At 44.1% G+C, this 71,010-nt stretch overlaps 2 protein-coding genes across 3 annotated transcripts; one reads left to right on the top strand and one right to left on the bottom strand.

Annotated features, from left to right (window-relative positions):
* The first annotated feature begins 21,581 nt into the window (after positions 1 to 21,581).
* Positions 21,582 to 37,257, top strand: ANGEL1 (angel homolog 1). 2 transcript variants are annotated; one of them, XM_059473678.1, is made up of 10 exons: positions 21,582 to 21,617; positions 23,486 to 24,085; positions 24,602 to 24,828; positions 25,397 to 25,466; positions 25,860 to 26,293; positions 26,966 to 27,092; positions 27,944 to 28,054; positions 29,199 to 29,268; positions 29,685 to 29,842; positions 30,680 to 37,257. In XM_059473678.1, exons 2-10 carry the CDS (start codon positions 23,719 to 23,721, stop codon positions 30,847 to 30,849), a joined length of 1,734 nt encoding a protein of 577 aa, XP_059329661.1. In that variant the 5' UTR covers positions 21,582 to 21,617; positions 23,486 to 23,718; the 3' UTR covers positions 30,850 to 37,257. The 2 variants fall into 2 exon arrangements, with proteins under 2 accessions (XP_059329661.1, XP_059329660.1); XM_059473677.1 differs by lacking the exon at positions 21,582 to 21,617 and adding an exon at positions 21,715 to 21,796.
* Positions 37,258 to 37,939: 682 nt separating this feature from the next.
* Positions 37,940 to 53,160, bottom strand: VASH1 (vasohibin 1). Its single transcript, XM_059473679.1, has 7 exons — positions 52,748 to 53,160; positions 47,768 to 47,856; positions 46,614 to 46,670; positions 45,525 to 45,599; positions 44,173 to 44,554; positions 43,645 to 43,757; positions 37,940 to 43,054 (listed from the first exon to the last, which is right to left on the bottom strand). Exons 1-7 carry the CDS (start codon positions 53,012 to 53,014, stop codon positions 42,982 to 42,984), a joined length of 1,056 nt encoding a protein of 351 aa, XP_059329662.1. The 5' UTR covers positions 53,015 to 53,160; the 3' UTR covers positions 37,940 to 42,981.
* Between the last annotated feature and the right edge of the window lie 17,850 nt (positions 53,161 to 71,010).

The following is a 71,010-nucleotide window of genomic DNA, read 5'->3' as shown; positions in this document are numbered from 1 at the left end:
TCTCTGTTCCTTGTTCTCCACTCTGGAAGCACGTGAAAAACTTCTTATTCCTGATTCAGCTTAAATGACCTTAGATCAGCTGCCTGCTGATAAGCCAGGAGGCTCATTTCAAAGGAAAATCTGGGATGCTACAAATCTTGTTTTCTGTCATGTAACAGTAATTGTGTGTCATGCAAAAAAAAAACCAAACCACTTTTTTTTTGGTGCGAATATAAAATCATTGGATGTTCACAACTCTCAGGCCTTAATTCTGAGTCTGCATATGTTGGTATTTCATTTTATGCCTCTTAGGCTGAAAAAAAAGGATTAAAAAAAGGATTTCTTGGGACTGAGGGGGAGAGAGAGGCACAGATATTTTTCACCACCATAGCCAGGGAATGGTGAACAGTTGGTCAACACACTTGGAGCCACTGAAGAACATCCTAGGACATGACCTGTTTCAAACAACAGCCCCAGAAAGGCAGAGTATCTACACTCAGGTCTGTGAATCAGCTGCAGTAATTTCAGTGGGTCCAAGAGATACTAAGACTGTCCTGCAGCACTGACGTATCACACATGTGAGCCAACAAGCAATGACAGAGTTGCCACACCTGTATGGACCAGTTGTCAGGTATCTTCAGTCCCTCAACCACAACCCCACTGAGTCCAGCACAAAACGTGCCACAGCCACTGCTGACCCACCGGCCTCTGGAGCAGGGTGCTGGAGGAACATGGAACAACAGCCACAGTGATGCTCCTACTGGCAGCTCTTCACAGCACAGCAGCACTGAGGTACCTGGGGGAGGAACAGCTCTGGTAAGACCTCACCTGCATCCAGGTCTGGGCTCCACAGCATGGGGAGGACGTGGACCTGTTGGAATGAGTCCAAATGAAGGCCACCAAGTTAATTAGTGGGATGAAGCACCTTTCCTTTGAGAGAACGCTAAAAGAATTGGGACTGCTATGCTTGGAGAAGAGAGGGCATTAGGGTGACCCAATTGTGGCCTTCCATTACCTGAAGGGAACCTACTGGAGACATTTCGTAAGATTATGTAGTGACGGGACAAGGGGAAATGATGTCAAACAGAGAGAGAATAGGTTCAGATTAGAAATCAGCAAAAAATTCTTTGCTGTGAGGGTGGTGAGACACTGGAATAGGTTGCCCAGAGCAGTTGTGCCTGCCCCATCCATGGAAGTGTTTAAGGCCAGGTTGAATGCAGCTCTAAGCAACGCGATCTAGTGGAAGATGTGCCTGTCAGCGACGGGGGATTGGAAGGAGATGATGTTTCGGCTCGTTTCCCACCCAGGCCATTCCATGATTCCACGAGAACGGGCTCCGGGCGAGGCCTCCGTGCCGCGCTGTGCCGGGCCCGCCGGCGGCACGGCCGGGGCTGTGCTGACACCTGGCGGCCGGCGCGGGCACTGCACAGCCCGGGGCCCGAGCGCGGCGTGCGGGGCCTGCTGGGGGCTGAGGGCTCGGACGGCCCGGGACCGGCACCGGCCGCTGCCGCCCTCCCCGAGCCCCAGTGCAGGGTTGGTGTGCAAGGTCCTGTGTTCCTTAGGCGTGGGATAGAGTTCATTTTCTTCCAAGGGGCTGTTCTTTGGATTTGTGTTGGACGCAGGGTTGATAATAGAGAGATGGTTTTGTTACTGCTGGGCAGGGCTTGCACAGAGCCAAGGCCTTTTCTGCTTTCCGTATTGCCCCACTGGTGAGGAAGCTGGGGGGAGACTCAGCGGGGACAGATGACACCAGCCGATCAAAGGGATATTCCAGACCATGTGGCATCATGTTCAGTATAGAGAGTGGGGGGAAGCTGGAGGACGGGAGGGATGTTTGGGGTGATGGAGTTTGTCTTCCCAAGTCACTGTTACAGGTGGTGGGGCCCTGCTGTCCTGGCGATGCTGAACACCTGCCTACCATGGGAAGCAGTGAATCTATTCCTTGTTTTGCTTTGCTTACATGTGTGGCATTTGGTTTCCCTATTAAACTGTCTTTATTTCAACCCCTAAGCTTTCTAGCTTTTTACCCTTCCAGTTCTCTCCCTGACTGCGCTAGTGGGGGAGTGAGCACGTTGCTGCTTGGGGCTTGATTGCTGGCTGGGGTCCATACCAACCTTAACCACAACAGCTTCTATGAAAATGTACCTCAGTGTTTAGTAGTAGTCAAGAATCAATAATGACTTTTCAGGAATGATTAGGAAAAGAACAGAAAACCCCCTAGTCTTATACCCCTGCATGTGCAAACTGGCCAGCATTTCAAATGCTGCTCTGATTCTTCATCTCAAACCCCCACATATTCCATAGGTGAAGGTGGCACTGACTGCAATTGCAAGGCAATTCTGGAAGAGTCACCAGAGGAGGAAGAGGCATCAGAGGACACAGACCTGCTGGGGTAATGAGCTAAAGCCTTCTGAAGGTGAGTACTGAGCAGATACCACCAATGCCATCATGCCAACCGTCATCTTGACCTCTGATTAGGCACTGGAGCCACCTAAACTCTATCAAAGGTTTCAAAATATTTAAAAGATTTTTTTTTTCTACATGGGAATTCCACTGGGAAAGAGAGACTTATCAGATTGCAACTAGCTTCTTTCCTTTCCACCAAAAGCTGATCTTCCCAAATGGCCAACATTTCCCAGTTTGTCAAGATTTTTGTTGTAAAGTCTGTGTTGGCAGTTGGCCGCATGGCAAAATGTATTTCCTGTACAAATTAACATTTTCTAGATTCTATTTTAAAATAAATATTAATATACGCAAGGCTTTAATTACTTCTTAAGAACTGTAAAATGTATTTTTTTATTGTTGGTTTAAAAAAGGTATGGTGTCTAAGCCAATTTGTATGTCTCCCATCTTTCTAACATATTTTTTCCAGGGAGACATTAAAGAAAATTTCTATCACCCATAACTTTTCAAGAAACATCAGCTGTAGTTTCTCATGAATTTATTTTTTTTCTCTTGCAAAGGTCCCTGTGTCAGTTCTGCTAAGGTGGCAGGGGATGACTGGTGGCCCTTACCTCAGTGTTTGTCCATGTGCTTTACCTCAAAAGGAGATAATAACAATATATGAGTGTTTTTATTTCCCAATTCCCACTTTTTGCCTTTATCTTTGTAAGTAAGTTCATCACTGTCAGCATACAGAGCAAGACAGATTTGGTAACCAGGTTCAAAGGACCAATCCTTCCTTAATGGAAAAAGACCAAACTGTATAGGAACCTGCAGTGTAATGGAACATCGACTTCATTTTTACATTCAATAACTTAGACTATCATAGATCCTCAGTGTTGGGCCTCCCCAAGCTCAGTGCCACTCTGAGCTTTCTTTCAGTGGTTCTCATACAATCTTGCATTGTCTGCCCTGCTTCCTTGCTTCATTTTTATGTCTCTTCCCTTTCTTCCTCCTCTATTTCCCCTTCCACAGGCTTCTATGCTGTCTCCTGGTCTTTTAAGTGACTGATTGAAAAGAAGTGAATGAGTATTATTCCAGTAAAGTGAACCTTCTCTGTCAGATATCTTCAAGCTGCTGAGAGGATCTTGAGGAGACAGCCTGAGGTAGGAACAGTAAGGACAGCAAAGATCACAACTCTTCTGACTCATCTGCAAGGTGAATATTACAATTTCATACATGCTACAGTGCTAAAAATGCATCAAGAAGCTAGATAAGGGGTATATGTATACATCCATATCTATTTTCCCCCTTATTTCAACTCTGCCATGTTAAGGACACCAGGTGAAGTCTTTTCTGGCCACTGGGTTTCAACAGTTTTATCTGCTTAACCACAGTTCTGAAAGTTGTGCCTGAAGTACTGGGAATCCTATGTAACCTCTGACTGAAGGTTAACCAGGCTAAAGCACATCTAGCATCTGAGCATGGATGCTTTTAGTGTGGTACTGCTATTTGTTAAGGAATAAAGACTGGACCCAACAAATTAATTTGCTTCTCTTTGAAAACATTAGGAGGCTAAGAGCAAAACTGACCCATTGCTTCTAGCTTTAAAACTAGACTACAGCATATATGTGCTGAGGGATGGGAATATTTGGGCATGACTAACAGGGATTTCAGCTGATGAGTCACGTGTCAGAACTGACTGAAAGTCTGGGGGGACTTTTGGGTCCAATGACAAGCAGTTTAGCCTGCAGCAACTGACAGCCTCTTAGGAGTTTGCTGCTGAATGCTCAGCTCTCAGAACTTGGACATGATTGCTACAGGCACTAAGGAAGAGCACGTTCAAGAGAATGATAAGTTCTGTGGTGTGAAGGTGGATTTCCAGGGAAAAGTAGGTCTCCTAAGAAGAGAAATCAGAGAGAAGGAAAAAAAACAAGAGTCCCTGAGGATGGAAGAAAAGTTCTGACAGCACAGATATGCTGTCTTTGCAAATCTTACTTTGGCTGCAGGGGGGATAGTGTTGAGCTGATGCTTCTCATCATAGATTTAGGATGAATGAAAATGCCATTCAGCCCGGAGATTCCTGCAAGTTTCTCATGGCAAGTTTATCAAATTGGAAAATAAGACTTGTAGTTTGATTCAACAGAACTGCTAACAAGGTGTTTTTTTCATTTACCTTTTATTTGCATAAGTAGTGGACTGGCCAAAAACATACGTCCCTTCACATCCTAAGATAAATAAGGTTATGTTTATTTGGTGTCAAGCTGAATTAAAGAAAAAAAGACAAACCAGGAGTCATTCACCTGTAATGCACAACTGCTGTCTGATTCCAGTCTAGATTGTGCACTAGTTCACCAGTTTGGACTCAGTTCAGTGGGATGCTTTGTTGGTAAGAGGGGAAGTGCTAGGAAACCTGGCTAATTTTAAGCAGAAAAATTCTCCATATCAGAGTGGGGCCTGGCTGTCTTCCAATAGGTGAGCAGATAGCCTGGTGCATGGAGAAAGAGAGACAGAAAAAAAATGCAGAAAGGTGGTAGGGAGGCAATTTAAGCATTTAAAAAAAGATCATTGTTATTATTATTATTAATGTTGTTGTTGTTGTTTTTGCAAAAGATCATCATGTCTGGCTGACCATTGCTACTGATCCCAAGCACCACAGTGGTTTTGGCAGGAAGACAACTGTCTACTCCATTGTACAGCTGAGGGTTTAGATGCCTATTTTTCACTTGCCTGTAGCAGTAAGACATAAGAATCTATCAATATCCTGTGTATCCTCTACAAACAGTGGCTGTCTGTGATATTCTAAAGTTGGTCCATTATCATTGATGCTATCTACACTATTTATTGGGTGTCATGGCATTTCTGTTGGTGTCATTCTAGGCTCAGCATTTGCTATGAGTGAATTTTGCCTTTTAGCCTTAACAATCCCAGAATAGTCTGAGCTGGAAGGGACCCAGAAGCGTCCTGATGTCACCAGCAAAGCTGGCTGGTGGCTGTGCTGCAGCAGAGAGATTTCCCTAGAGCAGTACCCTACCAGAAGAGATTCTGGCCATGCTTTCAGAGGCACACTTGCATCATGGCTTTCCAGAAGGCTGCCACAGGAATCTTTATATTTCCATCCTTATCAATATTCCCAAAGAAGTTCTCAGAGTTGTAGCTTGTGCCCTTTCAAAGAGTTCTATTGGAAGCAGAGATGAAACACGGGCATGACCATGAAACAGCCACTGATACCTGCCTCCAGCTCTCCTCTTATTCTTCCATCACCCTGCTTTTATTCAGCCCATCACTGAGAGATATGAGTTCTCAACTTCTTGTGCAGTTAGACTTTTGTCAGAACAAAGGACTTTTGTTCAGGTTAATTCCATTCTTCTCAGTTACATCTCCTTCTCCCCCTACCTTGAAACAAGACTCAGTAGTAAACCTGGCTTTTTTTCCTTATAATTGCATATGCTTATTTGGTCCTCATCCCAGCAGCCACTGCTTGGCTAGGCTGTCTAATCAAGACAGTTCTGTCCCCCAGATCTTTGATCACTTTAGTTACTCTTCTCTGAATTCTGCTTCCGTTTGAATGAGGATACCTGAATACCTGAATGGCTATTAAAAGCTGCAAAGCATAGTAGTGCAAGTGTCACTAGCTGTGAAGCACAGCAGCATTGTTTGATGTGAGCTAACAGCCCAAGCCTTTGCTTAAGTTCATCTGAAGCCTTATCCACAGCTAATTCTCACCCAATTAGCTGAAAATCTGCACAGCAGTTAAGAAACACAGTGAAGCTGGTAGTGCAAAAGTGTTATTTAGCTCAGCAAGCATCAATTGCTTGTGTTGGCTTCCAGAAAGGAGGACAGCACCATCTCCTGCTATCCATGGAAACTGCAGACCTTGAAAAGCTGAGCAATATCTATTTCAGATGGAAAATACCTTGTTCATATAATGCCATATTCTACTTTTATGAAGCACATTAATTTTGATGCTAAAGCAAAACTGTCAGAGAAGTGTTTTATGAAAGTCAGCTGCTGGGATGGGCTTGTGATGAGGATGGACACTCATTTGGATCATACCTGAAATCAATCAGTTTTACGCAGCAAGCAAGTATCACATTCTTTTTTTCCCCCTCAGTGCTCTAAGATCCCGAGGAAACACCTTCTCCAGAAGATCAAAGGCTTTGCTTAGTCAGTCTGTGTATGTGTGAAAATTGTGATTCTCTTTGTGTATTTACTTTTCTGAAGGAATTTGGCTGTATTTCTCACTTGATGGAAAACTTACCCCTTTGAACCTCCATCCCTCCAAGTGTCCACAGCATGTGTACTGTGTACAGGAGCTAAGAACACAATTCAATAGCTTGCCTGAATCACTTCCATGGGATTTGGATGCTGTTGGGGATCTTGGTGATACAGCCTTTGACCTTACTGTAGATGGCATCTAGTTCAGGATGCATTTGACCCATCAAATCCTGCAACTTGATGAAAGTTTCATTCATCAACTCATTGTGCTACATAGGGCAAGGAAAGTGCAGTCAGTGTGGACACTCAGAGAACAACAAAGCCTATCTTGTGTTCATAAATACATTAGCCATCCTCTCCTAAGGATGGTGCCTTCTGCTATCTCTGCTCTTCACTTTCAGGAAACCCCTGGAGATCCAACCATAAATGTGTTCATCTTTCTCTTTTTCCATGTTTGAGACAGAAAAAGATCTACTAATTTGTGTAGAAATTAGCTTAGAGCAAGGTAGGTGTTCATTAGTAAATGTCTTTACCAAAGACTTCTTATTTTTGGCCATTCAAGTGATTCATGTTCATCCCTGAGACAGTCCTAGACAGGTCTCCTCTCCATTCTATTAAGACACAGACTGCAAGTTGAACAGTTTATGGCCACAATGTGCTATAGAGTTCTGAAAAATAAAAATCAGAATCACCCAAGACCTTAAAGGATCAATATCTCCAGCAATGGAGCTTTATAGCCCACAAGAAAGATGATCCTCTCTGGGAAGGGGTCGGGTGTCTTCAGATGAACAGAACCTTTGGGAAAGCTCTTTGCTTCATTGTGTAATCCTAAGAAGTTCCAGTCAGCTGAAGAAGGCCTGACATTTGTTTTTTCCTAAGAATTTCAAACAGGGTAGTGACAGCTCAGCATTTCAGAGTTCATGTTGCAAGTTTTATGTTTTAACATATACTGAATGGGCAGTAGCACAGTGTCCTGATTCAGGGGTTTGGAATGTTAGAAAGTAACCTGTCAATGCAAATATCATTGATGCCACTGTAAATTATTCCTCTAAATTTTACTTTGGATTGATTGAGCTCTTAAAGACATGACTATGATTTTGTTCATACCCATGATGACAGGGGAATTGTTCATGTATTATGTTAGTTATATGCTTAATTGTTGAAAGTGTCAAGGCAGCTCAGGAAATTTATGAAAGCTTTTGTTTCTGTCATTGTGAAAGATTAAAGCACTGTATTTTCCCCTAAAGTTTATTTATAGTTTGCCAATGCATTCTTTCAACTTCTTTTTGGAAACTTAAGACCCACTGTTCTGCAGATCCATCTACAAGCTAATCATCTACTGTGCAATAAGCTCTTGACTGTTACTACTCAAATCCAGTCTTGAACCAGTCAGGGTGCAGCTGGTTATTAGCTTTCATTCAGCACCAAGGGTTTGATGGATGTGGGGTGGCTCTCTGATGAAGCCATTCAGACATCCTGGCACTATGGACAGCAGCAGAGTGACCTACTCCTGGGAATGCAGAGCAGGAAAGCTCGAGCTGCTTTTAAGGCTGCTGGCTCTCTCTGGGGCTGACAACCCATTTTGAAGCCATTTGGCATGGCTTAAGCCCATGCCAAAGCTGGTGAACTGCCAGTGCAGCCTCAGGAGCAGCATAGCCAAAGCACCATGTCTGGCCTAACAAACAGTGCTGGGGTCAGGCAGCACCTGGGGGGAGCCAGCTTGGGCATTTCTGCATGTTTGACACAGTCAGTCCTGTCCAGAAAAACAACACACAGGCAGCTGAAAGGCACCAGTAGTTTCCAGTGTACTGTGGTGCTGAAGATGAGCATGTGCTGGCTACTTTGGTTAATGATTCCTGAAAATGTTTGATTGTCAGTATGTGCAAGTTGGAACTCTATAAAGAGTAGATTATAGAAAGAATGTAGGGAACAGTCATGCTTAGAAATCTTGTCAGAAGGATTTAACTGTTGTTAAAAATGTGCCTTTGTATGCTGCACCATTGCTAGTACTGTCAAATCCATGCAAAGGTTTCTAGATGTCCTTATTCCAAATTCCTCTTATTGACACACTAATTATTCATTCTTTGGAAGTCAAGATAAGCATGCATCACTGAGAAAAGGGGCAGAAAAGGCTTTTATTTATGTCTTCCCTTAAGTTTCCTGTAAAGGACTAACACCTTTACTAATTTCTCAAAGATTTAAGACAATGCAAGGTCTTTGGCACTGTATATTTACAATTACTCAGAATTGAAATGCACGACTCCCTTCCTACAGTATCCCCCCCACATCACAAGGTGGAATGAAATCTGTCAGGTAGATTAGATGTTTACCTACAAGCATTTGACTGGGATACTGAAATGTCATTGTAAATTTATGCCATTGACTCTTTCACTTGTAAAATGCCAGGTAATTTAGATTTTTGCAAGAGTGAGGTGAAGAGAACAACTGTTAACCCTAAAAAGCAGATTCATAATGAGATGTAGGTTCAAGATCAATTCCTTGCCTCAAAGTTTCTGAAGTGTTTCCTTTTAAATAAATGCATTTCAATAATCTCTTTTAATTTCTCAGAATTTAGCTAAAATTTATCATTATTTCCAATTTTATTAATTGCTTGGGTTATTAGTAATAAAACTAGCAGGAGCATGTCTATTGCAATGCAGTCCTTTACACCCATACAGCCTGTTTTAGTTTTCCTTTGCAGAATGAGGCCTGATTTCTTGCAGACTTGGAAAATAATTCTCTTTGATCTTAATTTATGCAGGAAAAAATCTTTACCCCAGAGGAATGCTTGTTCTTCAGATTATCTCTGCTGAAAGCTCTTGATACTCTCAGGAAAGACTATGGATGAATATTACTTATTCTGCTTATTTTTAGTTTCTTTCATTAACATAGTAACAAAGAAACACATGCAAATATAACTTAGGTACAACCCATTACATGAGTGCCCATCAGCTTTATTTTTAGCTTGTTTCAAGTGTTTACATTCCAAGTCCCAAATCTAATTTTTGTGAAAACTCTCCTTTAATCACGGTGCTCCCAAATGTGGATGGAGGGCCCTGAGGGCCCTGACACCTTCTGTAACTCCTGCCATGAAGAACCAGTGCATGGATGGGAAGGCCAGGACTGGACTAGAATATACCCAAGGTGTCTACCCTGTGCTGGTCTGCAATATAACCTCTGCTCTCACTCAGGACCTCAGGAGCATTTCTCAGTCTCCTATTTTCGAAACAACAGAGGAGGCAGTGCATGAAGTTACAACAATATGTGTCATGCTCCCACCTTCCTACAGAGTATACTAAGATTTGGTCTCTTTGGTTTCTTTTTCTTTCCTACCAGCCTTTTAATGTTTTATTTGCATTTTTTAAAATAGGACTGCTTTACTTTCAATGCCTTGAAGCATCCATCTTCTATTCCCCAGACATAGTGATGGAGTATCAAAGTACTTCACGGTATTTAGCATCTTAGGCTGCCCTGGAGAAAGGCAGCTCAGGGGATGAACAGAATTCGTCCTCCAGTGGTAATTCACTCTTTGTTCTAGTTCTGCTGTTAGAAAATGGAAGTGAGTGAAATGTGGTAAAACTACAAGCACCTCTCCAGAGCTAGACTAAATCTAGATTCTGCATGGCTTCTGGAAGAGTTGTCAAATACTAGCTTTTTTTTATTAATGACTGTGCATAAATAAAAGATACAGCAAGTGGCAAAACTGTCTCTGAAAGGGGCAGTTCTGTGATCCACTCACTTCCTAAAAATGCCTAGTGTATGGTCCTGGAGTCTTGAATTTGGAGGGAGATCTGTTCTTTCTGATGGTTGTGACTAGTGCAGTGGCATCTTCTGTGATCAAGGGATTACTGGCCATCTGTAAAAGAAGAGACATAGATCTAGACATGGTGAGAATGAAGATATCATGTCTAGCAGAAGGCATGCTGTAACCTCAAGGATCACCCTTTCTTCCCATTCTTCAGCAGGCATGTGGAGAACTGTGGTCCCTTTGAATGGGTTTTTCTGTTATCTCATCATATTTTGTTTCTGTCCCATGAAAGTCTGCAAGCTTCCAAGTCAAGGGGAGTTACCTTCTTAGTTTCTTTCTGTCTTCTAATGTGAAATTCCATGTATCAGGTCCATATATCCATCTGTCATGTAGAGGGATGTGATGTGCATCATATTCAGTCTTGTGATGGGAGGAGGCTGAGGCAATGGGCTGCCTTTGAATGGGTACTTGCTTTAGGGCCCCTCTGGATGGGATTGTGCCCCCTGGGACATTTCCCATTTGCTTGGCTCCTCTTGGTAACACAGCAGATCAGAGCTCAGGCTGGTTGTCTGCCTGCTACAAGGTCTGGCTGTCTGGCATTACACTGCTGTGTGCCTCTCTGAGTGCATGAACAGCATCTCTCCCCCACCTTGGACCTCCCCATTCTCACAACTAGAAAGAAAAGTTTCTTTGTTAATGTTGGCCAGCAGAAGACATGTTCTTGTTTAGGTTCTTTGTGCTATCAGCTCCTAAGACAATCTGGATGGCTACAGAGAGAGAGAGGAATGCCTCTGGGTGAGCTAGCGACTTTACCTCAAGCCAGGTTAAGAGCAAGGCACACAGACACGTTTATTTACATAATCTGAAACAGCAGGCCAAAGACTGGGGCGGTTGCAGTGATTTACAAGGGCAGGGTGTCCAGAGACAGGCCTACATTAGCAGCTTTAAAGATGCCTCTCAACCACCATAGTGTCATTTGCGGGCTCTCGGGATGGTGATGCTAGATCTAGCTGAGAATGCAGCTTGGAAGCATTCTGTAAGCAAGCTGGCTTTTCTGAGCTGAATTCCTAGAGTCTGATCTTGGATTGAGAAGGTGTGCTAGCTCTCAATTCTCACCTCTGGAGAAATCTTAGCTGGTTATTCAGTTTTGCCTTTTCAGGGATTATTGACCCCTGTCTTACTAGAAGACAGTTTTGGCTTTCTTTTGCCAGGGGTTGGTAATACTCCTCTATTTTATGTAGTGCCGTGGCATTGCCTTGCGTGGCAAAGACAGTTTATCCTGTGCTTGAATAAATTCTTAGCAAATCATTTACATTGTGAAGGAGAAAGGTAGAGAGAGGGAGGATTTCTTATATTAATAGACACTGCCTGGGTTTTGTGAAAAATGTCCAGATTCTCCTTGCCACATCTAAAATATCAAGACTCACTCTACTTATATTTGATTATCAGAGGAGAAGAATTCAGCTTCACATGATAGCTGTGCCCAGCTGTACGAGTGCCAGTGCCAATTCACATGCATCACACACCTCAAGGTGTAAGTTCTACTTAGAGCAGGGTATGTGTGAATTCATTTATGTCTGCTGTGACACTGGGAGGGATAGGACTTGCTGCCAACACTTGCTTTGCATTCTCAGGGAGAATTTCTCATCCAAATTTTCCATGTATGGAAGGTTGGATGGAGGCAGATGGTGAATTTAGCTGACTTAAAAATATTCCTTTTAGAAACAAAACAGAAAGAAACAGATTCTGCAGTAATCTCTGCTGCTCCTGCTTCAAGTGAGCTGAAGGAGAGAAGAGATGTAAAACCTTGAATTTTGGAGAGGCATTTTTCTGGACTAGGAAGGTCAAAAGTTTTAGTACCAATTTCTGTGTTGCCTGCAGGCTTTTTCAAGGCAGGAGCACATTGCCTTGCCCTCGCTTCAATTGTAATTGTACCATATTTTAAATATATGGACTTTTATTAGAAAGAGATAACATATCAGTGGAAATACTGAGCCAGGAGAAGGAAGGCGTTCATGAAATGGAAGGCATTGCATTATTGAGATGCTCAAGGAACACTGGATGCTCACACCACATGCTTGTGGCCGTCATGGTAGCAGGTGTGTGGAACATACTGAGGGAAGAAGGGCATTCAGACATTCATGCAAGTCTTTCACAGTGTAGTAACAGCATCTGAGATTACTGAAATACTAATTGGTTTTTTGCTTTTCCTCTGAAGGACTACTAGCACACTCAGGTTCTCACTCTGAACAGACAGATTAGGCAGCTTCATTTTATTCCTTTCTAGTCTGTGTCTCTTGTTGATTACTGTGCAATGGCTAAAACCATTATGTTTGGGCTACTTATGAAAAACTGAGTAGCTCCTGAACTTTGCAATCAAACAATGGCTCAAATCCTCTGGGATTTTAGTAATTTTCTGCTTTATAAGCCCTGAGGGACTTCTCTTTCAGCTCCTTCCTCTCTGACAGACTGCTCTGTTACTGTGGTTTCTCACGCTGCAGGTGTGTTCCCATACACGACTCATAGCTGCTATAGTCACCTGTGGGGATGAGGGTGAGCCTGTGAGCCAGCCAGAAAGCTCTGGATCTGGATGCCCTGTTTTTTGTACTATCCACCGGGTCTTTATGAACACAACTTTATGAAGTTGTGTTCTCTTACACAACTGAAGGTTCTGAAGGTTTGTTTTTCAGCTGTTCTAAAAAAATGTTGATGCAGTTCATCCAACACTGTGTCCTCTCAGCCTCTCTTATTTCTGAACGAAGCACTTAGCAGAATTATGCCAGGAAATCATGTGGGCATTGCCAAGTGAAATCATGCCAAGTGAGGGCTGCAAATGACCTTGGATTTCAGGTAACTCACTATTCATGCCTCAGCAAAGTATGGTGCAGTCTCCTCTCCAAAGTTGTTTCTTGGGGAAGAAAAGTATGTTAACAATGCACTGATCTCTCCTTTGGTGCTTTGCTGGGGTCTGCAGGAAGATGTGCTTTTAGGTAAAACCTCCAGTCCATCACAGTCCCTATCTGGCTGTAAGAAGTTGTGGTGGGTTGACCTTGGCTGTACATCAGGTGCTCACCAAGCCTGTCACTCCCCTCCTTTGCAGAACAGGGGAGAAAGTAAGATAGAAAAAGCCATTTTGAATCAAGATAAAGGCAGTTTAATTAGGCAAAAGAAAAGGTCACACACTAAAGCAAAGGAAAATAAAATATTTATTCTCTATTTCCCATCACTTCCCAGAAAGTCAGGCTTTAGTACACATGGTGTTATATAGTGGTGCATACATATAGTGGTCCAGAAGACAAACATTATAATAACAAATGTGCTGCAGATTCCCATCCTCCCTTCCCTTTACTCCCTGCCTTTCTCTTAGCTCTTATTGCTGAGGAGATGTCATATGGTGTGGAATATCCCTTTGGTGAGATTGGATCAGTTGTCCTAGCTATGTTCCCTCCTAAGGTCTTGCTTACCACCAGCCAAGTGGTGAAGAGGGGGGGTGTTGGAGAGACACTGATTGATGCTTTGGGAGCCAAAATTTTCCTATGTTTATCAACACCTTTCTAGCTACCAATGCAAATCACAGAACTATGAGGGCTGCTATGGGGATAATTAACTCCACCTCAGCCAAACCTGACAGGGAAGTTTGTCACTTTACTACTTTGCTCTGTGGAGTGGAATTACCCAAAGATGTGGGAGATGCTCCAGAAATTAACTAAGTTCCTCTTGAGGGACTGGTTTTCAGAGATGCTGGAAATTGAGCAGGTCAAATATTTAATCATTTAAGTCCAGCTTTCCACTGTTAATCTGGGTTCCCATCAGAGACATAGCTGAGAGATTGATTTTACCCATAGTCTGAGTAGTATTTTCAGGGTGAGAGACTGGAATGAAACACGTTACTTCACTTCTACTGCCATCAGTGTTTGTGTGCACACAACCCCCAAGAGCTGAAAAACATTGAGATAGGACAAATTAACCAAAAGCAAACTGGCAATGGCTTTAGGTCCTGATGTGTCTAGGTGCTTATTAGAGATGTTCTGGAAGAAAAGAAGGGAGTATAAGAAGGATGGATCCAAAGACTGTACTGGTTTTACTGTCTTCTTAGTGCCCAGGATACCAAGGGAGTAATATAAGATGAGCAACATAAGAAATGTTGGCCAGACAGTAATTAATGTGTAGGTTATAGGTGTATTTAACCCTGTATCTTTCCTAATACAAATAAAGCCCTAGAGTCATCAGTTTCACATAGATCTTTGTCTTCAGTGAGCCAAGAGGCATTTTGCCAAGACTCTTTTCTTTCAGTGTAACACAGATCCCATAGCCTAACAAAATGCATTTTGTATATCCCAGTTTCAAACTGAATGAACATTTCCACCAGTTCATATCTGAACATTTAGGATTATTCTCTTAATCTATTTAGAAAAGTTTCTCTGTGTCATGTTGGAGAATGAAATTTTCTGACGAATACATGTTTTCTGTTGGCCAAGCATAAACCGGAATGACTTAGTTATGGTAATTACTGTCACATCTGCTAATGAAGATAACAGTTCCAGACTCACCAGACTGCCACTACATGCACACTTCTGCTTTTCAGAAGCTTGTACATTATAAAAGTATTGCAGCAGAAAATATCATGACTTTCAGAATTTGAACGTTTTTGCCTGGGAACAACAGTTGTTTGGATAAAATTGGTTATCTTTCAGAAGATTGAACTTGATGAGCAATAATTTTGACTACAAATTATGTCAGATCAGGTACAGTTCTTGAAGGGATGAATTCTCTCACAACATCTCTCCTATGCATATAGCTCCTTCTACCAAAATGTAGCTGTCTTCAAACTCTAATTGTGTAATGGTTGTGTTGGACTGGGGAGACAGAAAGGTAAACAAAGACATACAGGAGTCCCTCCAGCCCTGTCTGTGGCCTTGTGGGGGTTAGAAGCACTGAGGGCTTGTGTTCCATGGAAGAGCATCAGTTGCTTTTGGAGGTAATTCCGTTAAAGGGCATCAGTTGCCACACAAAACTTTCATGTGCAGAGGATGAGAAACATTAGGGATGCCCAGGATTCCTATTTTTTTTTACTCCCACACTATGTACTCATTGATGACTTCCAGGCCTGAGAGAGGCCTAAAATTCCTATTGCTGTTGAGAACACTGGCCCCACCATTACTGGCTACTCACCACCATAGCACTAACAATGTCTATGACACCTTAAGGTCCTAGAACATGCTGGTTCAGATTGATGTAAGGCTTAGCCAAATTTTGAATCAAGTGTGAGGCAGGCACCACTTCCATCAGCCTGTGTGCTTCCAAGTATATGGGCTTTGTGCCTGTAATGTCAGCAAAGGCCTTCTCAGGATCTATAGAGAAAAAGTATATTGATGAGTAGTGGATTGTGTCCCCATCTCTATTAAATGAATTAAACTACTTAATAAAATTAAGTAACACTATGCAACAATAGCACAGTTTTACTCCTTATACATTATCATCCCCTGGTTCTCCCCATGCCTTTGTCCCAGACTTTCAGGAGTAAATTTATCCTCCTTTCTTATCCACTTGTCATCCAGTGACTTGCTGCAGCTTCTCACCAGTCTGCAACATGACTGAATTTTTTTTTTTTTTTTTTTGTGTAACTGAGAACTTTTGACATCAGGTAAAAACTTTTTTTTCCCCTTAATTTAAGCATGCAGCTTATATTGCCAGCAGAGGTAGGGCAGCTCAGAACATTCTGGCTTACAACCAGCAGAAAGAATGCCAGCATTTTGATCTTGGTGTTGTTGACACAGCTGCAGTGAGACATATCAATGCAGCTGGAGGCTGTATTTCCACAAAAACCTGTCATTTGGAATTCCTTCATCAGACTCCATACTTGGAGATCATATTTCTTCATGTTGTTATATGCATTCAGCAGTCTAACCTCAAGACAAATTCCCCTCTCAACAAAGTCATTTTCCAGTTCAGTCTGTAGCCTTCAACAAGATAGTCTTTGTTCTTGTGTTATTATGTTTTTTGACTTTCCTTCCATTTATAACATGTTAGAAAGTTCTCTTCCTAAATCATGGATAAATCCTACTGTTACAAAAATGATTGCAAGGCTTGTTTTATCAGATGACTGACTTCACAAGGCAGAAAATAGAGAGAGCCGCCAGGAAAGACTAGAAGGGTTGTGGCAAACCCATGGTGTGCAGACCACAAGTGCTACAGTGTTTCATCAGGAGTGCACAAACAGGGATGCAGTCCCATTCCTGGTTTCAGCTAGCTCCTCCTGCTGCTCTATTAACAACTAGAGGAGACAATAGGGAACAAATAAATAGCTCTGGTGTGTAGAAAGTAGTTAAAGAAAGATGTTTAATGTCAAAGGGAAAGCTCTTAAATGGAAATTCCCATTCTCCCCCTCTCCCCCCCTGCCTTTATCAATAGCCAGATTACATGTGGCTGTTAGAATTCTGGCAGGATCACGTCCTTGGTCTCCTTTTTTGATACATACCAGTTGGTAGGTACAGTTCTGACAGTATGGAAAGGCTAGTGAGTGCAGATGGTCAGAAACCATTCAGTTTCAACTCCTAGGTCAGTGTCAGGAGCTTGCATTGCCTTCTCTGCTGAGGCACCAGCCAGCAAGACAGACTCCTGAGGCTCACTCATTTTGGACATTTCATTCTGGTCTGCCATGAAGCAGATTCAGTTTGTCAATGCAAGCCTAGCAGAGATGTGACTCCCTGGATGTGACAGATCTTCCATTTCTCTGGCTGAAGCCCCTCTTCAACATGCTGTGAATGTACTCCTGCAACCCTGCTTTGTGCCCAGCACTCCCTGTGCACTACATGCCTGTGGTGCTGGTCCCAGTGTGGGGAAGGGCTAACTCTGGGGCTAAGCTTTCCTCAGGTTCTTCAGGCCATGTGCAGGGAACTCACAGTTCTCCCACATTAGGTTCTTATTCCTTCACAAGCTACCTTTTTCCCATTTCTCAATTTCTGAGCCCACCAGGCAAAGCAATTTTTTATCTTCATCCCGTTTCCCCACAAACATGCAAGCCAAAACCATACCAGCTGCTCCTACCTCTCTTGAACTGACTGACAACTCCCCAGGCACAGGGGCTGACTCTGTGATCAGACTCTGGGAATGCCTTGCAGTATACTTGTCCTGCATGGCAGAAGAAAAAGCATTTAAATGCCACTGTATATTGGGATTGAGTGTAAGCAGACTCACTGGAAGTGATACAGCTTCTCTTGTCCACAATTCATAATTTATTTTATAGTTATAGAGAAAGAGGGGGACTAAATGCATGAAAAAAAATTATGAAGTGTTATTTGGCCAAAATAATTTCTGGCTAATAGTTTAATACATATTTTTTTTTCTTCCATGAATCTTCCTTTTCAGTCCCTGTCAGTGCTTTTACTACCTTTTCCCCTCACTCTCTATTGCTCTTTAGAGCTCCAGGCTATTAATCTGTAATTTTGTACCCTTCCTGGGTGTCACCTAGCACTGATGTGGAATGTGGAGCAGTTTAGCTATTTATTCAGATCTATAAGGGGAAAAGACTGGCCAGCTGGCACCCACATCACCACACTTCAACCAGCTCTGCAGCTGCATCTCCTTTATTAAGACCCTTTCCTTCTGCCAGATTTTATTTGTCAGATGATGGGTTTACTTGCATTACTCTAGTGTGAGAAAGACAAAAGGAAGGGTAAAAATAGGCTTAAATCCCATGTAAAAAAGTCATGAGACAAGTCATGTGCCCAGTACATTAGCCAGTCCCACAGTGTGTGGATTGAGCCTTCTGAGGTAGATTTAGAAATCATTTTGGCACTTCATAAATTGCATTATGAGCCATTTAAATATAGAAAAAACAAGCCTAGAAGAGTTGTCCCCCATGCCTTACAGTAATTGCATTAAGAAACAATTGCATACATAACAACAAAGGAAAATAAGAAATTAACATGTAATGACTAAATGACAGGCCAAAGGAGGTTTAGAACTTTGAGGGGAACTGTAATGCTAAGTTAGGAAGTCAGGCCAAAGAGCTGTGAGCAGCCCTGGCACCTGACTCTGCTGTGTCCAAGCAGAGCCTGAGAGCAGCAGGTTCAGATAACCCTGCTGCCCCCATGCCCTGCCTGTCCTTCTGGGCAATGAAGAGCTCAGACAAGATCTGGTCTCAAAAGATGCTGAGCTCTGACATCTCTTAGAGGCAGTAGGGGCAGCTTGGTGGAGTGTCCTGGAAGCTGGTACTGCCAAGTCCTCTAATGATTCATTTTGCTTTTTCCAAGTGCTCCCAGATGGCAGCTCCCACCTCTGGCCACTGGTACTCTGGATCCCTGTTTGCCACCCTTGCTCTCATTGCTGCCTGGCCTCAGGAGAGAAGCCTTCCCAACTGGTGATCAGCCTGGTGCAACCACAGTCCCTCTTAGCTGCTGCTGATTTTCCTTTGGCCATTTCTGAGAATTTCTGGAGTGAGTTTGCTAGTAAGTAAGCCCTGCACCTGCATCCTTCTCAGACTCATTCTCAGTGTCACCACTAGTGAGTCACAGGTTCATCGGCTTTTTCTGTTCTGTAAATGAAGAGTTCACAGCCAGCTCCTAGATTCTGTATGTTTCTCACACCTACACAGTAAAAGCACAGCTGCTTCGTGTTAAAACATCTCCAGGAGGAATGATGCCACTTGTAAGACCTGAGTTCTTGATTTATGTTGCTTATAAACAAACAGGAGAATCCTATGTGCTGTTTGCAGGGGCTGTCCTGGTGTTGTGAGAAAGCCCTGCAGAGCCTGTGGTTGCCCTGTGCTGCCACATCACCCTTATGTGACCTCACCTGCACCTTCTGACTCCTAAGGGTGACATTCTGGGATCCAGTCAGCTGGGATCCCATCATTCTGGGATCCAGTCAGCTCACAATAACTGAGAATAGCTATGGTTTTGGCTGTGGACCTTCCCCCTTTCCCCCTAGATGTATGAAAAAGTCACGCGAGGCCATTGCTAAGTGTTCTTGTCTCCTTTAAGTTCATGTTCCAGTTTGTACAATTTCATGATAAAGTTAGACTATGGCAGTTATAGTGTTAAATGAGATGAAGATAGGAATGTATTCACCTTTTTAGTCTGGAACAGATTCAGACTTCCGTACTGCCAAATTCCCAGTATGTTCAGTAATAAAGTGTGGCTTGTAAACATGTCAGCAGTTAATGGGGCCTTGAATCAAGTACTCACTCATTCCACCAACTACTGTTGGTGCCAAAAGTGGTTCAGTGCTTATTATTTTACATCGTTTTACTGAGGACTTTGTGACTTTTCCTAAGGTGCTAAAACCAAAACTGTAACAGAAGAGGCTTTCTGATAAAGCTTGAGCAGAAATAATTTATAGACTTAGAAATATTTTTATTTCCCAAAAAATAGGATAATTTTTGTGGCTTTATTCCGTTAGGTTCTACAAAGACCTCTCAAACTGTCCAGTCATTAGAGACCGTGGAAGGATTACATTTGGATCAAAACCAAAATACCACAAAATCCAGTGGAAGGCTTGACCTTGAAGTAGGTGACCATTGTCAGCTTTGTTTGTATTGCCAAAATTTGAAAATATTTTTCTAGTGTAGGCCAAACAACTGTGGCTATTTGGCCACAGCTGCTTGCTGGTTTGTAGCACCAGCTAACATTCTTCTCTGATTTCAGTCTGAGTATTCTGATGTGGGTTGGGTCTGAAGATCTTTTCTTAGATCTTTCCTTTCAAGGAACAGGCTGGTTTTAAATGACCCAGTCATGAGCTCCTAATGTTGTAGATCCTTCCTCTGGAGAACATCCTACATTCTCTGACTAGAAACCAATGATGGATTGGTTACTGCAACAGGAGATGGGAGACCACAGTCTAGTGCTTTGCCAGAGACATCTGTGGGATTTGAGACAAGTCCCTGCTTCGATGGTTTGTGGTGTTCTGTAAATGGAGATTTGAAAAAGAGTGCTAGGATTATTATTTATTTACATTATAACATCATCTCAGATCCTAGCTGTGGACACTCATTGTGCTAATTACTAATGGGAGAAATGGGTCTCAATGTCTTCACAAAGAACTCCAGCTGAAAGAACCAATCAAGTTCTGGAAGAATGGCTGGGGGGATTTTACAAGAAATGGATGTTAATGTCTTTGAAATGGGCCATAATGTCTTAATGAATATTAAGCTGCATTTTTTGAAGAAGCTAGATAATTTGAGTTTCTAAACTTTAAGGCAATATGTAGTAGGTGGTTTGGGAAGTCTTTACCTTCCTAGTGCCTCAGCTAATGGGGAAAGGAAGAGGGCAACCTGCAGCCAGGAGTTTAGGAGAAAAGGAGGCTGTGTCCTCCAAAAATTTGAGAGAGACCCCATGGAAGTATGGCCAAGTGGACTCCATCCCTTTACTCAAAGTTGCAAGATTCCTCTGTCTCTTTTGTGGACACTGGCTTTTCACAGTGTGATTTTCTGCACATCAGTAAGTGTTTCATTTAATTGTGACCCATGAGATGGCAGCTGGTCACCATGAAGGGGGCAGATTGGCAGCACTCATCAGTGCAAAAGGCAGGGATAATATGAATCTTGACTTCATTGCAGGTACTCAGAGTTTGGAAGAAGGCTACTGAGATTGCAAGTCAGAAATGTATATTTGGTGTTAAAAAGCTGTAGTGTGCTCAGCTCAATCTGTTTGCCTTCAGATGTTGAAAACGTGTGATTGTGGAGTGAAGCGCAAACGTTGAAATTCTGGACTTCAACCAGGACTTCGCTTTTCATATACAACTGCCTGGTTTCAGCACGTGATGGATTTCAACTTGCAAATGGCAGAGTACTCATAGCCAGGTGAGGACTGATATTGCCAGCCTCTGATGACCTCTCAGCAGCACCAAGTGAGGGCACACTCCTGCTCTGCTGTCTCCCCCACCCCATCGCCACTGCCGCCTAGAGGTTGTGCTTTGCAAAACCTTAGCAATTATCAGTGCTGTTCGAAAAGCCTGTGCAACATCTGGAGCAAAAGGTGGCTTCCCAGGGGACAAAAAATCATAGAAATTTTCCTGTTTGCATTTCTGGAGAACGGGGGGTGAAAATTTTTGTTTGAAACCACAAATTTCAGGGTGGCGGAGCCATAAAGCAAGCTTCACTCAGCCCAGGGTCACAGCTTCTGACCCCTCAGGCACAGGGCTGCCGGGCCCCTCCGCAGGCTGCGATCCTGCCCCACCCCGGCCGGGGCCGTCCCACCACGGGCCGCGGCCTCCCGGGAGCGGGCGGCCCTGGAGCGGCGCCCGGGGAGGGCCAGGCCCGGGCCGGTGCGAGCCCCGGGGGCCCGACGCGGTGAGTGCCCGGCCACGCCGGGCGCCGGCGAGCCCGCGCCGTGAGGCCGTAGCTGAGGCGGGGCCGGCGCGGCGGCGGGGCCGGGCTGGGGGCGGTGGAGGCCGGGCCGGGCGGCATGATCGGCACCGTGCTCTGCTACGTGCTGCTGCCGGCGGCGCGGCTCCTCCAGGCCCTCCGAGGTAACCCGGCCCCGGGCGGGCGGCGGCGGGGGCAGGGGGAGCTGCCGGGGGTGGCCCGGAGGGGCGGGGATGTCCCTCGCCGTCCCCCGCCCCGGCCTGGGGGGGTGCGGCCCGGCGGTCGGGGTCGGCGCAGCTGCCCCGGAGCTCCCCAGGCCCCGGCCTTAGGCAGATGGGGCGTGGGGCTGCCGGGCCGGGCCGGGCCGGGGCTGCTGGCCCCGGGCAGCGCGGGGAGCGGCGTGTGTGGAGGGAACAGCTGCCGGCTGTTGTGCTGCAGAGGCAGAGTGCGCTTTGCGCAGGGGCTCCAGCTCCTGCCGCCCACCTGCTCTCCAGGCTGGGGGAGATACTTGGAGATGGGCAGCTCAGATATCTGTGATCCCCCAAGGACCTGCGGGTGACTTCGTGGATGGACTTATGTTTTGTGTGCATCGCTATTTCACTTAGTTTCCCTAGATCCTGCTGCTACTTTACAGTCCCTGATTGCTGAGCTCATGTAAAGCCACCTTCCAGCCTGAAACTGTCCCTGGGCCTGTAGCAACTACTGGACTGGCACGCTGTCTTTTTTCATAGTGAGCAGCGAGCTGACTCCTCTCAAATTCAGCTCCTATTGTGTATTAACAGGCTTTTGCAGGCACTCATCGTGCCTGGTCAGGGGCGTGTGGGAACATTACCTTGGTGTGTTGGTGTTTCTGACATTAATGAACTTAATTACAAACCGACAGAGAGGAGTATGGTTCTTAAAGCTCCATTTCTGACACATACAGAAAACTTTGACACAAAAGATATAGTAAAACTATACATGAATGTTGCTGACTCCTATATGTTACTGCTCTGGCTGACTGACAGGGATGCAGAGAAAAAAGTGATTTGTAATCAACAGTAATTGCTAGTTAACAGTAGGGACAAGTGTCTGTGCAGAATTCATAGCGAAGCGTAAATGCCGTCTCTTGTATAGATGCAAGTGAAAAGAATCTCTGTCTTTTTCTACTTTACCGCACAAATATTACTGTGTTCAATGTTACATTAAAAACAGTTTAAAATGGTTTTATTTTTTTGCCACATGTCAGTCATCAGGTGATCTGTAATTCTTATCAGGATTTCTTCTGTGCATATACTCTCTCTAATGAGGCATATGTTGGTCCCTATGTGTCTTCATTTTTCATCTCTTAGTAACAGAATGGTTTTTCTTCTACAATGCATTCTTGTGATGTATTTTACTCTCTTAGCTGACTGCTATTTCTTGCTCAGTCCCTGGAAAGAAACTTGCTCCAAAATATGGTCTCCAAGACCTTAGCTTCTTAGCCCATGCACGATAAACTAACTTTTAGAGACTGCCTTTACATATGTTGCTGAGAGCTGATATTTCCACAAGGCCTTTCAGCTTGGCTGACTCTCTGTGCTGCTGCATGAGTTAGAATTACATTCTCTAGATTTGATAAAGCCATTGCTGTTGTGTGCAGTTTCAGTGGCTTGGACTAATATGACTGGATTTGGACTGTGGCTTAGCATTCTGGAGGAGGCAGGGGAAGTTATTTAGACTGTAACTGTTTTCTCTCAGAGAAATAATTTGTTTGGGTTACTATACTGAATGGTTGTATTGCACAGAGTTACAGCAAATGCGTTGGAATAAGAAAATAATGAGTGAGAAAGCATTTCTGGCTGTTTGATTTTGATTTTGTTTTTAAATGACAGATGCTTTCTTTACCTATCGAAAGAATGTGCTTCTGGCGAAGAGCCCGTCCACCCAGATAGAAGGTGTCTTTGCTGCAGCCAGAGGAAGATCAGTTCCAGAAGAGCAAGAAGCCCTTCTCCAGCAGTGGCTGGAGGAAGGAGCAGGGAATTTGCCAGCCAGTGAGAGTGTTCCAACAGTGAGGAAAGTATCAGTTACACTCACTAGTGACTGGTTAGAAGGTTCAGAGCTATTGATGACCAGCCTCAGTGACCTGAATATGTCTCCGGAACTCACCCAGTGTGCTGATCAGCAGCACTTGGAGCTAAATGCCTTGGCTTCTTCAGAGCTGCAAGATCATGCAGTGGCTGAACTGGCCAGATTACCATCAGAGGAAACAGAGACTGTAGCAGGCAGTGCCCCTTGGGCAGCTGTGGTCCCACAGACAGATCACCAGACAGCTGGCTGTGCTGGTATCAGCGTGGAGGTGCTGAATGATGACCCAGCTGTGCTGGCCTGGAGTTTAGCATGTGATGCAGAGGCAGTGCCACCAGTGCTCCCAGCCCAGCCCATTCAGGAAGCGGTGCCATTTTATCCTGTCTCATCGGAGGTGCCCTATCATGGTCAGTGATGGCTCTGAATCTAATGTTTAGTTTGGGTTTGGCTTTTGTAGTGAATGTGGTCAGGTTATTGTGTTTGGGCTTGCTGTCAGCAAGACATTGATTGCCCCTGCAGAGTTGACAGGATCTGCTAGTGAAAACTGTAAAGTTGAGTTTTTGCTGAGGAGGGGCTGGTCACAGCTAGTGGTTTCTGTGCTGTGAGACTGTCTGGTCTGAATATCAATATATGTTACTTACTGTTCTCAAATGCTGGCTTTGTACTCTAGGAAGCAGTGAAAAGTGGGTCTGGTGTTTCAGTATGCTTGACTTTGGTCATGTGTTATGCCATCCCTACAGACAACTATCCATAGATATCCAGAAAGAGCACCTGAAAACCAGAGTGGGTGTGGGTTTGCTCAGAGGCTAGAGTGCCCTAGCTTGGGGAATGAGAATGGCTGTTCTCTGGGTCCCAGGGGAACCAAAGTATCAGCAAGGTACCTAGTGCCGCTGTAACTTTGCTTTTTTGTCTTTTGCATATAGAGATCTTATGGAGAGACTGGGAGGATCTTTCTGTCCAGCCCTGTGTCTTAGAGCAGGTCTCCAAAAACACTCCCCTGTTTGAATTTCGAGTGATGTCTTACAACATCCTTGCCCAGGACCTGGTGGAGCAGGGCCTTGATCTCTATGTACACTGTCATCCAGACATCCTGAACTGGAACTACCGCCTTCCAAACCTTTTGCAGGAGATCCAGCATTGGGATCCTGATGTAAGTATGACTAAGCCCTCTCTACATCAGTGTCACCAGAATTCGAATTCCTTGTTTGATCTAACAGTATTATGAAAAGAAAAAGATGGGGGCAAGTCCTAGGAAGATACTGCCTGCTTGGTAACTGGACACTGATTGGTCTGAGAGTGTGGACTTTCACAGACCATGTTTTTGGTGTCTGTCTTGCTTTGGTTGTAGAAATTAGTCATACTTTGATAGCAGGGCTTAACTTTTATAAACACCGGAAGTAGAGGAAGAAAGACCTGTCTTCTAAGGCAGTACAGGAGGAGAAGTCTGCATAGAAGAGGACTCCATGAATTTCTTATTCTTTGAGTCCTCTTTGTGGGATGAAGGATCTTTTATCTCATTGCTGGAAAACTGAATGATGTGCTACTGTGACCCAGAAAGCTAGTGCTTTTCATCTGGAAAGTACAGGACAGAGTTGCAGTGGTGACATTTCTGTTTGGAGGGTTGGTGTGTGAATGTACTTTTCCACTTTCTTCCTTCCCCAAAACAAGGTAACTAGCAAATACTTGTGGAGCAAGTGAGGTCTCTGCCTTCCTTCCAGGTTCTGTGTCTCCAGGAGGTGCAAGAGAACCATTACTGGGAGCAACTGGAACCAACATTCAAGGAGATGGGTATGTCCTGCTTTTGTGAGTCTGTACATCCAGCTCATGGGACTGGCCAAGCAGTGCTTCCTGCTTAACACCTTCAAAGCGCTCAGTTTCAAGAGATCTCTTCCTGTTTGCAGGTGGCTGCTGGCCCTACTTCTGAACTATCTGCCTAGACCTTTATCCTTTCTTTTGCAATTGATGTCTCTGAGTTGAAAGATCAGAATAACAAAACAGAGGGCCCTAGAAGGACAAGGAGCGAGGAAATACCTCCAATAATTAATAAATGAAGGGTGGTTATTGGAAAAGAATTGGGTATATTGCTGTACCCCAATGTAGTAGGAACCTTTTCTATACAGACTTGCTGAGCCTGAGGTAGTGACTGGATAAACCTTTTAATAGGTGCTGGTTTCTTTTCAGGCTTTGCTTGCTTCTATAAACGGAGAACTGGGACGAAGACAGATGGATGTGCAGTGTGCTATAAGCGCAGCAGGTTCCAGCTGATCAGTCTCAGCCCCATAGAATACTTCCGGCCTGGCCTGGACATCCTCAACCGGGATAATGTGGGCTTGGTGCTGCTGCTGCAGCCTGTGCTCCCAGAAGGTCTAGGTCTGAATGCAGTCAGTCCTCTGTGTGTGGCCAACACTCATGTGTTGTTCAATCCGCGTCGAGGAGATATCAAACTGGCCCAGGTGGCATTGCTGCTAGCAGAGATTGACAAAATTGCAAGAACTACTGAAGGCAGCTACTATCCTGTAATCTTGTGCGGAGACCTGAACTCTGTACCTGATTCTCCACTCTACAAATTCATCCGGAATGGTGAACTTTCCTACCATGGGATGCCAGCCTGGAAGGTAGTTGCCAGCCAGAATTGGGATTGGATAGCTCTTTATTGTCTGCTGCTAGAGAAATGCATGGCTGCATTCTTCCTCTTGTGGGGAAATAGTCTTAATACTGAATAAAATGATTCAGCAGTCTTCCCCAGTGTCTCCAGCACTGCAGGGGAAAGAAGCAGACAAGTGCGTGCATGTTGTTTCCATCACTGCTCTTCTGGTTTCTCTTGGGGCATGCTTATGATAATAGATCACTTAATATCAAATATTTTTTTTCCTTTCCTATGGAATTTTTGTGCCTGTGTGACTGGAAGTGTAGGGAAATGCAACTCCACCAAGACTTACTGAAATTTTTTGTGGATGTTTGTTCTAAAAAAAGTTCGAAGTGGGTCTCTTGTGGTTGTCTTACTGTGTGTCTGTGATCAAATATATGGTTGTCATTCAAGCTAAATCACCACTTCAATAAGATACCTGTAAAGTATCTTGTCAGGTGACTTTTAGCTAATTATATCTGTCCCCTACAGCTGAAGGTTTACTATAGCTTTACCATACTCTGAACAGCTTAGCTCATGCCTTTCTAAGAGGGCATTCTCCTGTCTTGCTCCTGGCAAGTGTATATATGTACATTGTCTATAGCTTGCACATCTGCTCTCTGTCCCTGATGATTGCTCTCCTTTCCTGGCCTTCTTGCAGGTGTCTGGTCAGGAAGACTTTTCCCAGCAATTGTATTCACGGAAGCTGCTGGCCCCACTGTGGCCAAGCTCACTGGGTGTAACAGACAAGTGCCAGTATGTCACTCTGTGCCAGCCAAAGAAACCTGGTGAGCTCCAGTATTCACTGACAATATGAGTTTGCTGAGGATGGGCAGTTTGTGGGCCTTGCTGTCTCTCTGAGGAGCTTGGGCATGTGCTGCATGAGGAACTTGACAAAGATTCTCTCCTTCTGCTTTGTATACGAGTTAAATACATTTTTTTCCAGAACCTATTGGATTTCTGCCATTTTCTTTCTCTAGTGAGGAGAAGAATGTTCCTCTACCAGTAACACTTGCTCTATGTCTCTTTCATATTCCCAGACTTACACTTCTGTGCAGTTGTAAACTATGTTCAGTAGGCATTGCTTTAATCTCCGGGTGTTTGGGGTGTGGTTTTGGATAGTATTTGCAAACCACTGTAAAGAAATCATTCCTAAGATCCAGTTACAATCGTGTCTCTTCTCTGCATCCATTGAGAGGACTAAAAAAATTGAGCCCACACAAAATAACTTTTGTTAAAATCTTGAATGTAGAACTTGTATTCACCCTGATCTCCAGAAATGTTTTTCTCAGCAGACATTTCCTGGAGTTGCACTAATTGATCTGCTTGAAAGTCCCTTGAACTTTTGGTGTCTCAGAGAGGGCATTCTTACTTTGTGCTGACAATGACTGTTGCATCTGAGGGATAGGAATAGATGTGCTCTGTTCTTCTACTTTTACACATCTTTTCTACATGTAGTTGTCAGGTGATAACTTGATACCATTCTAGTCTCATGGTATCAGAGTGCTTGGGAACAAAAGCCTCTCTCAAACTAAAGAGCTCTAAGAGGCCCAAAGGTCTGAAATACAGGTGGTCACACCCTGGAGGTGTGACTTTGCTGCAGTTACTTTCTTCTTTTAATTGGTGCTTTTCTCTGCAGGGAGACGTGAATACAGCCGGGACTTCCTGCTGCAGTTCCGCTTTTGCGATGCTGCCTGTGAGCGACCGCCGCAGCTGGTCCTCCTGGAAGGTGTGACAGATGCTAAACCAGGTATTGACGGGAGACTTTGCAACTTGCCACTCTCCTCGCTCAGTGGAGCCTCTCTTCTGAGGACAGACTGAGAGAGTTTGGACTGGAGAAGAGAAGGCTCCACTGAGGCCTCATTGTGGCCTTCCAGTACTAAAAGTGTGCTTATAAAAAATGAAGGAGAGTGACTATTTACGCAAGCATATAGTGATGGGACAAGGGGAATGGTTTTAAACTTCCTAAAATACTTTACATAGAGGGTAGTAAGGCATTGGGCCAGGTTGCCCTGAGAAGTTGTGGATGCCACACCCCTGGAAAATGTTCAAGGCCAGGTTGTATGGGGCCCTGGGCAGCCTGATATAGTGGGTGACATCCTTGTCCATGGGATGGAGGGATGGAACTAGATGATCTTTAAGACCTCTTCCAGCCCAGGCCATTCTGTAACATGAGGTGGAGGTAATGCCTGTGAGGAAAGGGAAAGGCAGAAGGGTGCCTTCTGTGACCATGATTAGATTTCATGAGAGCTCAGAGAAGTACACTTTCCTCCCTCATACACACTGACTGTGTTGTTTGAGATGCACTGATATTCAGCTTCTTGAAGCTCTTTCCTCTAAACTTCTTTTAAGCTGAAACAGATATGTATATTTCTTTTTTCTGCTTCAAGACTTTGGTGGCAGAGAACAACCTGAAGACTGTAATGGTACATGGTGGTCCCAATATAGATGTCTGGGGAAGCTGGTACCCAGTAGACATTCCTGCACCTCTGGGCCTTGTGGCATGGCTGGTTCTGCTTTCTCCTTTTCTTTTCTGCCTTTCTAGACACCGGTTGAGTAAGCTGTAGGCTAAGACAAGCAAACTTTCTTTTGAGAGCAAATGTTGAAATACCCTGGACTTTGGTAATATTGAATGCTTTAAGGACATGTCCTCAGCAGGACAGAATATGAGTTCCCAGTTGTTTGCACTGATCTGCTCTAGAGATGCTCCTGTTAGTCTTACAGCTTGTGTTTTCTTTGGATATTTTTCTTTATGATATTCATGACTCGAAGCTATCTGCTCTTCTTGGGCAAAAAGATTCATTTGGTTTCAGGAGAAGCTTCTCAGACTTGGGATGAGCAGCCTGTTCTGGGATCTGTGTAGGTCTGGCTGGAATCTCTTTGCTCCTTTGCAGACTGCCCTGCACACTGGCCCAAGCCTGCTGCCATGGTGAAAGACCCTGATCCTCAGCCATTCGTCCCAAGGTAACTTGGTGCACCTTCAATGGCCACAGTCTTCAAACTCAGCCTTGTTTTCCTGAAAATCTGGCTGAAGGAAAGACTGAAGTAAATGTGAGAGTGAAAGAGGGTAAGGAGGGCTATCTGGAAGAGCTAGGTCCGCCCAGGATTGTCCCAGCAGCAGGATGCTGTTCTGTCAGCATTATGTTGGTGAGATTGAGAATGAAGGGCATAGGCATATACAGGACTGGGTATTGAAGGCAAAGGAAATTCAGAGTCTGTCTTGCTTTGGTGTAAGTGGAGCGAATAGTTCTGAAAGATTTTATGTGCTCATAAAGTAGGAGTAGTTCAGACAGTTGCATCAGCAAGGGAACATTCAGCTGTGACTGCAGTACCAAAAAGGCATAATTCTCTTTCCTTTCTTGGTGGCTGTTTGTGTGCAGGTGTTCAGGTGTTATCCAGCATGGCCTCAACCTGACCTCTGTCTACAGCCACTTCTTGCCACAGAGGGGACGCCCAGAGGTCACAACAATGCCCATGGGGCTTGGAGCCACTGTTGATTACATTTTCTACTCAGCAGAGCCTGTGGAGAACAAGGCGGGTGAGTGTGGCAGTGCAGGGCTTATCCCTGTGACATTGGAAGAGGCCTGTAAGACAGGCCAGATGGGCAGTGCATTTCATTAGCTGGTGGATCTACAGGATCTGTCTTTGAAATAATACACAAGGTGGAAGTAACATTTGCTCATGTACCATGAGAAGACACTGTTTATCTTTGCTGTGAAAAAAATGAGGCTGCTTACGTTCATGTAGACTTCTGAGGAAGCTAGAACAGAATAGATTCTTTTCTTCTGCATAAATATCTTACATGTGCTCCTGATAACAGGCAGTGCTGGGTCCTGAGTTCAAGGCTTGGACTTCTGGTCACTCTGAGACCACATGCTTGCTGTTCTTGGAAGGAGATGACTTCGGTTCTTTTCCAGTGGCACCTTCTCTCTGCTGCCTGAAACAGGAGTTCTGTTCATGAACAACTGCATGTAAATGCATCCAGGAACTCTCTTAGAGCTGATTTGGGTCATGTCAAAATCAAGTTTGGGGAACCAATTAGGAAGGAAGAGATTAATTCCTCCTCAGGGGAGAATCTGAAGCTATTGCTAGGCCGCAGATCAAGAAAGGAACTTCTCGTGTAAGCAACTACCTGGTGAATTTAGTGTATTCTTGCTTCCTATGCCTGCAAGTATATGAAACCATGAACAGCAGTATTGTAGGGTGCACCCTGCTTTCACATCTAGGCTCAAGGGTGCATGCAGTGTTTGTGCAGGCAGTCTTCATTTATCAGGGAAAGAACAGGAGAGGATTGACAAGCATCCCTCTGTGAGTGTGTAGAGTTAATCTGTGGTGCCAGTCTCTGGTTGATGTTTCTTCCCATTTTCTTTGTCAGGTCGCAGGCTGTACAAGGATGGAGCCCTGAAGCTGCTTGGCCGTCTTTCTCTTCTCTCTGAAGATGTCCTCTTGATGGCAAATGGCTTACCAAATCCTTTTTGTTCATCTGATCATCTCTGCCTGCTGGCTAGCTTTGGCTTGGAGATCTCCAGCCTCAGAGAGAGTTAGTGTTGGTTCCCTTTCCCTAAAGAAAAGTTGTTCTGAATACAGCAGTCGAGACTCTGGATTGCACAACCTGCTTGCAAGAAAACCCTTTTCCCTGTCATGCCCTAAAAGTCCTTTTCTCCCCTCACACCCTCACTAAACGCAGGGATGGGGGAGTTGGAGCACTTTTTGCATTGGTATTTTCTGCATCTCTGCAAACCTGAGCTGTGTTCCTGAGCTAGGCTGATAGGTGTATTCAGGCATTGGCATCTCTTTAAGAGGTCCTTGTTCCACTGCCTTGGTTAGCAGGTGTTTTTGTGCTGCAGGAACCAACATAATGCCCATGGTTATTTGTCCCTGAGTAAGATTTTCAAGGAGCTGGAAAAGAGAGGGGCAATGCTATCTGCTTTTGGTTAGTTTAATTGCTACCAAGGAGCATGGACTGTATATGCCAATACTCTTTTACACCAAAACAAGTTCTTTTCATTCTTTTAATTTCTCAGTAATAGTTCAGTACTTTCAGGGCTAGTTGTTGTGTTGCCTTTTAGATTGGATCTGCTAACTGCTTAGAAATGTCTTTTACTTAATAATCTGTAAGGGCTGGCTTGCTGATAGAAGGGTTTGTGTGGTGTAACAGTTTCTACAAGAAATTGCTTGCTGTGACTAATGGACCAGGGAATGGGATTGCCAGGAATGGAACCAGGGGTTCTACAGAGCCACTCACAGCAGCTCTAGAGCTGCAGCAAAAGCCTAGAAGCCTTGGGGAAGGCTTCCTTCCTTTCTAGCAGTCTCAGAATGGTACCTAATATGTCATTTTTAGCAAAAATATTTAGGACCCTCACAGTGAATGTCCTGTGGAAAAAATTACCCTGTAAGGCATGATTACCCCAGAAGGCTATAACTCTGGTTGTCCCAAAAGAGAGATGAAGATGGAAAGCATGTGAGAGTCAGCAGAGCCATCATATGGAAGAGCTGGTCTTGTCACTTGCCCTGTTCTTTGTGCACTCCCTATTGCAGTCAGCCTGCCCAGGGGTCAATAGCCAACCTTCAGTATCCATCTCCTGTGCCAGACTGAAGTCCATGCTGCATCCTTCTGCACCCAGCCATGTTTAGGTGTAGATAGAACGCTTAGGATCAACTCCTGACTCTTGACATGTGTTGGGAGGACGGGGAGGGCTGTGTAACTTGGAGCCAGACTGCAGTCACTTGGATCCCAGTGTACCTTTGGTGTCCAGCTTTTTGTCCAGTACAAAAGCTGTACCTGTTCCTAGAGTAAATTCCCCAGTTCAACCTGACATTTGGTGCTCCGTTTTTCCCTAAGAGATGAAACCAGTCTTGCCAGAAACCAATATTGGCAGAAACATGAATCCTCTGTTCACAAACAAGGCAGGAAATCCGGTCCCACCTCAGGTTTTTGCAGGAAGGTACAGCAGACTTAAAACATTGTTTGTTCTTCATGCTCTATATTGAGGGACTTTGATATTTTAAATGTTACTTTCCTGATTGAAAAATAAATTACTGTAATCTAAGAAAATACCACAAAGTAACTGTGGCACCTTGTATTTCTGGCTGCTGAACCTCTGAAGACTTTCTGGACAAGGTTTTGCTGGCTGCAAGGTGAAATAGGGCAAATTGGCTACACAAGAAAGTGATGAGGGTTGAAGAGAGGGAAGCAATGAGCCTAATTTAATCTCCCAAGACATCCCTAAATCCCAGAGGTGGCTTCTTTGGCATTGGGCTCGTCTTGCTCCCTCCATCCCCTACCTCCTCCCCCCCACCCCTGAAAGATTTGCATTCAGGATCCCTTGCCCTCCTCCCTAAGAAAGGAATACAGCTGATTATTACAGCGTCCTGAGTGGGTCGCTGCTGGTGAGAGAGAGATGGTGAATCTTGTTTCTTGATCATAAGGCTGGATTTATTGATATATGATATATAATACATTATAACTATACTAAATAGAATAAAGAGAGAAGTTGCAGAGCTGCTAAGCTAAGCTAAGAATAGAAAGAAAGAAAAGAATCTATAACAAAGTTGTGTCCAGGGACTCTGTCCCCAGCCTGCACCCGTGACTGGCCTTCAATTATAAACATGGGAACATGAGCCAATCAAGGTGCCCCTGTTGCATTTCACAGCAGCTGATAATAATTGTTTACATTCTCTTCTGAGGCCTCTGCCTTCCAGAGGACGCAGAAATCTGAAAGAAAGGATTTCTGTGAAAAAATGTCTGCAACAGCTGATCTTTTACAGCTCACTTCTGTAAAGTACAAAAACAAGGTGTGTGTGGGGGTAGGGAGTTATGTTCTGTGCTCTTGTGAGCATGTAGGGACTGCATATTCCCCTCTTGCCCCGCCAGATGGTGTGGTATTTGGTGATGTGTGGATGGCTTTTGCTACCATTTGTGAGTTTCTGTAAGTGAACAGCAGTCTTGGGGGGGTGTGAATAATTTTGCCCTTAGGTAATAGATTTGGCACGGCACTGGCACATGGGGGGAGGGATGGATGCAGAGATATACATTTATATGATTATGTTTGTCTCACAGTTTGAATGATTTCTGCAAGTACTCTTACTCTGATTTTGTAAGCAGTTGTATTTATAAAGGGAGGGAAGGAAAGGGTGAACTGACAGCTTTGTTTTCTATCTGGCTCAAAAAGGTTGCCAGAAGGCAGCCTGGTTGCACATGACTCCTTCCTGCTGTTAACATTGTAATAGGAAGCTTAGAAGACACTAAAGGTTTAACAGCAACCAACAAAAGCACCACAAAAAATTTTGTGACACATAGTGTTGGCACTTAGAACTTTAGCTATCCTGAGTCTGAGGTCAGTTGGTGAGGAGGGGTGTGTCTGTGTATGTATGAAAGCTGCCCATAAGAGAGCCAGACTCAGCTCCAGCTCTCTTGAGACCCATGAGGTGTACACCATACATCAGCAGATGAACTGGTTGTGCCTGCACTGCCTGAAGCACCCTGCCAGTCCTGTGATACAACTCAGGTGGAGAACCTGTGTTCCAGTACCACAGGTGCTCTTTCCATTTTATATAAACCAAAACCTTGTCTTGTGGGCAAATTGCATGGAAGCATCTCAGGGAGCTTTTAAGGTTCCAGCTATATTTTGCTGGAAAATCTAATGTTGCACAGGTCAAACTAATGCTTTCTCTTTCCATGCATGAAATAATGTGGTATGCACTTGGAATTGTTAAGTTTTTGAACACTGGATATCGAGTCGTGCAGAGAAACCCCAGGACAATGCCTATAAGTCCACTTATTCTTCTTTCTGGAGATTATGGTGTTCCCAGGGTGACTTGCAGCTCTCAAAGCCCTGGCTTACTCATGCTTTGTTGGGCACTCATAGCTGAAACTGTGGCAGAAATGCAGGACCATGGCTAGTGACTGTATAGAGACAAAAAGGCAGAGTTGAAAACTTGATCTCTGTGTTTATTTTGACCACTGTCACAGGAGCTCTGGTATGGACTCTTATGGAGGTGGTCTGTTTCAGGAAAATAAAAACCCCTGTGTTCTAGAGCAATTTGGAGTTAATATCAAATGGATCTAGAGACCTGTGAGTGCCTCTTGACTATGTGGGATTATAGGAGAGGTTTGGAAGTGGGGTTGGTAGAAAGCTCCTAACTGTAAAATTGCAACCAGCATATAGTTGTTGGGAGAAAAATAATGTGTTTTGTGATGCTTAAAGGATAGTACCCACACATACAATCAGAGCCTGTGGTAATGAGCATTGTAGTGGGGTGCAGAACTGAGATTCCAGATGTAGCTCTTAAAACTGTTTCTGGACCTAAATGCATGATGAGTTTTCATTAACACAACTTTCTGATGAATTACAGAGGGTTATGAAAGTAGAGCCAGCAGTATCTGCAATGCTCAGAAAGGGAAGGTGTCACAGAGGTAATTACCAGCTACATGACCTTACTAGTGATGTAGAGTTCAGGGAGACTGGTGCTTAGGGGAAGTGATGCCAGAGACTGCTGGCAGTGTGTGTACATTCCCTCTTAGCAGCCTCCTAAGCTGCTGGAGCATGCATCTGTTAAGACAATCAAGTATTTGGCTAAGTATCTTTACTAAAAAACTGTTTAATTTGCACCACCGCTGCTAGGCTGTATTTAGTTATTCTATTTAGATAGAAGTTGGACTTCCTTCATTTTCTCAGTTTTAAGTTCATTGCTCCAGGAGGATGCCCTTCATAATCAGTTTTCCCAATTACATGAGATGGGAGGAGTGGTAAACAATATAATTGCTCTATCTTCTTTCCTCTTTGTAATAAATGAAACTTGGCTGCTGTTTGAGGTCTTCTTTCTCCATGCCTTTTTCTTATGAACTATATCTCTAGCAGCTGTTTTCCCATGACTACTCTATCCAGTTATCTTTCTGAGTTACTGATGTTTATTTTTTCTGCAGCTGTATTTCTTCAGTTAAAAGTCATGGGTGCAATTCTCTAGGGCGAAGTGTTATTATAAATGCAACATATACATGGTGTCAAGATGTAAGATAGTGGGTTTCCTCACCTCTGAAAAATTAAGTGGGAGGATTGGGAGTTCTGGAACCAACACATAGATGGGAGTAACACTTGTTATATAAAACAACAAAACCGGAGTTTCAGATTTATTGTTAGTGCTCTGTACGCCACCTGCTTTGTGGAGGCAGAGCTCTGAAATATACTTGACCTTAGTTTGTCTGCTCTGAGGAGTCTCCAGGAGGTCCTAAGTTCAGCATCTCAGTGGATCAAGGTATGATCCTGCTCCTAACGATGTGTTGGTGATGGTGTTGGCAAACAGTCTGCAAAGCAGGGTGTTGCTGCAGTCCAATAACTGCTCCCAATGCCACCACCTCGGTATTGAACACTCAGTGGATGTACTGTTTAGATATTTGCAGACATATCCATGGGTCATCCAAATGAACCTTTTTGTTGCTTACCTCAAGGGGGAGCACACAAGCCTCAGTGGGATACCATCTCCTTTCAGGCTTGCTGTTGTGCAGACTGATTGAATTGCTGGCTGTGACCTGCTTCTTACCAGACTGTAGCTGCCTGGCCTGTAGTGCTTCCCGTAGCACTGTCATGTTGAAATGCACAAGCTGAATTGAATATTCTCCATTGTGTTTCTAACTATGACACTGAGTTTCTGAAGGGAACTCACCTGTTACAACAATAACCAGGATGACAGATTAAACAGCTGGCATGCTTCTAACTCCTTTTGTCAGCTGTAAATGTTTGGCATCTCCTGTCAAGGCAAGTTGACCTCCTGCTTCCACTGAAAATGTCATTCTAGTCTTGAAGATATTTTTCTTTTTATTTATTTAAAAATTTATTTATTTTCTTTCAGATTTAGACTGTACATTCTGTACTCTTGTATAATAGCTGGAATATTTTTTAAAACTTTGATAAGACAAACACAGCAGCTTTCAAGGTCCAAGTCTGGCAGATGGGAGGACTAAGCTAGACTGGCTTATGCTACAACAAAAGATGTATTTGTTCCATCCAATCTTTAATTTCTATACATCAGAAAAAGAACAAAAAAAACCCCAACCAAACCAAAGACCAAAAAACCACCAAAAACCAAAACCCCAAAAAACCCTTGGCTTCAAACCTTAGCAATTTTATTCAGTTTTTTGTTATTTTCTTTCTGGATGCAAAGCCTTATATTTATTCTATATATTTACTTATTGGCCAGTGCCTGGAGCTGCTCTTGAACTGGGAGTAGATGACTGCAGTATTTATTCTATAGTTATTTCTCTCCTCCTTTCCTCCCTTAAAATGAGGTTAGAGAGAAGATAGCACTCCCTCTTTGCCAAAATAAAAATATAATCCAGGAAAACAAACCTGGTTAACTTAATTCTGTAATGGCCTGCTATCCACAGCATGTCATATGCCTTTGCCTGTCATAATCCTGCAGTTGCTGCATGAATGGTGCTCTTAAGGCTCAGTCTCACTCTCTCATGAATGAATTTCTGCGTGCTTTTAGACATGTGAGAACCTTAAGTCTTGGGCCTCTCAGTGTAAAAACTGACAGGGTGTGGTTTTTTTGCTTCTTGGGGTTTATAATTTGTTTTCTGCTTCAACATATTGTTTATCCTTCCCACAATGAAGATTTTCCACTTATGGTCCAAGCAGCATAATCTCTAACTTGAAAACTAAAACTGCAGGAACAACCAGTCACAGGGGAAAAGCCTGATGTAAGAGGGAGCAGAAAGTCTGTGGCTGCTTCACTGTTCTCACTCCACCCTGATCTATACATCCATAGGGGATATAGGAGTTACCTGATTTAAACCAAAATCTGTAAGGCATGGAGCAGAGGGTGTTTTCAAGCAAGCATCTGAAGTAGATGCTTAGAACTGTGCAATTGCTTTCCCTCAGGGCAGAAGCAGTTCATATAATTAACTTGGCTAAGATGGACTATTGCATGTGCCTTTCTCTTTGGAATAACAGGTCAGAGAATGCTTATTCCTTTCGTATACACACTGTAGGCTTGCCTACATACTGGCCCTGGTCCCAGCTCTTACTCATTTCCCTAGAGAGAAGGGCTATGTTATGCCTGAAAGATGATAGCCTGAATAAAGTTGGATCCCCTTGCTGGGGATCCTTGCACTGAATCTTGCAGCTGACTGTCCTTTATTAACCCAGCATTTGTCTTGAGCAGTCCTGGTGAGGTCATTAGTCTGGAAGGTCACTAAGCAGACTTTGAGGAGAATTGCTTTTCAGGCCAAGAAGGGAGACTGAATTGCACATAGACAAGTTGAGCAGTGCAAGAAGAGGTTTGTATTAACCCTTACGCTATTGTTTGGTACACTACTGTAAGAGTGAAATTTTTCATGCTGCCTGCGCTGATTTTTTTTTCCATCCAGCCTGACTGATGGCAGTTCAAGAGGGAAAACTTGAATTTCTTTGCTAAACAGCCACATACATACTTACTCTGGCAACTGCCTCTGTGTGCACAGACATACTCACCTATTCAGATGATTAAAGGAGGATGAGGATTCTTCCATGTCCACTAGTGTACCAAGTAAAGGACATCTTTACATAATTTGCCTGATACCATCACTCAAGGCTTTGACTTCCTGCTGACATGTAATGGGAAGGTTTAAAGCAAAAAGAAGGACAGTACAGACAACTTGTTTTCTCTGCACAAGCTGAGAGCAGTACAGAGGGAATTTTATTGTCTCAAGTGTCAAAGGAAGCTGGAAGAAGTATCAACATGAAGGCCATGGGAAGTGCAGTAAAAACCTAAATCTAAATAAAAATTCTGTGTTGGCTACATAAGAACACAGGACCACACTGATTAATTACAAAAAGACACACATGATACTGTTCTTAAAGAAAGAAACTTTCAATTTCTTAGTTCTGAGCTGTACCAGTGATAAAGATGTAAATGGTTTTGCAGCACCTTGTCGGTGCTGGAGTGGAATACTGGTGTGCATGGAAGGGGACAGCTCTGGTCCCACTAGCACCATTCTCAACCCTGACCTGGAGGGAAACTCTGCTCTGCAGAGATTATGGGGGATTCAGGAGCCTTCTGAGCCTAAACTGCATTGCTCTGGAGCAGATAGGGCCAGGACACCACTGAAGGAGAGTGGCTGTGATACAAGTAAACACCTGCTCAGAAGACACACAAAAATATTAAATTCCTTAAGGAGTTCAGCTTGGCTGTAGAGAGGCCATCTCCACCTTTCTCTGGGAGAGCAAACATCAAGCCAGAATAGCACTTGCTTTGTTAAGTAAAGTTATAAATCCATAATGCAGGTCTAAATGTTGTCAGGACAACAGTGCAAGGCCACTGGGATGTGTGGTGTTATTTCAGCCAGACTTGCACACACAATACACCTGGGACACCCCCTGCCTATACCTACAGTTTGATCATCAGGACCACTTGAAATTCTTCACTCAGAAGAAGCAGGTAGCTAAAGCAACCACCTGAAGTGACTAGCCAGAGCCACTGGAGCAAGGTCAAGCCAGTCTAATCCAGACTCTTGCCCTTTGGCTAACAGGAGCTTTCTTCTGTTCATTATGGTTTCTTAAACTCTGAAATTTTAAGGACAGTCATATTCCAGTCTATACCACACCACACATGAATCTGCCTTAGGGGGCAGGCACCTGATTAAGGCTTTCACCTGAAATACTTAAAAGAAAATTCATCCTGTTAAGCAGATTTGAAAACAGCAACACAACTATTATGTGAACAGAAACTATGTTTCAACTACAGTTCTGGATTCATTTATTCTGATAGATCCAAGGAAACGGTACTGACCCATACCCTGGCCCACAGGTAAAATAGTAACTGAAAAAAGCACTTCACTCCCACCTAAAACACTTGCTAACACACACCAATTTCCTAAAGACTCCTTTAGCTTCTACCAGTAAAAAAAAAAAGTTAGTATGTCACAGACTGATGGACACACAATCCTGCTCTTTAATATACAAAGTTTGTATCAGAGTGATGCTGTAGCAGAAGGTTTTGCTCAATTAACGAATCTGTCCATTAAAAAAATGGCAGTTGGCCAGGTATCAAGGGACTTGTCTACATAAAAGCATAAAGAGGGGCTCTTATTTCAAGGTTTGCATTACATTTAGAATAGTTTTGCCAGTAATAGGTCAGCATTTGTTGAAGTCTTTCAAAGCTCACCTCAGCTTCGCATACAATGCAGGCAGTGTCTATCCATTCCTAATGTACAAACACAGTTCCTTTCCACAGAGTTCACAGGACTTGTACTGCAGAACAGATACCATGTGAAACCTACTGAACAGTGAAATTTAGATCACAGAGCTACATGAGCGACCCTATTAATATTTAACATTAAAAAATTAATAGGACTCCTTGAGATCCATCTTCCTTGTTCTGCAGGCACTAAAGGACTTATATTATCATTCCTTCTGTGTAGCTCTAAAGCCTGCAGAAGTGAAAAAGACTCATCATCAGCCTTTCTTCCTTGTGGTTAAAGGCAGACAGACCAGAAACCAGACCAAGTAGGTGGGGGAGGAAAGAAGTTGAAGTGCCAAACTTTGTCTTGCACTGTACCCTCAGCTTTCTTACAGCATAAAGCTAGATTGCATTAATTCTCTCTGTTGTGGAAGGATGTGGTTTTGTTTGTTAGGAAGGAAGCAAAGCTTTCTATTGAAGTGATTCATCCTGTTACAAAGATGGGGGGAGCAAGAGCAAGAAGGGGAGAACTCTATGGTCCTTTTCCAGTTTCTTGCACCATCTCCTGAACTGGAGATACAGAAACAGTAAGGAGCAGGAATTCTACACAGAGAAACACAGTAGAAGGCCTGAAATGGTAACCCTGTCTGCTGCTGTATCCATCTTGAGAAGTTAATCAACATTAGATACAAGCAAAGAATGAAATACTTTGTAACATATATAATTGTGCAAGTAGATCTTGAAAGAGGATGTTCTTGTCTAGCTGCAGCTGAGGATTAAGAGACCTTGAACTCTACCTGTCATTCATATCTTAAACATCCATTTCCTTTGCTTTTTCTAAGCTAATAGCTTTTTCTAAGCTATTGGCCTCAGTTACATCCTGCAGGAAAGCTCTTAATTACAAAGTCAAACAAAGCATTTTGTTTTAAGCCATTCTGCCTTGGTGATCTAACGCTGCTGAGCACCCCTGTTGCCCTGCTCTCAAGAAAGCATCATTAACTTGCAGCTGACCCCTCACTTGTCTCATCTGTTGCAGTCTTGCTCTCACCCCCACATTTCCCCTTTCTGTCTAAAAAAGCTCAATGTTCTCTGTATTAAACAACTAATTACTCTCAACAGCTCTCCAGTTACTCTGAATTAACTAACCAATTGAAGAAAAAGTCATAGTTAAGATGCATTCTAGGCATGTTTTATAATTGTCTTTAAATTCTGGATTTCATCCACTTTATAATAAAACCTGACAGTCAGTTTCCCCTTGCTGACTGCTGCTTGTATTTATCATATGATTCACAGTGGCATCTGAACTTTCAGTCGGCTGCATAGTAAACATTATGCAAAGGCAGTTTGTGGCTTCCAAGTGGCCCACATTATTTACAGGTAGCTTTTGACATATTTAGTGTCTGGATGCTAACAATGATGTTAGCTGTAAAGGCTGCATCATTGTTAGCATCCAGACACCAAACATGTTAATTTACAGCCACACAAAAATGACCAGAGGACACGTTCAAATGGGTGCTTGGCTCCTGCTGCAGTTAACTTCAGTTGTTGCATGTAGCTGGACTATAAGGGAGTGGACAGGTGTTGCACTGTAGTGTGGAAACTGGCATCCTCTTCTGGATTAACCTTCTCTTGGCTCAGCAGCAAGTTCTGCCACCTTCTTACAGATTTTCCTCTTGGTTGTACAGCACAGCAGAAAAGTACAGACTACAAAGAGAGATTGGAAGGACTGACTGCAGTGGTATGGATACATCTTGCAAGTTACATCACAGTTAAGGATGGACAATTAGGAACCTGTAAGGTCTGAGTTAAATCGCTTGTGGGTGGTGCTTCGAGGATTAACTGCTTTAACTAGGCAGAAGAGCTGATTTGTTTGGGGTTAAGAACCCATTCTCTGCCACCAAAATAGCTCTACTTATTATGAGGATGTGGCACAGGAATACTGTAACAAAAAACTAGTAGAGCTAAGCTCCATCATGTTTCTAACAAATCAAAAAAGGAAAGAATAAGCTCAGTTCTAACAAAATTAAATATGTGGTATTTCAGAAAGTGTAGCTCCTTGTCAGTGCTGTGATAAAACAAGACTGTTTCTCTCCAGGATACTCCCACTCCCAAGCTCAGTTTATGCATCCCCCAGATCCATGCATCCAAATCACTTTAAGACCATGCTGTTCTGACTTCTGGAAATCCCACTGTTCCCATGGCCTAGGCCTCAGACAGAGAGATCCTGACAATACTCCAGATTTCTGACAAGCATTACACTGCTGAATCAATAGTACAACACTCCCCCAAAAGAAGCATAGGAAGTAAAGGCCACAAGTGGCAGAAAGGCCCAGCCCAGCCCTTTGGGAAAGGTTAGTATAAGTGGTGCTATTACATACTGCAGCTATCCAAAGAGCTGGAACACAAGCACAGCTCTGGCACTGGGGTGGGAAACTGCTTTCAGGAGGCTCCAAGGTGAGCTGTCAGGAAAGCAGCTGCAATTTCCTTGAGTAGACCTTCTCACAAACAGGTGTATGCAACTCTGGCACTAACACAACAGGGAGGAAGGAGCAAGAGCCTTGTGGAAAGGAAAAAATGGTTGTAAAACCTGTTCACATTATTACATCCTTCTTTAACTTTTTACTCTTAAAACTCGTACCTCAGTGACTGAAGTGCCTGCCACAAGCTTTCTGAGTAGCAGCCACCAGAAGTTAGTAGAGAAAAGGCTGATGAACAGATGATGTGAAGTTCAGGCTCTCCACCAGCCCCCACTTGCCCCATCTCCATTGCTAGAACAATTGAGCTCTCTATGCCTGTTTTCATGTAGCAGTGGTATAGGCATATCCTGATCCACTCATCCACCAAAGGGCCTACAGCAACAGTTCACTAGCATTCCACTGTCTACCCCCTCAGAGACAATGAAATACTTTGAAATAGGCAGGACTAAACATACAAGATGTGTTTTTTCTGGATAAGAAGACTTTGTATGGTCAATAAATCAGGCTGAGCAAATTCAGACCTACTCTCACAAGAGCAATGATAAAGTGTTCATAATGATAAAACCAGGAGTTTTTGTACAAGATTCAGGGGCCATCCCATTCCAGCATCACTTCTCCCTCAGCCCTGCAGGCCTTGCAGGGGTTGAAAACTGCACACAGGGAAGAAGTACTGTTGACAAGATGCTCCATCTACTTGCTGTCAAGGTAAAGATAGCAAGTCCACTGACCCCACTCACTTAATATTCTTCCTGAAGTGAACTCCCACTAATGTACATATTTTTTTCTTTTTTTCCATTTTTTTTTTTAAAAATACTTAAGTGAATTAAGATGGTCACCTCTCCCAGAAACAGGCAGGCGAATCCTCTGGGACCCATGGGATCCAGCTCTGGGACTGGCCCACTAGTAAGCACCTGGGAAAATCAGCAGTCTCTTTTGCTCCCACTCCCCTGTTCCATTTGTCAGAATCACTGCAGGTGGATCCAGGTCCCAACTGTGGCCAGCAAGAAGTCCATGGAGGCAGGCACACAAGGCACAGCTCTCTTCATACCCGGATCTGGTACCCATTGAGGTCTGGCATGGCTTTGGGATCGGCAGGCTTCTTCTCACCAGATGGCCTGTGAGCAAAGAAGGTAACAGCTCTTCAGAAACTGTTTTCTGTCAGGTGATTCTGCACATAGAGATGGCAGCACAGGAAGAGGTACAGAGCTTCATACTGATCCTGCACTACTGAGGACAGGATTATTCTGCAGCCTCCAGTAATTCTCCCAATGATCTCAACAGAACAGAATGCAAGTTAGGAAGTAGGAGGTCCACTCTGGAACCCCAGGTTATTATCAGGAAAACAATCTTATTGACAGCAGAATAATTTTTGGAATCTCTTGAGGCACAGGTCTGTGAGACACCAGAGCTCAGACCCATGCATAAGGTTAAAAGTCAGCTACCAGCATCACTGTCTGTTTGAGTTGCCTCCTCCTCCCTGCCAAAACAAGCAAGCAAAAAACCCCAGCTGTCCCCTTAAATCCCTAAGCAATGATAAACTCACAATCGTACTGACTAGGGAAGAATGCTACTGCAGGTCAGAGAACTATCCACTGTTCTAAAGAAACCCAGTAGGACATCAGAAGGATCCAAAACCAAATGGCAAGGTGGAGTCTGAGTAAAACAGATGGTCTAGATAGGTCTCCTGCCCAGCAGCCTCACTCACCGTCGGTCCCCACGGCTGTTTCGCCGATGGGGGCTGGCCTGACCTCTTTGTGGGGAGGAGACATCTTTCTTTCTGTCCTTGGTGGGAGATGGCGGTCCAGTTCCTTTCCCAATCTGCCAGAAAAATAAAATTAAGAGCTGTGTGAGCTCTTAATGTGAGTAATAACAAAACCTACAAAACCTAACCATGATTTATTATATGTGCAAAAAAAAAAAGACAAAAAGGCAAGGCAAGTGCATCAAAAATGCAAAAGCCAGAAAAAACAAGTTACAGTGACAGCTATGGCTCCAAGGACTGTAAACAGTCCAACCTAATCACAAGTGCAGCACTGCACAAGCATCCATTAGGGGACCAGCCTGTATAAAGTGGGTGGTGTTCAGTAAGAAAGAGGCCCCAGCCTCCAATTCACTTTCTACTCCACACATCTAGAAGTAGAAAGTTTTCTGTCACTGCATTCCCCCAGTACACCAAGCAGCCAGGCAAGGCAGTGGATGTGTAGCAGTGAGTTACTCCATCCTTGCTGCTTACCTTCAGCCTCATATCACGGGCATGTCTCTCGAGCTCTTTGCGAAAGTCTTCCCGTGTTAGCTTGTCCAGATCCAGGATGGAGCGCTTCCACTCAATCTGCTCCACACTGTGTGGGTCATGGGACACACAGTGGCCCAGCTTCACCTTTTTCAGCGTGTGCCAGCAGCGGCGATAGGCCTCCTCGAAGTCAAAGATGAGTTCGCTCAGTGTGCGGAAGACAGGTGCTTTGTACATCAGCTCCTCGCGGCGGCTGATGCCCAGTGCCCCATAGCGGCCGCCAAAGTTCACCCCCAGCACGATGTGTCGGAAGTAGTTCCCTGAGAAGTGGGTTTTGAAGCTGATGGGGAAACGGTCCAGTGTGGTCATGTTGTTGGTGAGGTAACTGACAGCAGCCATTATTCAGGAAATAACTGGTGGTAACAGTTTCCTGACAAGACACGTCCTACCTGCTCCAGACCCTCCCAGCCTGCTTAGCAGATTCCCCATTGATTCAGGCATTACATAGACAGGATTTGTTCTCCAGGTCAAGAGCCCAGCTCATTGCAAGCTGCCCTACTTTCATCTGGGTTATGGAGAAAACAGACTTGGCCTCTTCAAGGAGACAGTCAACAAAGAGAAGTTAATTTTGATGCAGAAGTTGCAATGCTAGCACCTTAAGTGTACTGTATTCCCTAGCTCCCAAACTGTTAACACTGCAGCATTATTCCTCGGTGTGTTTTAATCTGTTTCACTAGCTACTGTTTCATACACCTTCAGGATAAAAACTCACCAACCTCTACTTTTGAATCATTCTCTCACCATCTCTGCCCCTCCAGGTGCATGAAGAACCTACAGCCCAAGTACCACAAACTAAATCTGGAAGATAGCTAGGAAAGATGTGTACTTAAAGATAATACACATCTAGATCTAATAAAGGTATTGCCTAAGCTAGTAAGTGACATACACCATAATTAGAAGTTGGGGAGGATCCATAAATTATTTTAATGCAGAACACACACAGGCAGTAAGGGAACGATGCTATCCACAAAGGATTTCCTGACCTATCTCTAGCTAGTGTTTTTGCTCCTCTTTAGATCCTCTTTTGTCTTTTATAATCTTATATGGCTGACCAGAGCAGCACCACCCTTCTTAGTGAAGGAGGAGCAACTCCAAAGTTGTTCTGATACTTTAGAGAATTGCTTGGTTTTGGATTTCATTGGTGGTCTTTTGTGGGAGAACTGGGGAGGAAAAAAAAAAAGGAATGTGAGGCTTGGTGACAATATTATCACCACCCTCAAAGCATCACAAGCAAGAGAGCAGAGGCAAAAACACAAGGATGGGCAGACATGCACAACTCCAAGAGGAAAGGATACATTCCCAGGATCACAGCTTCCAGGCATTTTATTGGCAGGGCCTCTTTGGTCATTTCTTTGGCCAGGTCCATCAGCCTGCAGAGTAGGACAAGGGAAAGATGAGGACAGTTAGGGCTTGTGCTATGCACTGTGGCCAGTTCAGCCCTTTTGTACTATAGGTAGGTTTCCAGGAGAGAGGGTGGTCCACAGAGGATAGGGAACAGAACAAAGTATCTTCTTTAAGAAGATATTGAATCCAAACCAGGTCTCTGCCACATGCTGTTGTTACTTCCAAGGAATTCACTTCAGTGAGTTGCAGCAAAACTACTTACTGGCCAACCTGGGTTCTCAGGGAGACCGCAGCACCAATGTCTCCACAAGTAAAACCCTCAAAGTGTTTGCCACACAAGGCTCAAGGACAATAAGGCCTTCTTCTCTGGCATTAACCCTAGTCTCTATTCAGTGAGTACCATGGAGGAGACATGGTACTGATTACACAAAACAAGGCATTTAAACCTACATAAATCTATGGACTAGACCAATAGTAAGTCAGTCTTGGGAGATTCTCCATATGCTCTTCAAGAGAGTCAATGAACATCAGGTGCTTATTGCCAGGAACTTCTGGGGCACAGCAGTTCCCAGAATCTTCAACGAGGAGAATACCCTTTCTCATTCCAAGTATGAGTCACCAAAAGCTTAGTGAGCCTAGATTCTGCAAAAGCACTCACAGGAGCTATGAAATCAGACCTGTAAAGATACTTGGCTTTAACAAAGTTTTTGTAGAGCAGGACCTAATTTCAGAATCCCCCAGAAGTTCATATAGTTACATTCCAATTAGAAGCAGGCAGAATATGCACATTTTTGCAATACATTATTTTTGGCCTACTCGATTTACTGATTCATGACAAAAACTCTACTCTTGAGGAAGACCAGACACAGCTATGCCCCAGGCAACAGACAATAAAGTTACCCTAAGCAGGATGCAGCTGCAGGAATGAAAGCCCTAAGTGCCACTAGACCTTGGGCAGGGGATGGAGAAAAAGCAGTGTGTATAGCAGGGCTCCAACAACAAAGAAAGGATTAAATGCTCTAGAGGCTGCCAGCACTTACCCAGTCAGAGGTCTGCTCTTCTTAATCTCAAAGAATTGTGTCCCAGTGTGATTGTACCTGGAAGCAAGAAGTTAAGGGCTTGGCAGCTCGGAAAGTAGAGTTTGAAGAAAACTTGTCTGAAAGACGTTCATGTTATTTACTATTCTCACAACAGAGTCATGATCCCACAAATGTAGCAGCACACAAGAAAATCCCTACCTCACTTTTCTACATTTCCCCCACTTACACATCCTCTTTATTTCCACTGTATTTCCTTGTCAATTTTTCTCTTCCTCATACCCACACACGGGTTTCCACTCCAATTCCCAAAGGTTTATGCTGACAGCACATGCTCTGCTCAGCTTTCCAGTTACCAGGGCAGAACAGTTTGATAAATCTCTTCCTGCTCCAATCTGCACATAATACATGGAGCAATGAAACATTCATGGTACCTTATTCTAAGACTGACTGGGATCCAATCCAGAGCACAACCACCCTGGATGGGTGAGAGATGCCAAAAGGTCAGCCTTCTTACCTTGAATTAGGGCTGAAGCCAGAGATAGATCTGTATCTCATCAGTGAGATTAGACTGTGTTTGCATGGCATATACCTGCTCTCCAGCACCACAGGAATGGAGAAATCTCATTCCCAGAACACAGCCACACAGGCAGCTCTGCATATAAAGGGGCAACATATCACAGATGCATAAAATCAGGATGGCTGAGTGTTGTTTAGACAGAGAAGAGTGATTGAGTAGGATGACCTGAGAAGGTTTGCCCATCACCGCAACTCACCCACACCTTAACAATGAGGTGATGCAGTTTGCAGTACATCTGACACTTGGCTGTCAGGATCTCAGATATGTGTGTTTTTAATGAAATACCACTGTAAAGCCACTGATCTAGAAGAGTGGGTAGTGGGGAAAGGCCTTTGACAACATGCTCATTTGTTACATGCAGTGAACAGAACCAGAAGGTAACTTGGGCAAAAAAAGAAAAGAAATGGAGCAGCAAAAGAAAACATTATCCCAAGTCCAGCTTCCTGTTTTCAGGGAACAAGTTTCAGTTATCCTCCAGCTACAACAGGAGCTTTTCTGTTTGTCACCAGGAAAGAAAGTCCTCTAGCTCTTTCTTCTGGGTTATCACACCAGTGAGCAAGGTGACAGCAAAGGATACTGAAGCTCCCTGATGTAGCGCTGCACAGCTTCCAGGCGCTCAGGGATGGGGGTGGACGGCTGGAACACAGGCACACTTGGTATGGGAATCTGAAATGAGGAGCAGAACATAGATCACTTCTTCCAAACCTCTCCAGCTTCTTGCTGAACTCAGTGGCACATAGCTATAGGGAGCATGTTCCTCTGAAACCAGACCCTTTTTGCTGCCCAAAGTGACCACACAAGAAACATTTCTCTATTTCCACAATGGAAATTGGGAAGGGATTCAGAATGAGGCATCACCACAGAGCTGCAAGAGAAACTATGTGAAAAGGTCTTGCATTTATGCAATGTTACATTGGACAAAATAGATAGAATTAACTGACAAGGCAGCATACAAGACAGGAAAGCAATCATCTGAGGGAGCGCGACCTCATTTGAGTATTGAAACTGAAAGGCACAAAATAAAAATAAAAGCAAGAGGCAAACACGGACAATGAGTTTTCCAATATCACCAGAGGGTGGAACAGTCCTGCAAGCAAGGGTAGAAAGGTCCTTCACTGCTTCCTGGCAATTCAGATGAGTTGGCACTGACTAGGACACAGGCTTAACAGCATGACTCCCTGCCCTGCAGTGTCTGGTGTTTTGAATTACATGGTCAGAGAATGACTTCTGGATGTTCACCTTTCAGACTGCTGTCCCATTCTGAGGCCTCACCCTTATGGGTCCAGTCAGATTTTCCTCACCATTTTCACCATTTGCTCTCCACGGGATAACCATATTCTTGTCAGCAGCTGAGAAAATCTCATTCCCAGAACACAGCCTTTCTAAGGAAAGAGAAGGGACCTGTTCCACAGGACAAATAAAAAGAAGACACAAGTTTGGGATGACTGATAGGCTTGGAGAAGCAGCCCAATATTTTCTCTCTGAAAGATAGCTCATGCCTTGTATGCACCTTGCTAATATCAGACTGCACCTTTTCTCAGTTTTAACATTTCAGTTCCTCCTCAGACTTCCCCCAGAGCTGGCCTATCCACAGCTATGAAAGAGTGAGTCAGAGCTAGCTCTTCCTTTGAGCCTTCCATGCTGCTGTGCACAACTGCCTCTGCTGGACATGGTTTCATAGCCAGTGGTACTGCTTAGTGCACCCTTCACATGTATTTCTGTGGCCACTCATTTCCATACACCTCTTTCCTGTGTGTTGGTACAAGTGACCGGTGAACCAGGTCAGGCACCTGGACCAGCTGAAAGCTGAGCCAGCAAGCATGGGTAGTTTTCAGCCAGATCAGTTCCCTTTCCTGGCTGGCCACATGGTTGCACTCTGCTTGTGCTCCCCCACAGTACAAGGACCAGAGACCTCTAAATGCTTGTGCTCCCCCACAGTACAAGGACCAGAGACCTCTAAACCTTGACGTGCTGCCTCTCACATCGCAGAGGCACCGGCTGCCTCACTCACAGGGGGCAGCACAGGCACGGTGGGAGCAGATGTGAAACTGGGTTTGTTCAGCTGCAGCAGGAGCAGGGAAGGCTCCAGAGAGTGGCACAGGAATGGAGCCATCTCTGGTAGTGCATGAGCTGAGTCAGTTTGGATGCTGTGAGCTGACACACTGAGTCATAGGAAATAATTTCCAGGCAGAAACAACGAAAGAGGTAACAATCAGGGCAGGCTGACTATTTAATTTTGCTTTTTTTTCTTCAGCATGGAGACTTTAATGCTTCTCAGTGGAGACAGACATTAAGTGCATGTTGACAGCAGAGACTAATGATTCTGGGTAGTTCCTCCTCCCTTTACTAGTACAGACCCCCCGATCTCTTTTTCCTCAAAGGATTGCACAACACTGAGACAGCATAATGGCAATCAGTTCAGCAGGGGACTAGTTAATGTGGAAGAGCCTCCTGCACCTCAAGTAATTAAACTGATGAAAGTACACTGTGCTCTCTCTCAGATCTGGGCCTGCAGCCCAGACTGGGCTACAGTTTCTTTTTGCATCAGGTCTATAGCATTTTAATAGGACAATAGAAGCAGAAGTAGAGGAATAAGTTCTCCATCCCTCAATTCCACACTGACAGGAAAAGAGATCCTTATACTTTTTTCTTCCCCAGCATCATCCAGGGCATATCTCCAAAGAGCTATAAATATTAGTTAGCTTTTACAGTCCTTCAGAAAACAGAGAGAATTTATTTATAACAGAAAAAATAGGCAATCAGATCTATTTTGACTTCCCTTTAGCTATTATGAAAGCTGAAGAGAGCCCAGATTTCCCAAAGTATATAACCTCTGCCAGGCTTAGCAGACCAAATGAACACACCCTTGATCCCTCATCACTTGTGTGGAGTAGTTGCATCACCCCACTCCTAGATTCATGCACCCTGGTAGGCTGTCTATATGCATGGGACTGGCACTCTGCTTTTAGAAAGGGGATCCTAAGAACAACCAAGATTTTCATATGCAAGTGTGCCATGCTGTATGTGAGGAAAGGCACATGGGAGCAAGGCTCAGGCAAAGCTCCCCCCTTATCAGTATCACAGAGGTGCTCTTCTGGCCAGCCTAGTTTAGCAACAGTTTCTTTTATGGTACTCATGTGTATCCAAGCTCCTCCCTACTCTTCCTTCTGCAAATAACACAGGAGCAGTATCAGCCTTGGTTGAGAGCCTGACTGAAAAAAAACAGATTATTTTTTCTGGCTCTCTTGTTCTGAATCCATTAGATGCAACTCTTCCTGTCTTTGCCCTCATAACCATCTAATTTAAAATCCATGATTTCTTTATAAGCCAAGCACACATCACTTTGTACTTCCAGCTTGGACCCATTAGATGGTTCCAGCAGCTTGAAGCAAGGCAATACCCCACCCTGTTGCTGGAAAGAACATAACCTACAGGAGAGTGGCATTGACCCCAAGTCTATTGGAAGGAGATAGAGACTAGAGGAGCTCTCAGACTCCAGTGAGAGACACAGCTCCTGAAGCTGATCTGTAAACATGTGTCTAATCACAGCCTCCTCCAGTTATCATTTGGTAGTATCTTAGTTTATTGACAGCTTTTTTGAGAGCTGTTTCCCCCAACAACCAATGCTGGCTACGATCCATGGCCAAAATTTTGGAGTAGGTAAGTCACTGTGCCATTCCCAACACTTAAAAAGGACTATTCACCCTCCAGCACATGGAGAGAACCTGGCTTTTCAAAGGAACTAGCCTTGCAGAGTACACTTACTGCCCTGATTCTCATCTGTTGTACCAGCCTTTCAAAGAAACTTGATGGCACGGAGACAAGTAGCCATAAGCACCCCTCAAAGAAAAAAACACATCCCTGCAGGGGAGAAGGAGCTAAGGAAACAGAGCTCATCCATCCTAGTGGTTTCCTGAATTCCAGTATCCTCCCAGCTGTATGTGCCGAGTGAGCTTGGGAATGGCATCTGAGGTGGCAGAGTGCTGAATACAGTTTACAGATCCATTTCCCAGGGGTGCTAGCAGATGCAAAAAACCCCTCAACCATCCAAAACCCAACAATCCTCAAAACAAAACAGCCCAAATTTGCCTTTTACCGGAAGACTTCAGACCATTGGTGTCCCCTAACTGTAACCCTCATGGATGAAGACTCTAAAGTGAGAACAGGGGAACTTCTTCACATAAGACCAAAACAAGACACTGAACACTGTATTTCCCCACCCATCATTCACTGGAGTCTTGTTTGTCACCTTCTTTCTTCCATTTCCTTCACCATTTTTGACCAAATCAATCTTTATGGTTAGGAAATTAGGTAGTGTGTGTTCTGACTGATCTGAAACATGTTTTCAGCCTTCACCTAGGCTCAGGACAAAGTCACAGGAAAGGAAGGAAATCTGAAAAGGAAGGAAAAGTCTAATGGAGTTAGAATAGGGACTGTAATCAGGACTCAGGATTTGTTCCAGCTGCTGCCACTGATGCCTCTGACTCTTTACTGCACAAAGGATGTTGCATCACATGCATCTCCAGAATTCTTCATGGAAAGCAGTATGGATTGTCTGTGTAGTATATAATAGCATGTTCTTCCATACTTCAAATTACCTTCCCAAGGAGGAAAGTCTTTGCTAAAAAAGCCTGAGATTAAAAAGCATCATCTTTTTGTATCTGAATTTCCCCTATTAGAGTGATGGGAATACTCTTATAACCCGCCAATGGAGTGACACACAAAATGTTTGCAGTGTCTTTTGTTCACAGTATGCCAATAAAAGGGAGAGATTTTTCTCCAGCTGAGACGCAATACAGATAGCAACAATCACAAGAATTCACACTGAAATGTTTCAGTATGGTACAAGGCTCAGTGAAATGGTCAGTGGTTCCTCTTTTCATAGAGTTCTCTGCAACAAGGCCAGGAGCATGCTTGGAAATCATACCTGACCCTATACCAACAATAAGCTCTGCAAGCGTTTGCTAACTCCTCTTAAAACGCTTGGCATCAAAAGTCTTTTCTGACAGACACAGTTCTGTTCCAGAATGCCTTTTGGTGTGGGAAACTGTACCCAAAGCAGATTTCTTCATGTGCAAAGTCTCACCCCCGTCTGTCTCAATCCCCCACCTCCGGTATTTGGGCTCTTCTAAATTTAACTCTCCTCATCTTTTCATCATTTATCCAGTCTTTCTCTTTAGCCACTGCCCATTCCCCCTCTTTGCCCTGCAGGCTGCTCACACATTAGCTACCTGAAGTCCGTTTTCCAGCAAGGCCGCAGAAGAAGAGGGTGCTGCTGGCGCACCAGACAGGGCAGAGCCCCGCAGATGCCCTCTCGCACTCCAAGTTAAAGTGTGGCTCTGCTTCCAGCAAGAGCAGTCCCGGGGCCCGTTTTTCCCGGGGCCCGCTCCCGAGCCGGGGCTCCCGGCCTCCTAGGGGCACAGGCGGGCGCCTCCTCCCAGCGGGATGCCGCCGTTTCCCCCTTCCCTCCGTCCGCCCGGCGGGGACGGTCCGCTCCGGGCGCTTCCGCTGGGACCCCGCGCCGCAGCAGCGCCGGGGTGGGGTGGGGGGGTCTCACCTTGGGCAGGTCGGCGGCGCCCCGGATCCTCTGCGCCACCCGCTCCCCCTCGGGGTGGATCCTGCCCACATGCCGCCACATCCGCTCCCAGGTGGGCTCATCCACGGGCAGCCCGCCGCGGTTGACGAAGAAGGGGACGCCGCCGTCGCGAAGATCCTCCTCGCCTTCTTCCTCCTGCTGCTCCTCGTCCCGCGGTGCCGCCGCCTCGCCGGACGGGGGCTGCCTGGCCGCCGCGGCCCCGTCGTCCCCCGGCATCGGCATCGGCATCGCCGCGCCCGCACTCAGCGCCTGCCGCCCGCCGCCGGGCCGCCGGGGGCCGCGCCCCGCATGGCCGGCGCTCCGGGCACGGGGCGTCACCGCCCCCGCCTCGCCCCCGGAGATATCAGAGCGGAGGGCTCGCCGCGAGAAGGGGAGAAAAAGCCGGGCGGGGCGGTGCCGGGTGCCGCATCAGGCCGCCGCCGCGGCGGGGGAGGCGCCGGCGGCCCGAGCGCCCGCGGCAGTGACGGCGGGCACCGCGCGGGGCGGGCCTGCCGCCGGGGCGCCCCCGCCGCGCCGCCTCCCGGGCGCTCCGCGGGGCGGGCAGGCACGGCCGCCTCCCGGGCGGGGGCTGCATGCGGGGGAACAAAGCCCCGCGCAGGGCGGGGCGGGGCCGGGCCGGGCGGGGCCGGGCGCCGCTCCCCTCCGCCCTGCTCCGCCCTGGGCCGGCTCTCAGCGTGCGCCCACCGCCGTAGCGGGGCCGGGCTGCCGCTGGCGGGGCGCGGCCGGGCGAGCGGCGGTGTCGCTGCCCGCAGGCGATAAGGCAGATAGGGGCGATAAGGGAGACGGCTGCGGCCGGGCGATAAGGAGGCGGGGCGGAGGGCGGGAGCGGGCCCGGGAGCTGGGGCGGGGCCGTGGCCGTGAAGCGGCTGCTGAGGGGTCGCCGTGAGGGGCAGCGGCGGCCACGCCGGGGTCTGCGCTCGTGCTGCGGGGCGTGAGGGACGGGCGGGGCCGAGCCGGGCCGGGGCTGGGCTGGGCTGGGCGGCCCCGCAGGCCATAAAACACTGCTGGGAGCCAGGGGCAGGTGTCCGTGTTGACATAGCTGTGAGGAACGGAAGAGCTGGGATGAGTTTTCCAGGTAGGGAGCAGTGGGGGGTGGAGAGCGTATTCTGATGCTCCTGTAGCACAAAGCAATGGTGAAGGATGGGCTCTTGTGGAACCGCACCGCTTATCTAAGGGTGTGCTACACATAGCCAGTCCCCCTCAAGAGAGGGGCCCATCAGGCCTCTTCTGCCTGGCAAGAGGCAAAATACACCGTACCTAAGGTCTGGAGATGCACCACTGAGTGTTTTGCTCTGCTTCATCATCTGGTTTTGTTTGAGCTCTCTTGTAGTACTGAGGGGTGTGAACTCTCATGGGAGGTTCTCCACATGCTGCGGGAGATTTTTGAGCATGTTCTCCACTGTGTACATGCTGCAATGGTTGTGTCCTCGTCTATAAGAGCCAGGTTGTGTCTCTATCGCTGGCTGTGTTTTCTCACCACCCTGTGGTATTAATCCATGTTGAAAGCTCTAACATAAAAGCATTCTGTAATTTAAGCACCGAGTACAAGAAATGTGTACAAATTACCGGGTCAGCTGCTGAGGTACCCTCTGAAGGGCATCTCAGAATACTTGCATTTAGCACTCCAAACAAAAGGCTGTGGTTCAGCATCAGTGGGGGAAATACACGCCGGTTGCCATGGAATTTGATGTGCCCTGAGAACAGGCTATAGCATTTACAGAGCTGGATAGAGGATTTCAGAGAGAGATTCCACTTCTTCTGTGGTGCTCTGTAGGCTGTTGCTCACATGAGATCCTTTCTGAAGGCACAATACTTGAACACAGTTTTTTGTTGAACTCAACATTGCCCAAAATGCTGAAAGGTTGATTTTTTTTTTTTAAGGAAAATTTGGCTAAATGTGTATCCCTGCTTCTGCCTTCCAAACAAATCACCAGCATCACTTCATAGAGCCTTCATTAACTTCTGTAATACTTAAACATATAAGTCACTGAATAAGGATTTCTTTTGAATGGGCACCTTAAGCACTGCAGATTTTTCACCTCTGTAAAGTTTTTATTGTTTTTATTTCCTTTGCCTTTTACTTGTGAGCAGTTGATGGTTGGTTGAAATTGCCCCCTTATATCTAAAGAAGCAGCAAAGCCTGTGACAGGAATCACTGCACAGCCCCTGAATGGACGCATTTTGCAAGAACAGTTCAGAACCTCCCATGTCCTCAGTCCCTCTAGAGACACGGGATTGGGAGTGTGCCAGTCATGCAATGGCAGAGCCCCACTGGGGGCATAATCTGCATTTTGCTTGAGGGGCAGGTGTATTTCCAGTAACAGCACAGAGGAAAGGACAGGGAGCAAGGAGTTTGAATGCTTCTTTTAGAGCTGTATTGCCTCCCCTGGCTGAAATGAGGCACAGCTGTCCATAGAGGCAAGGATGCTTGTTTTGATTTGGAGCTCCAGCGCTAATTCAGGGCTGGTACTTCATATGGCCTTCTGTACCTCAGCTTTTCTACCTGTTAGAGGGAAATGCTAATAACCCTGACTTGCAGCCAGAGATTTTGTAAAGATTAGTTGGCATTTTTTGCACATTAACTACTATTCTTTCTTAAAAGTAAAAATAGTTGTAGTAGAAGTGAAATACAATTCTTGTATGTTTCATGTCTTAAAAATAAATTCTCAAATCTCAGCTGGAGGAAATGTAGCTGATAAGTATCAACAGTCCTCAAAATAAGCTTATCAAGGGATTTTTGTTTGTATTGGACAATTATAAGGCAGCATCCCTCCATTCTGGCCATTACTCAAATAATTGGTCTGTAGCAGGAGATCTGTATTTTAAGGTAGTACCATGGCACTAAGCTTTGCCCAGCTGAAAAAGGATAGAGCAGAGCCATGCCAAGAGAGCCAGTCCCTGCAGGGGGAACTGGACACAACTGAGGTGACAGCAGAGGACAGAGACTTCACTTCCCCTTCTGCACAGCTTGTGCTTCCGTGCCTTGGGGGGCTGCTGCCTGCAGTGCAGGGTGTGTAATGTGCATTAAACACTGCCTTTCATTTCTGGCAGCACACTGGCTGGGATGATGAGGGACCAGAAGGCATGCAATTTCTGTTTAATAGCAACATAAATTGTTTATTTACCTGTGCTCTGTAGAGGAAGACTGTGTAAATGCTCTGGGAATTGTTTAAATGGGTGAAACTTTGTTAAGGCAGAGTTAAGTTTTGCTGTCAGTGAAAAAATAAAAAACATTGAAAAAGGATTGAAATAAAGGCAGAAATTATTGGACTATATAAGTTATTTTTTAAGATATAAAATATTTGATAAAAGTATGCAAGTGGCATACAAACCATTTGAGAACCTCTGTTCTTCTCTGGGGTGGGAATTTTGTCTCTATTAGAGAAGATCTGATATCAGTTTCTGGGAACATGGACTATATGGATAGTGAATTATAGTGTTCCCTTTGTTTTATAACATCTCCTACATTTTGTTAACATTGAATTATTTTTTACTTCTGACAATCATTTTTTGAGTTTTGTTGGTTTCTTTTTTTTGGTCTTCAAACACAGTGTCTTTGTGATCTTGCATAAGACCAATTAAAACACTTAGCAGAGATTTCTTCCTAATGGCAGTTTTAGGCCACTGTTTAGTTACATTTTCTTAGTGTGAACTGGAACATTGCAATGATCTTAAGGGTTTTTCCCAAAGTACATGATTCAAGGGAACACCGAATGTTGCTTCGAGCATGAGTAGGGCTTGTGCTCTCTTTATCCAGCTTGCTCTAACTTTTTGTGATCCAAGGTTCTCTGTGGCACTAACTTCCTCCTTCTGTAACTGTTTCAGACTGGGTTCCCTTTTCTGTATTCCTGAAAGAGCTCTGTGAAAAACCTCATGTGACAAATCAGCATATTTCTGAATTTATTTCCCAGAGTACTTAGCTTTGAGACTCCTTCCTTCCTTCCTTCCTTCCTTCCTTCCTTCCTTCCTTCCTTCCTTCCTTCCTTCCTTCCTTCCTTCCTTCCTTCCTTCCTTCCTTCCTTCCTTCCTTCCTTCCTTCCTTCCTTCCTTCCTTCCTTCCTTCCTTCCTTCCTTCCTTCCTTCCTTCCTTCCTTCCTTCCTTCCTTCCTTCCTTCCTTCCTTCCTTCCTTCCTTCCTTCCTTCCTTCCTTCCTTCCTTCCTTCCTTCCTTCCTTCCTTCCTTCCTTCCTTCCTTCCTTCCTTCCTTCCTTCCTTCCTTCCTTCCTTCCTTCCTTCCTTCCTTCCTTCCTTCCTTCCTTCCTTCCTTCCTTCCTTCCTTCCTTCCTTCCTTCCTTCCTTCCTTCCTTTTCAGTTGAAGATAGAGGTTTGAAACTCATTGTCTAAATGGTGTTTATTGATGTGTTTTCTTCCCCTGTGTTTAGTTTTCTCCAACTTGCAGTACTCCCTTTAGCCTATTCACAGGAATGTCTTTATGAGCAGTGAAGTTCTGTGCTGTGCAGAAGCCCCTGCTGAGATCACTGTGCTGCTGAGCCGTTTGCATGTGCTGCCACAGACCTTTGCCCTGAGCAGGAGTTCTACCTTTGCCCCTGAAGTTGTTCTTGCCTTGCTCCAATCAGGACTACCTATGCAGATAACAGCAAAGCTTTTGTTTTTTGATTACAGCACATGTAATATTTAGTCTGGGAGATCAACTGGCATAGCAGTGCCAGAATAGCCCTGTTTTGTTGGCAGCTAGGAATGACTTCAACAGAGACTGATATAGTGACTCCACACATTTTTCTCTTCAGGTGCAGTCATTCTGATTTCTTTTCATGCGTAGATCACACCTAAGAGGAGACTTTGATCCAGTCAAGCTTTAAAATGCCAGCAAATATTTATGAGACTTCTGTATTTGTCGTAGAATCATAGAATGGTTTGGGTTGGAAGGGACCATAAAGATAATTTAGTTCAATTTCCCTGCCATGGACAGGGCACCTTCCACTGGATCAGGTTGTTCAGAGACCCATCCAGCCTGGCCTTGAACACGGATGGGGCGTCCACAACTTCTCTGGGCAATCTGTTCAGTGGCTCACCACTCTCACAGGAAAGAGTTTTTTCCCAATATCTGATCTAAATCTACCCCCTATCAGTTTGAAACCATTCCCCTTATCCTGTCACTACAAGCGTTTGTAAAAAAGTCTTCTCCAGATCTCTTGTAGTCACCCCAGCTTTGCATACTGAAAGTGGGTCTACAGGAAAGACCACAGACCGATATGATTGCACCTTAAACTTTACTGAAAGGAATATGGCTATAAATATAACAGGTATAAAGTACTGTACTTAGCTGGGAAGGAAAAGGGTTTTTTTTCTGAAGGGACTGTGGAATTACAAAAAATTGTACCTGTTTTAAAGTTCATTAAAACAGGTACAGTGAGCTTCTCCAGTGAGCTTTTGAATAAAGGTAGAATTTTATAATAAAATTCCTAATTTCCTTTTTGTCTGTCTGATATTATTTTCTAGAGATGGACAGGAAATGGGCTCCTATCCCACAAAATATTTTTCCAGCTCTACACTGTACAGAACAGACACTTCTGAAAGATTTAACTGGAAACAGAATAATGAATACACCAACAGACAGGGTATTTTTTTTTTTTTTATTTTTGAAAGAACTGCTTTCAAATCCCAACAATGCTTTGTGTGAAATAGAAATATAAATGTAACATTCCTCAGCTCCAAACTAATGTGCTGAGCTTGGTCTAGCATGTGAGCCTTTCCTTCAAGGGTTACAGTGGCCATTCAGTTGCACATGAAAAAGACACCACTTCTGTACTAGCCAGGTCAGGAACTTATGTGGAGCCATAGGTTTAATTCCCCATGCCAAGTCCCGTGCATGCAGTTTGAACTTCTGTCTAATCATTAATGCTGCAGATTGCCAGTACATTGTAGAATTGGTGCTGACATTTTTTATCATTTTCCAAATCAAATTGATCCTGATCAGTTTTCTCTCCACAGCTTGGTCCTTAGTGTCTCCAGTTCTAACTTTATCATTTAGTAGTAATAGATTTTTAATTTTTTTCCCCCTGATGCCTAAGATAAAATCATTGCAGGAAAGCAACTTTCAAGTGCTGCATGGGTTTTAGAGTTCTGCATGCATTCCCTCCTCTCTGGTACTCAGTTCTGTCTGCACTTCCCCAGTTTTCTTGTTTGTATGCCTGCAGCATATTTGCAAAACATGGAATGGCTACTCTTCTCACTCTTCAAATGGAGAAAAGAGATAAAGAAGCAGCAAGTGCTTTTATTGTTGGTGAAAAAACACCTGAGCAGGATGTGTGATCACTGATGTCATGAGCCAGGCAAGCACCTCCATGCAATGACACCTTAATGTACCAGTGCTGACTGGTTCATACAGGTTCAGCAGTGCTGTGCCTGTGTGTTTCCTGGCTTGGGAATCTGCAGCTCAGAGCACTCTGCATTGTTCTCTGCTGTGAACTGTAAACATGTCCTGAATGGCTTGTCCATGATCCTGCAGGAAGACAGTGGCAGACCAGGGACATAATGTGAGTTTTCTCCTAAGCAGCAAGCCAACCTTCTTTATTTTGGTTTCTAGGCTACATAAATTGTAAGTGAATGAAAATTCTGTGCGTATGGAAAGACTTCAATATTTTTTTGGAAGTAGGTTAATTCCTATAGCATGGTAAGTTTGGGGAACTGGAGAGGACTGATGACAAAAGGATTAGCCATGCTAAAGAAATAGTTTATTTTCACTGTTGGAAATGCTTTATTCATCTTAGAGTAGAAATGCATAGATCAGTAGAACTATACTGGTCTGCTCTGTTATGTCATAAACTGAAAAGAAGATAGCAATTTGTTAATATTCTAATACATTGAGGAATGTATTAGAAGAGTATGAATAAAAAGTTTCATGAAAAAAAGGGTCTGCCACTATTAACAAATGGCACATGGTTTTCATCAGTGTTAATCTCCTGACTCTTGGTTTCCCCTCCTTCCCTCTTCCTGTTTCACAGTCTTCTCCTATGTTCCCTGGTTTGCTGAAACTTGCTAATTTAATAATTGCACTTTCACATTCAGTTTTGCATTACATTTTTTTAGGTGTCATATGAAATGTTCTTAATGGCCCACAGTGACATCTGTTTGTCCAGGGGAGAGAATTTATCATTGCAGGTTTTGCAGGTAGGACTGGGGTTTCATGAAAGTTAAGGTATAGTACAAAGAGCTGAATTCATTTTTTAAACTGGCTGTAAACTAAAAAGATATCTTTTCCAAGGGAATATCTTATAAGGTATGTGGAGAGAGACAGCAGGTAGGTTTAGATACTATTTCTACTCTGCTTCACTAGGAAGAAATTCTTTATGATGAGTTGTGGCTGCCCCCTTCACAAAAGTGTTTAAAGAAAGCCAGGCTGGAATGGGCTCTGAGCAGCCTGTTCTGGTGGAAGGTGTCCCTGCCCATGGCAGGAGGCTGGAACTGGATGATCTCTAATGTCTATTCGTGCTCAAACCATTTCAAGAGTCTATCATTAGGAATATACTGCAGGGGTCAAGGCTCACACTTTGGGAATATAGTGAACTTTGCAGAAGCCTAAGAGGTGATCCTTTCCACCCAAGTTGTTCACTTTGTTGCTGTTTGAATTGGAAATAAATTGAACAGTTAATAAGTCTGTGCCCGTAACTGTGGTGATCTTTTTACCCTCTCCACCTGAAAGTGGTGCTGAATCTGTCTCGGCTTCAAAACGTCTTGACCTATGTGTATTTGAAAGCTACTTCAGGCTTACAAAGAAACTGTGTTTGGGAAACTTTGTGCGCTATGGGACATGTTCTGTTTTTCTCCGAAGCGATTCTTTAGCTTTTTTTTTTTTTTTTTTGTTTGCCTTTTTTAAAATTTTTTTTTTGACGTTGTATTTCCCTTGGGAGTAAGTTACCGAGGTGGTAGGCACGCGAGAGAAATGGGTTGAGTGACATCTAGTGGTTAGGAATGAAAATGTGTAGCATCAAGTGTTTTTCCTGCAGGACCATGAAAAGTAAAGCAATTCCTAAAACTGGATTGGGATTAACTTAGAATCTAGAAAACCTGAAATTTAGAGAACATTTCCAATAAATGCAGCTTCTTGTTTCTGCCGCTGTCAGCAGTAACTTTCCTGCATGTTGTCTGATGCTAAGGAGTGGCTTTGATGTCTGGTGCCAGGGCCCTGTTACTTTCAACCCATTCTAGTGTCTTCTCATGTCTCCTTCCCATTTCATTGCTTGTTTGCTTTTAGGAATATTTTTACATGACCCTCCTTTGCCACAATCAGAATGACTTTAGGATCATACAGTTTTCTGATTATTAAATTTTTTTAGGCCATTGGAGAAAAGTGATCTCATTAATAGTGCAGTTGTGAGAAGCTGATCTTGGTAAAGATCTGCTGTTTTGTACTGCTGAGAACCCAATTGTCTTATTTGTTACTCCCAGTTTCAGAAGAGTTAACACTGTCCACTGTTCACTTCCAGTGGGTAGGATTCTAGTCCTGTTCTCTGCTATCTCAGCCTTGTCAAATTGATTCTGTCTAAGGGTACAGAGTGGATTATACCTTTATGATGCCTGGTGGAGGAAATGGATGATTTTAATAGTTTATTTCCTCTTGTAATTTCCAACAATTTCTTTTCTAGGCAACTGGACCAGTGTAATTCATCTTGCTATCAAATAAATACTTATGAACAAATTCCAGCTGGCCAGTTGCTGTTGAAATGGGAACTAGATAAAATCTCTATCACTGTAGGGCAGTGCTTGTCTTCTTGTGTTATACAACACTATGCTTTCCAGTTATATTTGGAATGCTGAGAAATGAGCTAGTGTACGATCATATTTTTTAGATTTCAACGATGAAAATGTTGTGCCTTCCTACTTGCCTTGCAGGCTTCAGAGAAAATGGAAACAGATTTTTCCTCAAACTTGAGAAAGGAGTGGGCTCCACTAAAATTATATCCATCTTTCTTATGGCTTCCTGGGAAGTCACAAGCATATTCAGAAATCCACCCACCCATCTGCTATAGTATGAGGCTGGGTAAGTTGTTTAGTCAAGTTTAGACTAGTGCCCACTGCATATGTTATGGAAAATTCTGGGAAAAGAGGTGGCATTTAATACATAGGAGGAGCAGTAGCTATTGCCAATCCATCTGGTGTCATGACTCTTTGATTGGGCCTTGCATACATCCACACAACTCTGGCCAGCTCAATTTCCTCTCAGTACTTCAGGGGTGTAGAAATGGAGAGAGGAAGATAAAGGACACGTGGCACATGTGCTGTGTGTGTTAGTAACATATCCGTCACAGCTGTGGGAGCTGAAAGGAAAAGGAAGGAAGCAGGTGAAATCTGTTGTGCTCAGAGGAAGCCAGCATGTGTTTGAGTGCTAGCAAACGTCAGATTTTTTCTTTAAAATTCTCTGCTCTCATATTGTGAGAGTGGGACAGGCATGCCATAATTAGATACCACCTTTATGAAGCTGTAATTTGAGCTTACTTGTTTGGTTGCAAGTTTTGGGGAGAAATTCATACTGTAACAGGGACAAAGCCTGGTGCCATCACTGAGTTCTTCTGGAGCAGGGAATATTATGGACAGGAGCTGCATGTAAGGAAACACAACAAGGGAATTTTTGCAAAACTTCAGTAGTTATAGCTACCAGGACATAACAGAAACAATTTTGAATTTAGCTTCAATGCTCTTTGGGCAGGAGCAGTTCTTCAATGTGTATGCCCATTGCATTATAACTTCTGCACAGGTTTCTAAAGTACATGTGGTCTGACAGAGATTCCAGGGGAAGCCATGCCAGCTGTGAGTCTGGGCTCTTAGGCCTAAAGTGGCAATGACTTTCTCCAGTCATGGCTTCATGCATTAAAGTGTAAGGAATACCTTATTTTGTCAAACCTAAAGCCCACCTAGACAGGTATCTTTGCCTTGGACAGTACCAGCAGGCAATACTACACGGAGCTAGGTCATGATCCTGGCCATTAATTTGTGCATTCCTCTCGTTCTCCCTCAGCATCCACAGTCACTGGATTAAAATCTCTGGGAGGTACACCTGTGGCCATTCCCTTACCTATTTTGGAATGGCTATCCATAAAAAATTCTCTTTTTGTAGCCTGCTTGTCTCCTAGTCCCATATGACCAAAATTTCACTACAGTTGTGTGTGCAAAATAAATTTTTTTTGCTTGTCTGAAACCTATCGTGCATGCGGTTTGAGTGAGTGCCCATACTTGTAGTATTACAAGGTTTGATAGCTAACAATCTGCTCTCACATCCTCAATTACCTTCATGATTTTGCAGTTCTCAGTTGTATCCTCCTCAGCCTGCATGTCTTCAAATTAGGGAGAGAAATCTCTCCTCATAATGCAGTTGCTCCATCCCCTAAATTCCTGCTGTACAATTTATGTGCTCGATGAAACATGAGTGCTTAAATGTGGATACAATTCAGTCTCTCAGTTGCTGCGTGTCCCAGCTGTCTGTCACAAGGCAGAGCTGGCTGCCCCAAGAGTGATCATAGCATAACTCTTTTTTGAGCACCTTCTATCTGACCTTTTTTAAAGCTGTAGCAAGCAAATTCCAAGAACACTTGTGGGATTAATAGCAGCAGCTTTCTCTGTTTGTAAGTGGAGCCTGGCCAATTCACGGCCATCCCTATGGATGTTCAGCTTTTCCTTGGCCTGAAACCAACTGTTACAAAGGGCCAGATCCTCACTAGTTGCTTGTGGAGTTTCTGGTCATTTGGGTTATGGTGCTGGCCAGACACCCATTTGTGCTTTTTGTGGTGATTCCTGCTGGTCTCAGTGCTGAACAAGTAAAGTAACTTCTGCTTCTTGGTGCTTAGTACGCTTGCTGTATGTGATGGGATATCCACAGTGAGAATGTTGTCAGCTGCAGGGCAGATACATGTAGCAGCCAGACTTGGAGGCACTTGCACTGATTTCATCCAGGACATTGATGCCCTCTGTCCTGAGAAGTGGACCTTTGGAGGAAGTTGGTGCTGCAGGCAGCATCTATCAGTTCACTGGTCCCTGAAAAGGGTGGAAGTAACCTTCCAGTGGTGTGGTTATGATAAAACTGGTTATTATATGTTATCATTCTTGACTTCTAGCAGTTTGTTTTATATTAAGATGTCTTGGTTTATTGAAAACAACACAAATATTTTTTAATCCATCAGTTTTAATAAATGGATGAGTTCTTTCTTTCGTTCTGTGGTCTTTCCTGAGTTGCTCTTCTTGGGAACCCATGCAGAGGAAAGGTCGGTTTCTCAGTTTTAGATCCTGTAACTGATTTGACTGAATAGCAAAGTGAAGGCCAAAATGTTAAATTTTATTATATCAGTGGGAATCAAAGGGTGCAAAAGAAAAGATAGCTAAGGCTAACACTTAGTAATAGTATAACTGTGACTAGTCTGGTATACAGAAAACTGCAAATGGAAATTTGCTGTATTTTTTCGCTTTTAGAAAAGCAAAGATTTAAAGAATGGAATGAGAGCAAGTATTGTTTTTAGGTTTTAATATAAATCACTGAATGTGTCCACCTGCTCTCATGTTATCACTGATTTTGCCATATTCATGTGTGAACAGTGTGAGCTACAATGTCTTGCATTGCAGTGACCCTAATTGTGTAAGGCATGAGACACATCCTCTCTGTGAGGTTCTGTAAGCACAGTGCTGTGCAACCTGCAGCACATTTTCTAGATGTATTCTGAATTGGAGTGTTTTCCTGTTTATTTATATGAATAATACATCCCAGAGTCCATCTCCCATGTCTCTAGCCGCTACATTCTCCCTGCCAAGAATGTAACCTTGTTCAGCCTTTCCACCAAATGGTGTCCTGGAAGCTTTGTAGGTCAAGCTAAGAAATGACTACATACCAGAATAAACTCTCACAGAAAGCTAGCAAAGAATAAACACATTCACAGTTGGTTTGCCCCTGATGTCATGTCTTTTGTTCTCAAAACACCTTCAATATCTTAGAATATAAAACTGTCACTATCAACTGTAGACTCAGCATAGTTATTATAATGAATGATAATTTCCCTTCTAACAAACTCTCACTATTTCATACTAGCAATTATCTCTCTCTTCTCCTGAACAGAGAGAGACCAGCTGCTTTTTCTCTTGGATGCTTTACCAATGCCTGTCAAAGTCAATGCAGAGTTCTTGTACTCAGCTGTACTCAGAGGATTTTTGATCTTGCAGGGTTGTTTTTGGTTTTTTTTTTTCAGTTCTCATGTTTCATCTAATAAGAGCTACTATGTTGGTGAACAAACTCAGAATAATTTGCAGCTACAGCAATGCTAATGCTGTAAGGAATAAAAGTGACTCAGTTGCTTCTGTGATGAAGGGCAATTGCTCCCTCTGCTGTGCAATTCTCCTGCCAGAAGCTCTGCACTTGCAATAGTCATTCAACTTTGCTTTTCCTGTGACACAGTTGTGTTGCTGGGTGCTGGTACCTTGTGCATAGTAGAAACCCCTTCAGCCTGCTGGCCACACTGCCTTTGATGCTGCCTGGGATGTGTTTGCCTCTCTGGACTGCAAGTGAGTGTTGTCAGTTCATGTGCAGCCTCTCAGCCACAGCACCCTCAATTCCTTTTCTTTCTCACCATTCTCAATTCCTTCATCCCCCAGTCTGTGTTAATGCTGGGGGTTGCCTCAGCTCAGGTGTAGCACCTTGCACTTGGTTTCATGAGGTTCCCATAGACCTACTTGTTGAGTTTGTCCAGGTCCCTCTGGATGGCAGTCTGTCCCCCTGGCGTGTCACCTGTACCACCAAACGTGGTTCTTGCACTCCAACTTGCTGAAGGTGCACTCAATGCCACTGTCTGTGTCACTGATGAAGATAAAAAACTGTGCTGATCCCAGTCATCTGGACACCACTTGTCACTGATCTCTGTCTGGACATTGAGCCATTGTCCACTTCAGCCAATTCTTCATCTGCCAAACAGTCCATCCATCAAACCCGTATCTCTCCAATTTAGAGAGAAGGGTGTTGTGAGGGACTGTGTCAAAGGCCTTACAAATGTCCCAATAACAACCATAGCTCTTCCCTTGTCCACTGATGTTGTCCCTTCATCACAGAAGGCCACTGGGGCTCACGTGTCTTCTTGTTGACAGATTTCCAGTTTCCACTGCAGGCTGGGGACTCCTCACAGCTGTATAGGCACAGCATATTTATCATGATGTTCTACTTGGCTTATGATCATAATGGGATCTGGAATGGGAGAGGGTATTGGTGCTGTTTTTTGATTTGTTTTAAATACAGCAATGCTTGTCTTTGAAGTTAATGCCTTAAAAATCACAGTGTAATACAGCCTCACTGGAATATCTTCTTCCACAAGCCACAGCTGGTTACTTTGAAAGGTTTAGAGCAGGCTCCTCTCATATGCACAGGATGTAGGACAACCTTATTCTTATGCCTTTCCCTTGGTATCCATCTTTGGTCTCTGTTCAGGGTAGCACGGACAGCAAGATGAACTCTTCACGTGCCTCTATTCAGGCTGACTGTTCCAGAGTTGATTCTGCTCTGGGATTGCACATTCAGGACTGTGAGGTAGTGTAGGAGACAAGTTATCAGGCTAGACTGGCCTTTGGTCTGACCCAGAACAGTTCTTGTATCTTCTATCTCTGTTTTCTCTGTTGGGTGAACTTTGCCAAATACCTTGTAGGTCAGCTGAAGGCTAGCCAAAGGTATAGCCAAAGAAGAGAAATGTTTCATTTCAAGACCCATCTCAATGAACATTTTCTTAGTAGTCACCAGACATTTTTCTTCTTTATTTTCATTGACATGGCCATAGCCTTTGCATCTGGCTTTTACGGGTATGAAAAGTTTGCCCAGAGGTAGGTTGTATCTGTGACAAATAAAGATCCACTCTCTGTTTTTATTCACCTCCCCTGTTGTATTGCTGGGGTTTTTACATTCTATGGACTGAAAATTAAACAAATACTGAATTGAGTCCACTGATAATAAAAAATTATCTCACAAAGACAGGCACTGAGGATATCTGTATTTGAATAAGTGATTAGCAAGAAGACCTGTGATATCAGGCCAAGGAGACACTTAACTTGTAGGTGGCTTGAGTTTTCTGCATTTTTGCTTAGTATAGTGCTGTGTTTGCTGGAAATGTAAAAAATGAAGATGAAGAAAAATTTAAAGATCAGGTAGTGAAAACTATGTTGTTTTCTTTCAGATTTAAAGGGGTAAAATAATGTTAAAGTAGCTGAAGAGATATTTCTACCCAATTTGCAAACTACAGTCTGATATAAAAATTCCTTTATTATTGTATCTACTTATTCTGTTTCTGAATAACCTTCAGGAGTGCAGTAAGTTCAGAACTGACATAAACTTAGCTAGATGTCAATGTTATTTGGATGTTTCGTATTCTGACACTCTGGGAGTACAAGGTTGTGATGGCTTAAAAAGTTGAATCTGAACAGTGCTGAATGGTTATATACATGTAAAAATATATGGGGAGGTGTCAGCCAAAGCACACAAATGCATGGAATCCACAGCCATTGATCAAAGTTATGTTGAAATAGTGTGTTTGAGTGTTTGCCCACCATCACACTTAACTTTTCTTATGTTTAAATGGAGCTTCCTGTGTTTCACTGTGTGCTCATTGCCTCCTGTCCTGTCACTGGGTGCCACTGAGAAGAATCTGGTTCTGTCTTCTTTCCTCTTTCTGAATAGGCATTTTTAAAAATTTTTAAAATTCTCCTCGCATCTTCTTTTCTCCAGGTTAAACAATTTCACCTCTCTCAGCCTCTCCTCGTATGATAGGGGTTTCAGACCCTAAATCATCTTTGTGGCTCTCATGCTGGGCTTGCTACACTATATTAATGTCGCTTGTTCTGGGAAGCTCAGTCCTGGACACAGCACTCCAGGTAGGATCTCAGCAGTGCTAAGCAGAATGGAAGGAACACCTTCCTCAATCTGCTGGCAATGCTTATCCAGTCCTGGAGGCTCTTTGCCTTTGCCATAAGGGCACATTGCTGGCTCATGTTCAGTATCTCTAGATCCCTTTCTTCAGAGCATCTTTCCAGCTAGTCAGCCCCATCTTGCACTGGTGTGTGGGGTTATTTCACCCTTGATACAGGATTTGGCATTTTGCTCTGTTAATTTTCATGACCTATTGACCAGGGTTCTTCTGATGGCAGCACTTATCTCTGGTGTGTCAACCACTCCTCCCAATTTTGTACCATCTGCAAAATTGCAGAGGGTGCACCCTGTCCCATTAGCCAGGCCATTAATGAAGATGTAAAACACTACGGGCCCCAGTATCAACCCCTGATGTACACTATTAGTGACTGGCCTCCAGCCATTGATCACAACCCTTTGAGCCCCTTGACAGTTCAGCAGGTTTTCACTCCACCTTACACCCCATTTATCCAGCCCATGCTTCATCACCTTCTGAGGAATTTCACAGAGTTAACTAACAATTGCCAAGTATGAATAGGAAATTGAATCTGTTCTTCAAAGATCTATAACATTTTTATTGTCTAGACAGCAGCAAAGTGTTTCTGCTGAATTTATTTGATTTTCAAGTAACAGAGAAATTCACAACTCCTGCTTTGCTATTTTTTCATGGCTGCGAGCAGTGTCAGGTTAATTTTGTTACAAAGAGTGAATTTATCACTATTCACTGCATAGATGATTCAGGGAAAGTGTGAATTCAGTTATATAAATATTTAGTTATATGTATTGCGTGTAGAAAGCTGTGTGAACAATATTAATCAAATCAACTGTGTGAGGATTTCCCTCAACTTTAAAAATAGTTTTATTTTCAATAATTGTCCTTTTGTCAGGTCAGATCATGAGTGAGCTGATGTGAATGAACTCATATTACTGTATCACATGGAGGGCAGAGAGTTTTGCATGAGCTCTCTGTACAGAATAATAGCAGAAAGAGAATTAGTGCCCTTTCTGAGAGCACTTGTTTGATATCCTAATCTCTTGTGTGGGGGGAATCAAGAGCTGTTTCTAGGACCCATCCAACTGAGCCACAGCTAGATCTCAAGAAACCAGCTCCTCCAAACTGTGTGAGGTCTCCACACACTTTGGTGCTTTCCAAGTGAATTTTTCACTGTCACGAAGATTGCTGCTTGCTATTTTAAAGTGTTACTTCTGATTCTCAAACTTGGGAGTGAGAATCTGTTCCTGTTTAGGTGTTGGATGATATGATTGAAACACTTTTGTCCCCAAATGGAAAAGAAAGGTCAAAACCTTTCAAAGTACTTCTTGCAGGAGGCTGATGCAGTGCAGTTGGCTCTGAGATAAGCCTTATGCTAAGAGATTCTGATTTTGGAAAAGGACTGTGCTTGAATATTGCAACCCTGGACAGTCTTTGTTTTTAAGACCAATTTGATTTCAGGCATTAGTTGCTGTCAGATACAGTGAGAACTTAGTGGACCTGATCTGTGAAAACCTGCAGTGAGCAGCTGCATTGTGAGCTCTGCCAACAGGCTGAGGTGCACAGGCAGGAGGAATCCAGAAGCAGTGCTGCTGTTCCAGCTGCCACCAGGTGCTGCTCTGCAGGCAGCCTTTCTTGCTCTCTTCCTGCCACCCAGGCTGGGTAGAGGAGCCAGCAATTAGAGACTGGTGCTTGCAGTACTCAAGGCTGGGCTTGGGCTTAGAGCACGTTCCACATGTCTTGTGAGTCAGTACAATTGCTCCCAGGGATAATTCTGTGTTCCTCCCCAAGCAGAACTCAGCCTGGCAACCCTTCAGTAGGCTCTGACCTGACCACCTCTAGCATCCACTGGTTTAAGCACCTCTACCCAGTTTCCCTTTTACCACACATCTCAGCTTTCTCTATGGATATGTAGGGCCTGCCTATGTACACAATGCTTGTTACTAATGGAGAAGACAATGAAAAAGTTATTGGAAGTGCTTGAGTGGATGCTGATCTATTCTTGTGATTACCTCACCCCTCCATAAAGGCAGGCAAATACTGAGAGTAGCTCTGGATTACTAATATAAAAACTGAACCCTACTTGCCTCTTCAGTGTACTTTTGTTGGCTTTGAAACCACTTTCTAGTGGAAGATTCTCTGCCCATGGCAAGGAGGGTGGACTAGATGACTTTAAGGTCCCTTCCAACCCAAACCATTCTATGATTCCTGAAACTGTGTGGTTGTGAATTGGTTGACTGAAAGATCTCATTAGAAATAGTGAATTTAATGTGGAATGGTCCCACAAAGCAAAAATGGAACTTCTTGGCAAGAAATTTATGCCAAAACTGCATTATTTTTGGCTGGAGAATGGAAGCAACATTATGTGTTATAAAACCCAGGTAAGGAAGTCATTTTACATAGGTTCCAGATCAAGACTATTCATATGGATTATTCAGTGGGTTGTTTTATTTGAATATAATTGGGTAACAAAGGACAGGGGTGAGCTATCAAATGTTTGGAGATAGTTCACTAAGGTGGAATTTATCTTCATGTCTGCTTGATTTTAGTTATTTTCTCTTCTGTAAAAAAAATTTAGTGTAGTCTTGTGAATAAGGGTGATGGGATGCCTATTAATTGACTTCTGCATGTTTTTATTCCTTTATGAACTACATTATAAACCTATTTTCTTTTCTAAACTATTTTCATTAGAGTTGTGACTGTTGTCATTACGGGAAACAGTGGATTAAGAGAAAATGGTAAGATTATAATGACAGGTCTGAAGCCAAAGAGGGAATTGTTCATTGAAACTACTGGTACTGAAGGTTTCTATCACTTCTAACCACTTGTGACCAGGAATTGTTTGTGAAAAGTTACAGAGAGGGCAATACTGAAGAAAATAAGGGAATTTGGGAAGATTAATAGGTTTGTTGTCAAAGAAGAGCTGAGAGATAAGCAGCCTCAACTTTGTAGTCCTCCATACTAAAGGAAAAAAAGTATTTTTCCAGAAAAAAGCATTAGCAGATGTATCCTGATTCTGCCATCAATATCAAACAATTTTTCTTTGTGTATCAGTTTCTGCTTTGCAAAATGAGGATAAAGGTATTGGGCAGTGGTTTGAGATCTGTACCAGTAAGTGCAGGCTAACACAGCACTACTGTCCTTTGGTGCTGGATGCTCACCATGGTGCAGGACTAACAAGCTGCTGGCTAAATGGTTGTAGGACATAGCACATGACACAAACACTGACATTTCTGATTTTGCATAAATTTATGTGATTTTTTCTGTTTCCTTTTATATTTCTTTCCCATGGGAGAAAATCAGGCAATTATTTTTTCCAGTGCTGCTACAAAGCTGATTCTGATGAAAAAATAGA

The sequence above is a fragment of the Ammospiza nelsoni genome, chromosome 6, assembly GCF_027579445.1.
Source record: "Ammospiza nelsoni isolate bAmmNel1 chromosome 6, bAmmNel1.pri, whole genome shotgun sequence".
NCBI classification, from domain to species: Eukaryota; Metazoa; Chordata; class Aves; order Passeriformes; family Passerellidae; genus Ammospiza; species Ammospiza nelsoni.
This window is presented reverse-complemented; position numbering and strand designations above follow the sequence as displayed.

Coding starts and splice junctions, on each gene's coding strand:
- ANGEL1 (XM_059473677.1), top strand. CDS start 21,733: ATGATCGGCACCGTGCTCTGCTACGTGCTGCTGCCGGCGGCGCGGCTC. Junction 21,797..23,485: donor GCTCCTCCAGGCCCTCCGAG/GTAACCCGGCCC, acceptor TTTAAATGACAG/ATGCTTTCTTTACCTATCGA. Junction 24,829..25,396: donor TCCAGCATTGGGATCCTGAT/GTAAGTATGACT, acceptor CCTTCCTTCCAG/GTTCTGTGTCTCCAGGAGGT.
- VASH1 (XM_059473679.1), bottom strand. CDS start 53,014: ATGCCGATGCCGATGCCGGGGGACGACGGGGCCGCGGCGGCCAGGCAG. Junction 47,857..52,747: donor GCGCCGCCGACCTGCCCAAG/GTGAGACCCCCC, acceptor TCCTCATTTCAG/ATTCCCATACCAAGTGTGCC. Junction 46,671..47,767: donor CGCTACATCAGGGAGCTTCA/GTATCCTTTGCT, acceptor TCTTGCTTCCAG/GTACAATCACACTGGGACAC.